This window comes from Vidua chalybeata, chromosome 1 (genome assembly GCF_026979565.1).
Source record: "Vidua chalybeata isolate OUT-0048 chromosome 1, bVidCha1 merged haplotype, whole genome shotgun sequence".
Taxonomy (NCBI): domain Eukaryota; kingdom Metazoa; phylum Chordata; class Aves; order Passeriformes; family Viduidae; genus Vidua; species Vidua chalybeata.
Window position 1 is genome coordinate 130,797,300 of NC_071530.1, and position 60,948 is coordinate 130,858,247.

The window sequence follows — 60,948 nt, forward strand, 5'->3', positions numbered from 1 at the left end:
TAACTACTTCTTAAATAAAAAATCCCAACCTTGAAAGTCAAAAAGTTTGTATTTTCTCTATTTTTGTCCCCCAAATCTCAGTATCCAAATTTAAATATTCCCTGAAAAGAAAGGCCCCATTCTCCTTTAGCAATATCCCACTTATAAGCCAGACTCCCTCAGGTGCCTTTGCCATTTACATTGCAGTTTATTCAAATCTTGATTGCCAAAGCTTGGAGGAAAAATAACCTCTCTACCAAGGAAAACCCATTTCATTCTTATAATTTCTTATGTTCTTTAAAGAACTCCTCCATCTGTCCGGACAGGATGCCTACCTTTGGACTAACCTTTATATTTATATTTATAGGTGATGTATAATCCTGATGTCAATAATTTGATGCCAGGAGAGGATAATCATTGACTGCTTCACTTTCCTGTGCAAGGCTGACTACTTTGGTGGTATTACTACACAGAGTCTCTCCAAAATTCTTTCAGTTTTATGTTTGTATGCTGTTCCTGCATTGAAATATTAAATCTCTGACATCACCAGGGTTCCTATCCAACACAATTGTCTTGCTGAAAACAGGGGTCTGGAACTTACATTTAGATTGTGCATTGCTCACTGGATGACTTCAGTTGTTGCAGAAGTAGTTTATGTACACAACAAGCAAATGTTTTTAATGAGAAACTGGAATAAAATCAATACTGAAGAAGGAATTTGAGAATGTTCATCATGTTGTCTGTCAGCAGTCTCATTTACTTTAATTCTTTTATTAAAACCAGCTCTTAGTAGTTCATTATATGACATAATTTGGGTTAAAACACAACCCGCATTTATCCTGTGGCCAAAGAGTCTCCAAGGGTAACAGAAGTTGTATAACTTCACTTTGGAGAGAGAGAGAGCAGAGCAGAAGAACAGTGAGACAGGGTAGAGAAATCCACAGTTTCCTTCTTAATCCTATAGCCTTGTCACATGGATGCATTTTCTATGTAAGCACATGCTCTGACTGTGCAGTAAATGAATACACAGCTGCCCTTCAAGTAGGAGGGAAAAGGTTTAATCTTAGAAGTTTCCCCCACTGAAGCTCTTCTTAAAATTAGATGGATTTCATCCTTAGGTGATGACTAACACTTTATGAGCTCATTCTCTGCCATCCGGGAATATAAATCCTTTAACACTGGCATTTGAGTAGCTTTACATCTTTTAAGCACTTGAGAGCAAATCCCATCCTCTGCACGCAGTTTTGTGTGCTGGATTTTCTCAGGTGGTGACAGAGGAAGAGTCTTTCTCCTGGCAGGATGGAGCACCCTGTAGGCCAATCTTTACTCCCTGGTAGGAAGGTGAAGCAAAGATTTTTTACAAATTTGGTCTCTAATATTTCTGCCATTCCCATTACCCTGAAGCAATTATGTTCCAAGTTTGAACCAAAAGGAAACTTCCCTTAAGGACACATCCCAAGGCTGACCAGACTGTCAGTCACTGACTGGATTTTTTAATACTGCCATGCCTCCAAATGTGGCTTCAGCTGCTTTCTGCAGGGCAGAATTGGGCTGTTTGTTCTGAGTGCTGACTAGCAAGCATCAAATGCTCAAGCAAACTAGTTCTGAGTTTTAATACAATCATATACTGTCTGAAGTCAACCACTCTAGGAAGCTTTTGGCAGTCAGAGAAATAAAAAGAACATGTGAGATGGGCCTAAAGATATTTTGAGTGTAGTTGGTGACAAATCAGATATTGTTAGACTCACTTTAGACCAAGTATGTCTTTCCTGGCTTCTGGTCTTCTGCTCCAGGACCAGTGGAGATTCTGCCATCATGACACTAACAACTTCCAGGAGCTGAGGACAGCTGGGGTCAAGAGGTGGTGGCAAAAGGGAAAGGGATGCTTTTAAACCAAAGAACTAGGAACAAGAAATATCAGAAGACTAGGAAGTTACCACAGTTGGTCGAATAAAGAGAAGCAAGAGAATGAAAATCTGGCAAACTTCAGGTGAGAAATTAAGAAATTATTCTCTCCTCTTGTAATCATTTGGAGCAGCAGCATATGATTCCCAAAAGCCAAGAAAGAAACTTGGTCGTCTGGGGAAGTGCAAAGCTGATCTAATAGATATTAAGTCTCAACTAATCTGGGGACCATTTTTTTCCCAAGAACAAAAGCAATGCTCCCCCCGCAGTCCCAGCTGGGCTGAGCCCTGCCTTAGTGCAGCTGACAACTGAGCCCTCAACATTTTTCTCTGGGTAAATGGATGACAGCCGTGTATCATCCTTTCCCTTGGTGACTTTTCTGGCACCATTTGTTTCCATTTCATTGTAAGGTCAGTATGAATTGACTCAGGCAAAAATGACTTAATAATGAAATTAATAAAATGAAATTATGTTAAAGTAATACTATAAACTTATCTTTTGGCAATCTGACAAGCAAGGGAGGCTTTAGACCAGATTATCCAACAATTACTTTTTATAAATATACCTAAGCCATTTCTCAGTGAAAACTTGCAAATTGCACAAGCACTCAGCAGTCCCTTGAAGGCTGCAGATTCTATCTTTCAAAAAACTTAGCAAGGTTTGCTGCATGAAACTCTCAGTTTAAAGACTGTGATATAACTGATTGGTTTAATATAATTTTCTACCAGAATGTTCCATGGTACACTGTGCCCTGAGATATCATCTGAAAGTGATTGTATGGGAGAGGTGTAGGAGGATCAGGATTCATGACTCTATGGCAACTGAAAAAACTGGGATCCCAAAGCCATGATAAAAATTATTCCCTCTGATAGGAAGTTCTGTTTGCTCTTTGAAACTGAGAGCAATAGAAAAAAAATATTTGGTATCTACCTATTGGAACAGGGAGGGCATTTCACACTCTGATCAGAGAAAGGAAATAAGGGAAGGGAAGGGAAGGGAAGGGAAGGGAAGGGAAGGGAAGGGAAGGGAAGGGAAGGGAAGGGAAGGGAAGGGAAGGGAAGGGAAGGGAAGGGAAGGGAAGGGAAGGGAAGGGAAGGGAAGGGAAGGGAAGGGAAGGGAAGGGAAGGGAAGGGAAGGGAAGGGAAGGGAAGGGAAGGGAAGGGAAGATCCCTAAACAACTATTCTTTATGAGTACATGGATTTCCTAGCCAAAGACATGACAAATCACATCATAGACCATGAAGTAACTGGCCCACAGCATCATAAGGAGGAAATGAAGGCAGAAGAAGATGGGGAACACATCTCTTGAAATAAAAGAGCATGGCAGCACTTCAGTCAGGACTAAGAACTGGGCCTGGAAGGCATTAACAAATGAACACTATAGGAAATTATTTTCCAGAGTATAGCACATTGAGCAGAATCTTATATCTGTATTAAAATGTGCAAAAAGTGCTCTCATTTTGCACAGATGACTACCTGAGGAGCAAAGGCCAAGACAGTCAGGTCTTTCATCTCAACAGCCACAGGCAGGAATAAAAGAGATCTGGTGATCTACTAATGTTATGATACAAGTTTTTTTCTTCCACAGAAGAGGATTAAGAACATTCTGACAATTAACTTCTATCCTTCCCATAATAAGCAGTGAAAGACTAGTAAATGCCCAGTAAATCAAAGATGTGTGTATACAGAGTAAAATTGCTTCTTTTCTTTTTTACAGTTACAAAAAAAAAACCATCTGATTCCAATGATAATCAGCCACTCCACATGATTCCCATTAGCTCTGTCCATGGAACACCTGAACAAAAGCCAAAGGAACTTGGACATGTTCCTCATTCTGCCTTTTCATTATTTTTTTCATCTAAACATCTGTTTTCCCATGTTGACGTATGAGCTCATAACTTGCAGAACAAAGACAACCCGTGCCTTCATGTAGCAGCATGTTTATGTAGGTAACACGGGGTTTTCTGACAATTTCTCTATATCAATTCCACCCTTTTGTCTGTTGTCCAAATTCATTGCCACATTGCAAGGAATGACTGAGAGTCACTGAATGCTTCTTTAGTGGGGAAAGTTTTTCAAAAAATAGCCAGAAACTAAGGCATAATTTAATGAGGGATATTGGTTAAATATAGCTTTATAAGGAAAACATGATGGCGATTACTTCATGAATAGCAATGCTATGACCACTATCACAGATCATGTCTATTTAGCTGCACAACACCATAGCATTTTCAAAACAAATGTAGTACTTGTGCCCTATTTTGAAGCTTTTACAAGTATTCACTTTTCACCAATCACGGGGATCTCTTGCAATACCCCAGGCTAAGTATGTGTGTGATGTGTGTGTAACAGCTCAAAAGGACCAGGGCCTCTTAAACATACTGTGTTTAAGATCATCAGATCCTGTGGAATGTCTCACATATGGAAAACTATGAAAGTTGAAGTGCTTGCAGATCAACTAAGTGAATTTAGAAAAAAAAAAAAAAAAAAGATGAAAGATAAAAAACCTCAGAGATTACAAAATAGAGTACAAAGTAGAGTTGCTTTGGACTGTAATGCGATTTGTGCTAGACCTGTTGGTGTTGGTTTTTCTTTGCTTACGGTATGAATGCTGTAAGACCCCTACAGCAAACCTACAATCCAAAGTTGAAATACAGTTAGATTCAATGTTAAATATTTAATTATTTAATTTTTTTAATAGTTTATAGTGTTCACATTTTTCTTGCAATAATGCAGTTAATATTATTTTAAGTTTAGAATTTATATAAAAACAAATATCTTAGTTTTTTTCTTCCATCCTTCTCAATTACATAAGCAGATGCAGGATCTTGAGATCAAGAAAGTGGAAGGCAGAGAGGGAGAGGAAGATGATAAACAACACAAGAGTTGTAGCAGAAGGAACTTGGCAACAAATGAGAGAATGAGTATCATTAGGTTAAGGTTAGGACAGTGAGACAGTAACAGTATGGATGTACAGGTTTGTGGCCATTAATACAGAAGTACAGGATACCAAATGTAGCTCTGTGTATTCCTTCAGTAATATAAACAGTGTGTCAAGCACTCTGTTAAATAATGTCAGGAGTGTGGCACCTGGCTCCAAAGAGAGGAGACAGGCTGCTGTGGGCAGGCTGCTGTCAGAGACCATGGGAGGACACCTGCTCCAGCACTGGCTTCAGACAGCTGGGGCTAAACAAAGTTTTTGCAGACCCTGGTGGCACAGAAGTGGATTGAGTAGCAGCAAATGGGGTTTCAGCAGATCTGGGGGGGACTTCTTGTGATTATTCATGCAGAAATTGTTTTCTCGCCTCAGCTCACTTTAGGGAACCTGTATTTTCCATCAGGGATTTTTGGAGATGCCCATTTCCATAAAGTTTACTGTTGGAAGGCTGAAAATTTGACCAAAATTACTAGCATTTCTGCCAAAAAAATAGCCATAATTTCAAGTATTAGCTGCCATCAACCCATCAGCTACAGCTACTCATGTATCTTTCCTGCCCAGGAGGAGAGCTCAAATGCCAGTTTTAGCTGACTCTTGTCCCATGGCAAAGACATTAAGGGCAAGGGATTCTTCTATCATGTTTACATACAGCAGATGCAAAGGAATGCAGTTTGTACCTTTTTTTGCCAAGCTTTGTTTCATCTGAGATGGTATGCACTGAGAGGAAGCATTCATGCTGCGCAGTTTCATGGGAAGACTGCAGAGATGGGATCCCTGTTTGCTGGACAGATGGGCTCACCTGGAGAGCAACTGACCATGCTGTCACTTCTTCACTGGTTCAGCACATGTGGCCAGCTGATGCCAAACTGGGCAGCAAAAGCCTTCTCAAATACCTCACAAATACCTTGAGATGTGTTTTTATGCCTTGTCTTGGCGTGGCACTGCACTGACACACTCTGCAACGCCATAACAAACCAGGTTGGGGAGCTAAAATAACACTTAGATATTTGCATTCTCTTCTGCTGGTTTCTGATAAATTGGCTTCTGGTCCCATTCCCTCTGAAAGGGCAAGAGCACTGCAGTGGTGCTGAGTCTCTGGTGCTCACCAGGCTACACAGAAACCTGCAGCATGACTCACCAGGTGCAAATTTGGTTCTAGACTCTTAAGAAGTCTTGAGTTGTGTATATATAGCCATACAAACTTATGAATCTGATTGTAGCAAGCCCTGCAGAAACACAGTTAAATGCTCCCCCTGCCCTAAGAGATGTTATACACAGTTTGGGAGAAGACCAAATGATAAGTGGGAGAAGAAAAACATTAAATAATAGAAGCAAATATTTATGTAATAATTATAAGCAGCTAAAGTCTAAAAGAGTCAAACAAGATTAAACATTAAGAAGAAACACTTTGTAAAGGTATGGATAATTTGGGAAAGATTGCTTGGAGAAAATTAGTGTTTCATGCAGTTCCATGGTTCCACAGATTTGTATCATTCCCAGATGTTCCACAGGTTTCACATCTGAGATCGTCCTTGAAAAAGAATGTAAAAGAGGAGGATAACTCCTTGTAAATAATTCAGAAAAGCGAAAGGGGCACCTTAAGGGGGCACAGCAAAAAGGCAGCCACAGCAGAGCAGATAGCTGAAGGAAAAGTAGGCTTACAAGAAACTTAGCTATGAAATGCTTTCACAAAAAAATGTACATGCAGTGAAACTCAGCAAGTTTTACAAATCTGTTTTCATGCTCTCCATTTATATTTAGGATTGACTTAAGCTTTTATTTCAATTATAGCAGTTGTAGTACCAATTCATTCTCATAGTTTGGTTCCAACTGCTCAATTTTGATTTATTAAAAAACCCCACCACAGACAATTAAAAATATCCCTCTCTGTTCTTTAAATAGCCTTCTGTTCTGTTCACTCTGAGTGCTGTACAGTTATAGTCACAGCTCTATTAATTAGAACATGCTGTTATCCTCAGCACTGAGAGAAATGAAGTTGCTGATAGATAAAGTTTTGAGGTACCTATCTCCCATGAGAGCTTCCAATGAAAGGAAATGTAAGTGCATTGCAGCATGGCTGAGAAAATTGACCCCATCTCTTTGCACCCTCGGGTATTCTAACAAGAGTGGTGTTCTTTCTGCAAGCACTCGTCTGGTTTCAAACTGGATTGTTCATAATATGTGTTGGGAGAAGTTCCACAGCTATTCTTCTCTTCTCCTTTCTCTATCCTTCCTTGCTTCTTGGACATATTGTACATAAAGTTCCAGCAATGTGGGGACATAAGAGCTTCATGCTTTGGAGATCTCATGCCTAAATAAATGGTCCAGGACATGATTAAGTTCCAACTCATTTTATATATCAGATAATATAAAAAACTTTATGTGAAGTTATGCTGATTATAATCCCACAGTGAAACTGCCAGCAGCACTAAATCACATTTAAACCTCAATAGTTCCTCTTACTGTTATTTTCCTGCAATTTTCCTTCATGGTTTGGTCTGTATAGATGTATAGATGTGAAATGATAAATGTAACAGATATACCAATATTTGTATCACATAAGGTTTTATGTTTTGATTTAAGAAGAAAGAAAAGCTATGCCTCCTAAAGTCACAATTCTCAGGACAGGACTGTTGTTGCACTTGTTGCATAAAAACATTTATGTGTCAACCTCGCAGCACCCACAGCAATGAACAGGGCATGAAGAAAGATAAGCAGGAGTTTCTAGTCAATCAGCCTTATCTTTTTTGTCTTTCTCTCCTTCCACATGTATGAAAGGGAGAGCACACAATGGTTAGTTCTTAACGAACCAAATTAAAACCCAGGCTAATCTCCTGATCCTTATCAGGACAATGACACAACAGCACACTAGGCTTAGAGGAATAAAGGATAATATTTTATAAATATATGTACATGCTCCTGGGACAACTATTTATGCTCAAGAGATACTTGCTTTCTATATGTAATAGAAATTTTATCATGCAAAAAATTATACTATGCAAGACCTGAAGTACATTTACTGATACTTAGGTTCCCTATTGGACTGCACAGATAATTCAGAATTATTACACTCTGAATTCTAAATACTAAATTCTTCTTATTCATGTTAGAAGTCTAACAGTCCAATGTTACATACTGATGTAGGTGCTACTAAACACTTCATGTTGTATTTCACAGTGGCATGAAAGCTTGCCTTTTCAAAAAGTAATATATTTTCTCTTGGACATAGTTATCCCTGTTAATTACAAAGCAGGAGGCTAGACTTGCTAGTGAACACATTCAATATCTGACCTTTGGCATACACTTCTTAGGAAATTCCCTTAATTCACAAACAAATTCTGAAACTCTTACTCATATTAAACAGACTTCAGCATAAGTAAGTGCCATGTCACTCAAGCTTACACTAGATAACCAATGGAAAAATCGTCTAACAATCTCTTTTTGATCCTTCTGATCTATGGAATGTCTTCAAAATTATATGTGGGTAAAATTCATACCAACATATTAATACCATCAGTAGTGATAACATCAACAAAGCATCAGCTGGCATTATCTCTTTTTTGACAAGAGACTTGTTATCATAATAAAGAAATTGAAGGCCTTTTTACTTTGAGGTGTTCATGAAGCATTTAAATTTCTATTCAGAGAACTATATTAAGCATCTAGGTAATATTTCACATTAAGAGTGAAGAGGATCCCTGTCCTGACAGAAGCTGATAATTGTCTAAAGAGTGTTTCACAGAAGAAAAGATAGAAACAGGACAGAGGAAATTTTAAAATAAAATACTGGAAAGAAACAGCTTCCTAAAGTACCATATAAACAAAAAAAAGCCAGCCAGGTAGGGAAAAAGAAGCCCAAATCCCACGAGCCAAAAAAAAAAAAAAAAAAAAAAAAAAAAAAAAAAAAAAAAAAAAAGGGGGTAGAAGACTTACTATTTTCCTTTGCAGAATATTTTTAAGGTACCAAGGAAGAACAGTTTTGATCTTCTCAGCTGAACAGCTACTGAATAAAATCCAAGATGGTACAGCATATCCTGTGTGGGAGTTTGAGAGCTTTGATTCAGAAAGTATCAAAGAAAAATAACAATCAAATGTCATATAATTTAAGTGAAATGGTCTTTCATACCATAGCTCAGATCTGGAAAATAACTCAGGCTGTGACTTTTTGCAATGATCAAGCTATTTCCTACTATTTCCTTTGTCTTGTCTTTTCCCAGTTGGACCATTTTTCTTAAACAGTAGACAAATAATAACAGATTGGAGCACGTTGTAGTGAAATTAGAGCTCTCCATTAGCTAGTCTATTTTATGTTTCTTACACCATGAGGTGAACTTTACTGTAACTTCTCTGACTCTGTGAACTTACATAAAGGATAAAGGGAACTAATGAGTACAGTAGGATGAATGGCAGTAAAAATAGAGCAGATGTCAAGATTCAGTGTAAAGCATACTATGGCTTTAAATCTACTATAAAGTGTCCAGACTTGTATGAGTTTCTCCTGTTAAAATGCCTAAATGACTTCAACACTGAAAGAAGAATTCTGACTGATTAATTCATATTATCAGTGGTTATTCATGTGAGTCAGTAAAAGGAAATATTAGTACTCAAACATCATAACACATGCTCAAATGAGAACAGTTTCTGTTATGGCTGAACAGCTAGATCTCTAATCATTATTTCACTCAAATATTTTTTTCTTTTTTTTTTTTTTCCAAAAAATACTTCATAATGAAAGAGAAGAATACTCTAGGGATTCTGTACTAACTAAATGTGTAAAAAATAAGACAAACTTTAGTAATGCTACCTAAGATTTTTTGAAATGTGTGTGTCTTAAGAATTAGTTATTCAGGTTTTTGTTCCTGCTTTTCTTGATGTTCCCGGTCTCCCTGTTGCAGTACTGATCAGGATGACAGGATTACATTGGATAAGCAATATCTGCCATCTGCTGGAAGGATATTTTCTAGCACTGATGAGGCTGGCATTGTTTGGGTAGGTGGCCAAATACAGAGAAATTGAATTAGCAGCATTCTAGAAGTTGTTGAGAAATTGAAACTCAATCTCCAGTATAATAAAGACCTTCACATGTTGTTTACTGGGGAAGAAATTAGTCACAGCAGAAATTATTTCCAGAGCAACCTAATGGAACAGGACTAGAGACTTCATCAAAGTACTAATCCCCTTTTCAGTATGGTATTGCAGGAAAAAAGGGAAAAAAAAAAAAAAACGGGAAAACGGGGGAAGAGGGAATGTTAGTAAACCCCATTAAACCTTATTTTCTATTCAAAGCATTTCAAAAATGCAATTTTCCTCTATCCACTCTGTAATCATTTGCCAGAAACATAGAATACAGCAGTACTGCATATTTGAACAGAAAAGGGTCTCAGTCTTCTTATTTTACACAAGTAAAGCATTTAAGTTAACCATAATGATAAAACATTTTAGAGAGGGAATCAAACCTAATGTTCCCCTAATGGTATTACAGACATAGATGTCTACTGTCACATACAAATGTATTACATAAACTTCCACAATATATATCTTTGGGATTTTGGCAAAACACTGCTATTTGTCTGTACTTTTTAATGTCCTTGAAAATATTCCATTAGGCTTCAAACTGACATTTCCATGATGTGAATGAATGGGGTGAAATGCTATAATTACCTGAGCTGAGAGAAATTGCACACTGCCTTTGCTACTCTTTAGTAGCAGCAGTAGATTACCTGTTTAATACATTAGTGTGCTGTAGTAGGACTTGTAGTACTATTATGACAATTATCCATCACTTCTGAACCCAATTCCCTCTTATCAGCAGCATGTAATTTTGCTATACATGAAAAGCTTAGTCTGGAATTTTCCATGCTGGATGTTTGCCTCTGGACAATTTTGTAGAAAAATTCAGTCAAAAGATTTTAGCTGTTTCTGAAAACACAATTAAGGGGGGAAAAAAAAAAACAAAAAAAAAACCAACACACTGTTTTGGCCATGTTAAAATACTCTGGCAGCCTTTTCTTTTAATAGCTATAGTACATTCATCCTTTGGTACAGGGACTTCCTGTCTGCAAGGTGGGTGGCCTATTTGTCAAATGTAAACTTCTTGCTATCTTCACAAAATTTTATCAAAGCCTGCCCATGTTATAAACCTTGAAGCCTTTGCATAACATGTTTCCAGTAGAGATGGCAGTACATCCACTCATTTCAGCCTTGGGCTGCACACTAAGCTAGATTGTGGCTGGCTGGTCCAGGCCTGTGATCTGAGACCAAGGATACACTTTGGACAGTCCCAACACTGAGTCCTGGTGGTATGGGACAGAAAAAAAGGGGAGCTGGCCAGAACAGAAATGCTATGGTAATTGTGGGTGGTGTGGTGTGGTGTGGTGTGGTGTGGTGTGGTGTGGTGTGGTGTGGTGTGGTGTGGTGTGGTGTGGTGTGGTGCAGAAGGTGCAGCATGAGAGGAAAGCTGGGATGGGTTGCCAAGGCACTGAGAGCGGTGGAATGGGAACAATCAAGAGAAAAAAAAAGGTTGCCTTAGACCTAGTTCAAGGTGGGGTTGAGATGAAGATCTAGAGGAGTGTGAAAGTGAACAAATAGGTTGGCAAGGAGATATGAAAGAGAGATGGATTCAATTAGTGATCAGATATGTTGGTGGGAAATGTCTAGGAGCAGACTCTAGAACAAGTAGCTAAGAGCACATGACAAATCTAAAGGAGAAGATTGGAAATCATTGTGAATGGGGAAGCTGAAGAAGAAAGACTAGATGAGGAGTTAGGAGAGAAGAAAAAGTATGGGTAAGACAAGCATGAAAACATAAGCTGAGGAATGAAAGGAGGCCAGGCAAGGAGACAGGGTGAGAGTAGAGCTGGGATTTAGTTGAAGCAGAGATTAATACTGGCTTGAGAAGTCTGTCAGACTGAGTATTCTCAGCCATCATTTATTTCAAGACTCCTTGGTCAATATGGGATGTATGTCTCAGTGGACTTTCTAAGGCAGGGGCTGTAGGCTGGGTATACCCAAGTGATGTCATTACACATTATCTTTTGCTCCTGTTTCATTCACTCATCTGCTCTGATGATGCATTTACTACTAGTGTAGTAAAGGAAACTGTTTCTTTGCTGGCCAAAATGTGCTTTTAACACAGGTGAATGAAGAATTTAATTCAGTGAACTTACCACCTATCAAAGACAGTCTTTTTTTACCTTGGCTATATCCAGGTATATCCATAGCCTGAGGAAGGCTGTGCATATGTGTTAATGCATGTATTTCTCCTCATTTACCTCTCCTTCACAGAGTGGGAGAGAGGTATGAAGGAGGAGACAGTGATCTATCATCTCAAACTGTTGTTAGAGGTGCCACCCTCATTCTTGCATGCTGCTTTAAAAATGAACCTCAAGTACGTTCATATTTCTTCTGGTATGAAGAGAGCTGAAAAGTATAAACTCACATTTAAGAGAGCCAGCACATTGAGAACCACAGGCTGGAGAGGACAAGATGCGTGGGCAGAGCTGTGGGCAGCTGGCAGTGAGCACAGGCTGACTGGAAGTTGCTGCATTTCTTGTGCTGGATAATATGAAGAATCCCATTCAGTCCCTGGCCATACACGTACCTTGTTAAGAAAAGAAATCTCAAGAGTTCCCCCCCAGGTTTACTCACAATTTTTGAAGACTGCATTGGTCACAGGGGCAGTCCACTGATAGACCATTAGTAATTATTTTTGGATTTTAATAACCATTATTAGAATATCAGCTATTTTGTGACTTCAGCAATAGACAGATGTCATTTTCTCATGCAGCTGAGGAATGGGGAGAAAGTAACTGTAGACACACTGCATAATGCCCCTATCCATGGAAGACTGTAGTGAAAATGCTCATCTCCATAAGAGTAAGAGGAAAAAATACACATGAAATTAAAGGAAATTTAGTCATATGTATAACATGGATACGTGGATTTAGAATAATTAGGTATCTATCAGATTGCTCCCTGAAAAGCTGCATGTAAAATATCTAATGCCATATAAAATGTATGTTTTGCCAATTTTCCTAAAAAAAAAAAAAAAAGTTCAAATATTTCAAATGCTTAAAATACTTGTATCTAGTTTATAATTTGTATACTTTTAAGAGAGCCTTACTACCACAACTGATCTTTAGTGTCTTTCCACTGGATTCAGTGCAACTATGAAAGGACAACCCAAGTTATTCAGTGACAGACAAGGGAGTCTTTTAAACTATGTGGGTGATGTGTGTACTTAAAGGCTTCCATTGCTCTCTGGTGGCAAAGGTTCCCAGGCATCAAACCTGTCCCAGGTGGTCAAAACCAGAGTTTTTAAAATATCCTCTAAGTTCTAAGCTACTTTCTTTCTTCTTTCTCAGTCCACCCATGCCTGTTCCTGTCTTGGGTTCATGTGAGTGCAGAGTCCTGTGGTATTGCTCCCTAGTACTCAGAAAAAGCTGTGCTGTGCAATAGCAGCTCTGTCTTATGTGCTGCAGCTAATTAGTGTCAAAACAAAAAGAGGAACAAAACCAAAAAGAAAAATAATGACATCTTGAAAATATTCTTACTAATCTTTTTTTTTTTTTTTTTTTTTTTTTTTTTTTTTTTTTTTTGTTAGGATCAAAAAATTAACTCACTGTCCTGGACTGGTGTCAGGAAAACAGAATCCAAATCACACAAATACACTTCAGATGTGGGGTGATGTGTATTTATTCCCCATGCACAAAATTTCTCCCCACCCCACCCCCCACCTCCTAGCTGGCACCATTGAGACTAAGCTAAAAAAAAAACCACCTTTTTAGACTACTTGGAACTTGCCGCTGCCTCTCTGTAGCCCAGTTTCTGGATGTTTGGGCTTAAATTCACAGGCACATGTCAATACAAAAACCCATATTAAGTCCAGTGGGATCATTTGTGACATTTTTCTTCTTGGTATGATTTCATGGTTTTGGCACATGTTTATGCCTCTCTCCCCATTAAGAAGCATTTCAGTTCCTGGGTCTCTGGGTAGTTCATCTTTGTTGTAAACTCCTACCACTTTTTACAATAAGGCCAAATTTTCAAAGCTGCCAAAGTGCTCAAGTTAGGAGAGTAGCACAAAAGGGGCAAGTGCATGGGAAAAATATTTGTGGAAGAGGGCACCGAGTACCCAGGCAGAGAACTAACTGCATATGCACAGGATTCAAGATTCCTGTATGTTGTGCCTGGGACCAAGGATAATATGACCAAGGATTATATGCTCAGTAAATATTTCTGAACCAAGTAGAGGTGATAGGAGATATCCACTAAAATTCCTCTTAAAGGAAGTATTTTCTCATGGACAGAAACTCCTTTTTTTTCTGTTTGAACCTTACACATATTATTGGGTTTCTCAAGGGAACTTAATTAACAATACAAAAAAATAAGCAGTAGAAGGACTTAGATGATCCAAAGTTCATTTAAGTAGTAAAATTGTAGCCCCCTTTTTCTTCCTTTTTAAATTCTGCACTTGCAAGGAATGTTCAGCAACACCTAATATCAAGATATGCAAGTCTAACGTGAATTTTACCTAAAGACAAGCTGAATGGAAAAGACTACATTTTCAACACTGTCAGATTGTTAGTCCTGAGTAAAAATGCAAATGTGATGAACACATTCCTCAGAAAACAAAAAGAAGTGTGAAGTCCTGCTATTCTTTTAGGTGGCTTATGACTGAGGGAATTAACGCAAGAAAGGCATGGTGAACTACACCAGTCAAACATTTGGTCGTTTTTCTCTGGGTGCTGCTCACCTGGTTTTTCTATTTGACTCCACAGTGCAAAGTTTTCTAGGTGACCCATATCATTCTTCAATGCTGGATACAGCTGCTGACAGTCTTACAGCAGACAAAATTAATTGCATGGATGCAAGTTTGGAAATCTTATTTTCTAATGCTTTGCTGCAGCATCTTAACAACCACATCCAATGTTCCTAATCAGTTACTTCTTGTTAAAATATCATTTAATTGATTAGGAATCCTGATAATAAAAAGAAATAAGCCATTTTCTGTGTCATTATTACTCTAAATGCAGGTCTCATTTTTCCCCTCACACCCTAGTATATCGCTACCATGGCTAGTGAAGTGTACTCAAGGGACCAGATCAAAGTTTTCTTTTAAGCTGTCCCAAACAATTTTCCAATACTGGAAGCCTCTGACTACTCTTCATTCTCCTGATTGGTCCTTCTCCAGTACCACAGTATCTTCTCTCTCTCCTGAAGATTAAACTACTTTAGTTCCCTACTTCTTCAGAAGACAGCTCCAAAAGCTGCATTTTGGCTGTAATTTTATTGAGGCTTGGATTATCAGTCTAGACAGACAATTTAATCAGGATGGAAATGTGCCAAGTATTCCCTAGGAGCCAAGACTGATATGAGATCTCTAAAGAGCCAAAAATGGAGTACAAAACTGAGATAATTTTTTTCCTTATTTCAGGATGTTGTTTTTCTCTAAATCATATAACAGATGGAGCCTCTTTCTTCCTTTTCTCAGCCAGCCTGATCCATTCAAGTGGGGTTCTTAGAACTGTAACAAAAAGCAATTTTGCAGTGGTGTCCAAAGGGATGCATAAAGGGAATGCCAGTGTACCTAACCCCACCAAAAAAAAAAAAAAATGGAAATAATTCATCAAAAGAGGTATTGACCTACCCTGAACACTTTGCACTTGTTCCATTAAGAGTACAGAAATTTGACAGAAAATAAACCCTTTGTGTTCCAGCTGGTCCTCAGAGATCAGGGAGGCTGGGTATTGCTGGGTTTAATTTCTGATTATAACCAGTTCAGCTCTCTAAGTTTGGTCATGTTCAGTAAGAACTTTGATGAGCACAGGTTCACAAGTAGTGCAATTTCAACAGTATGAGTTGAGTCTAATCAATAAGAATGTGTGTGAGTAAGCTTCAGGAATAGTGTGATTTACCACTCTGATACTGGAGCTCTGGCCAAGTTCAGTAAGAACTTACATGATCCAGAGTCACAAATAGAATGGCTTATTGAATAAACAGGAAGACAGGTTCTGGATTGACAGTGGTAAATGCACTAACTGCAGAGAGTTAATATCTGTAGCAACTGAAGGTACAGTAACAGAGATCTATTATAAATATGTGTGTGTGTGTGTGTGTGCGTGCATATATATCTATATCTAGATATATCTATATATATCTATATATATCTATCTAGATCTAGATCTAGATCTAGATCTAGATATATATATAGATATATATAGATATATATAGATATATATGTAAATAAATATTCCTGGAACTGCTCCAATACCTAAATGTTTCCCTTTGGGAAGGAGGAGAGACACAGTCCATTGACTGATCCCAAACAAGCAGAGGTGTTTTCCCCTCTCTCTTATATTTTTTTCTTTCTTTTTCTGCCCCAAACCCCTCTTCTTTCATACAATAAGTTTTAGCTCATCCCAAAAGGAGGGAACAACTGCATGTTACAGGTGGGGATTGCTGACTGTAACAACACATGTAAGGCATGTTCTCTTTTCACTTGCATTCTTAGGGCATGAAAGTTAATAAGCAAACCAGGCTCCATGGCAGTCTTGGCTACCTTGGCTCAGAATTCATAGTTGATAGAAAGAGTAAAATAAACACTTTGATCCTCCTCCACCTATGAAAGAGGCAGTAAAGACTGTCTGACATTCACCAGAGAGCTTTTTTATGTATACTCATCTCCTTAAAGGACCAGATTTGTAGCAAGTCTTGTTTGGCACGTGAAAGGGTCTGCAGGCACAGGTGCTCTTCTGTGCTTCACTGGAACAACACTGGGCAGTGAGGCCTCCACTTTGCTCTGAGCATTGTTCAGTTGTTAGGCCTTACTTGAGCCAGGTGCAAGATAAGAAAGAGGCTCAGCTTAAGGCAACTCTTGTAGCAGGTCTGACTATTTCTGATAACACAGATAGGATAAAAACTAGATGTAACATGCACATGGAGTAACTCTAGAAAAGGCTAGCAAACTTTCAAGCTATATTATATTGGGTTTTATTCAGTTTTATTAAATATTATACCATTATATCTTTTATAACAAGAAGCAGCCAGGAATGAATTACAGGAAGTATGGAATTAGAAAAGGGCAAGAGTGCAGGCATAACTCTGGAATGAAAAACACAGTAGGGTCATAGGAGGTCTAGGAGGAAGGTAAGTCAGAGGATAAACACATGAGGTTACAGAAATGGCAGTAAAGGAAACAGGACCAACAAGAAAGGAAAAACTCCTGGCATCCACTCTGAAGCATGCAACCTGTTATTTGTGCCCTGTAGAATAAATGAGCAATCTATTGGCCTTCTCTCTCCAGTATTGTTCAAATGATACTGCAAAAAATGCAGTATTTCAGGATTTATCAGAGAAAACTTTGAGAAAAATGGTCACCATAAATATAACTACTTTAAAAAATTAGGAATTGAATGTAACTGTTGGAGGCATTTTGGCACCTGTATAACTGTATCACCTTAGATTTTAACAGGAGTCCATTTTCTTGCAAAGAAATGTTATTTCTTCCCTAATGCATACAGACTGCCGATGTACTGAGAATATTTTCTAACTGTTTCTGAGTGGAATTCCCCGAAAGGATATCCTACACTTCATGAGAGGATTTGAGAGTATGTTTTTAATACAGGAAACAGAATGACTACTTTAGACACAGTAAAAAAGGAGAAGCAATTGTTGAATAATCTGCATAAATGACACATAATAAACTTAAGTATCATAAAAGTTATTCCTTAGAGGACTACTCTTTATTTTTCTTTACTTCAAAGGGACTTTACAAATAGAATGAAAAGAAAGAAGGAAAGGGGACTGCAGAGTTTACTTAAGGTCAAAGGCCATAGTCCAGTAAGATGTTCTGATGGCACAGAGACAGCACAGCTGCAGGCAGAAAGTTGGGATGCTGCTCAGAAATACAGTGTGCAGTTGTCAGTGATTGCCACTGATCCTACTGGTTCATGATCATGGAAATGCCTTGAAAAATATCTGGAATTCAACACCTGTGACTTTTTAGGTCTTCATTTTTGTTAATGAAACATGCCTGTTCACCTTTTGGAAGCTATAAAATGTTTCTTAAAGCTCAACACGCAGAATAATGAATTAATAGTGAATATGGTAAAATGGAACTAAAGGGAAGTGTTTATGGATTTGGGTAAAAATGATGACTAAAATTTTTTGTTGGAAGGCAGGGTGGAAAATCCATATAGATTGAAACAGTTATGCTTCTTTGCAATAAAATATTTCTCTTCAGACATGCCAAAAGCTTGAAAATAAAAAAAATTGTTTCAAAATAAAATTCTCTCTTTTTAAAAACAACTAAAACAAGAAAAAGACTAAGCAAAAGACATAATTCTAAAAAGACATAAATAAAAAGACATAAATTCTAAAATTTATTTGTAGAAAGGAAGTCTTGCTTTTGTCCAGGTTTATTTTTCAGCCTCAAGTATCTGTTTAGTTCTGAACTTTCTTTTTGCTTGTTTGTTTGTTTGTTTACATACTGATTTCAGGCTCTAAAATCTATTTTCTCAGTGTAATATTTACAGTTTTCTCAATATTTTTCCATACTTACAGGGATGGAGCCTATGCCTTAAAAGAAGATTCAGTATTGGTTAGCCTGGAAAAGAGAAGGCTGAGAGGAAATTAACTACCATCTTCAGCTAACTTAAGAAGAGCTGCAGAGAAAACAGCCACAGACTCTTCTCAGATGGGCACTGCAAAAACATAAGAGGCTTCAAGACACATCACAGAACATTCCAGCTGGAGATAAAGATAATATTTTTTACAAGAGTGTGGCGAAGTACTGGCACATTAAACTAGAGAACGTGAAGAATCTCCATTCTTGGAGACTTTCAAAACCTGATTGGGCAAGCCTGAGCACCCTGGTCAAACTTCAGAATTAGCCCTACTTCTTGCAGGCAATGGGAATACATCAGTCACTCCAATTTAATTTACTCTATATTTCTAAATGTGAATGTTTTGCACAGTAGTGCTCTGGATTAGATCAAAACAATACACAGAATGATTGAGTAACAACTACATGACTACCAAAAAGCACTGGTCTGGCAGCTAGTGCACACATTCCATAGAAATCCAAGTGGTATTTCATGCTCTACTTTAGACTTTCAGGCTGAGCTTGGCCAATTACAAGGAGGAAATTTGCATCATGAGCTTGGTTTGGACCACACCAGCTAACTTTCCAACCAAAGCTCAGGCAGCATTCTCAGGATATTTTACATTAAGCACTGTTGATGTGGTTTGGACCTACACAAGCCTCATGTGTTGAAATATCTTCACAGACCCTTACAGCAGACAGCAAAGCATGCAACCCTCAAGATCATTCTATAAAAACTTCTCTCTGGCAAGCTGCACCACAGCCCTCACATTGTGTCCGACAGCTTGTCCTAAGAAAAAAACCTAAAAAGAAATAGCAGTTATCTCTCAGGGTTATAGGAACATCACATGGTACCCAAATGAAACCCAGAGGCACAACCTATTCAGTATGGACACAGCTCATCAGTTAAAGCAGGGTGGGTGTGAGCCAGAGTGTGCCACCCAGAATCAGGAACTGAAACAACCCCTGGGATTGTGTTATTGAGCACCATAGACACATATACTACAGACACTCCAGTCTTTCAGAGAGTCAGGTTTCAATTAGTTTTAAATGAGGCTGAAGTTTTTACTCTGTATGGGAATAATGTCTCTCTGAAGTAGATTTTAAAACCAGGAAAACTTTTTTTTCTATTCAATTTTCTAAAAAGTCTATTTTGTGTGTAAATTTTTCAATTAAGAATAATTAAGAATGTCAAATCAAGTATCCAGAAGTTAGGAAATATCATCTCTAGGATTGGCGTTTTGGACTGAATTCACATATGTTCTATGTATTATTCATAGTTTCATGATTGGTGGGTTTTTTCCTTCTCCCATTGGACTATACAGCTTTCCATTGATTAAAAAAAATGAATGGAAAACACATTATATTCTACCTCAGGGAAGGGGTTTGTTTTTCTGGGTTTCCAAGATTACAGCTGCCAAGAACAGGTCTTTTCTGTGGTAAGCCTCACAGCCAAGGGTGCCCAAGCTTTGCAGCATGCTGCTACATGAGCCATTGGGGAGAACAGAATGAGATTAGGCTTCCTTGCATGCCTAAAGTGATGCCTCAGGTTTTAGCTTTAATATTTTTTCAGAATCTGTACTGCTTTAGTGTATACTTCTGAGCTTCACATGAGGGGATAGTAAGCTCTTTTCATAGAGTCAGTAGACAATTCCTTCTCTAGCTGGGGACCAAGGACAACCGATCCAAATCTCAGGCCCAAGAGCATAAACAACAGTGGACTGAAGAGAGAAAAACAAGAAGGATGGGACTTCATAACCTAAAGCTATAACTGGACAATTAACTCCAATATGCTAATAAACCAGAACTTATAAAAGTGTGAGATCCCATGATCAGTCGTCCATTTTGTGACTGTTTTGAGTTCATCTTGGGTGTAGCCTTGGCTGGGCTCTTGTGCTGCCCAAGGTGTATCTATTGAAGCCTCCTAATCAATACCTACTTTATTCTTTAACTCTGTCTAGTCTCTGTTCTAGGTCAGCCTACACAAGACATCAAAGGTGTGCTGCACTGAAAGCTCACTGAAAGCGAGACATTTTCCTTTGTAACTGTAATTCCCCTGAGCTGATTTAGTATTTTGGAATATTTCCACCTAGCTCTGGCACAGAATGACAGAAAACAGTCCAAGCTTGTAACAAAATTATTTAGAGTAGGACATACACGAACAACCTAAAGAACTTGAGTATGTCTACATTGACGTCCCAGCAGTTTTCTGACCCTTGCTAGCTCAGGTACTGACAGCACAGGACAGTGAGCAGCACAGACTGCAGTGCTACAGGCTAAATGTGCAAATGAGCCTGCATGCCTGGATTCTGTAATTGTATTGTTAATAAATGACCACATAGTTTAAAGTTAACTTAGTGCCACTTCTAGAACAGCAACACCTCATGATTAAAATGCTGTATTAGGAAAACTGTCTTGCCTATGAAAAAAAAAAAAAAGCTGTGAAAACTCTCCAAACACACATATTACAGGAGACATTTAATGTACACTTAATACAATTTTATACAACCAATTATACGAGCTAATAGGCCTATAGTTTGGTGTTTGCTTTCCATTAATTCAATTAATTCTCAGATGGGTAGCAAGTCTTTGCATATTTATTCTTCTCAGTGTTTAGGGCTGATAGAAATTTGAACGTGAATAGTCTGCCAAAGTGTTCTTCACCTCCCAAGGCAATGAGCTCTATCAGTCATAATGACAACTTAGCTTTGACAACTAAACACTACTTATGGTAAGGTTTAATGAGAACAGACATATCCATTGTACAGGGAATTAAGTTTAGTATTTTTAGCAGAATGTTTCTGTATTTGAATTATACGGTTATGCACAAGAATGTGAACTATAATGAAAAGTAATGTAAAATTGAGAAAGATTTTGAAGAACACATTACTCCTTAACAGTGAATTTTGATTTAGGATTCTGTCTCAGCTCAAAAAGCTGACCATGCCAACAGGAAAAAAAAATAAGGTGAACTTTGAAGGTCAGAGAGAGACATGGGTTACTCATATAACTGAGCTCTTCCTTTTTCCTTAGAAAAGAAATCCTTCCAGAAGCACTGCATCAGAAAAACTGTATCTATTCTAAGTCTTGCTTTGACCATTCTGAGGAGACAATCACTGACCACTCTGAGAAGGCAATTGAGCACTAGCCCAGGTCCACTAGGCATGTGTAGCAAGCACATTTCTCTCTCAAGATTTTTTATTGAGGTGCACAGAGAGAAATAAAAGAGAAAACAATTTCTATTTCTGCTCCTTATTTTTCTCTTGTAAAATGTGTTTAGAGAATTGTTTACCCAGAGTGAGCGCTTAGTTAGATCATGGTGGATCTGATTGGCTCTCAGGCCCAAACAATCCACCATGATCTAACTAAGCACTCACTCTGCTACAGCCATGTCCCAGGTAAACAAGCTCTCAGGGGACAATATTTTTTTGCAACATGCACCTTCCTTCAGCAACCTCCTTCAAGCTTCTCTTCTAACTGAGCTCTGTGCTTTGTCTCCCAACCTCAAATTTATGTGTTTGTGGGGACTTCGCCCCAACTACCCCAGACTCTGTGTTGGATGAGACCATAAATCCTAGCTATGACTCAGACAAATATGTCCTCATGTAAATTTAAGCACTTGAGGTGCTTAAATTTAAGTCTTGGGGTGATTTTATGATGATTAGTCAATTCCCTGATTGCATGCTTCATGCCCAGAAATGGTTGCTGTAGTTTTAAGATGGGTCTGGAGGGAGAAGGGAGCCTTGAAGCTCTTGGTGTCCATTGTGGCCTGTGGTCTGGGTTTTTGCTTGGCTAGCATGGATTTTTGTTTGTTTGTTTGGTTTTTTGTTTGTTTGTTTTTTTTTTTTTTTTTTTTTTTTTTTTTTTTTTTTTTTTTTTTTGTTAGCCCAGGCAGTAGGTTTTCTTTGTCCTTCCTGGACTTGGAGAGGCTGCAGCAGCAATTCTTCAGAGGCACTTCGAAGTGAACTGGATGGTTTGGTTTTGGTCCGAGATCAGAGACTAGTGGGAAAGACAAGGGGCCTCTCCATTTCAACCTCACATCTTGGGAAAAGCTGAGACACTGAGACAGCAAGAGAAAGCTCACCTGCTTCCTCTGCTGTGAAAAGGGGACTGACATCAGACTCACCAGGTTCACATCTGTTTGCCTGAACTACTGCTTGAATCTACTGAGGGCATTTTTTGTTTGTTTGTTTTCCCTGAAAACCCATGCCATTTTGTCCCCACTAAGTGGCACACTGCTGTTGGCGTTTTCTTTCCCTGGCATTTTGGGTTTTTGTTCCCATGTGTGTGTGTGCATGAGGGTGGAGGGGGCTAAGTTCTGACAATTCAATATCTAGCATTTATTTACTTTTTACTGTGCCATGTGAGCACTCTGTCAATAAATGGTTGGGGTTTTTTTTCACTTTCATCCACAGGTATTCATTTCTTACTGACAGAAAGGGATTGTTGGAACCCTTTTTGTTTTAGAGAAAACACACATTCCACAGTGCTTTTCCCCTAAACTTGTGTCTAAATCAAGACAACAGCACAAGACTTCAGGAGAGAATTCTTCTGATACTCTACTGTTCCCTTTGGCAATGTCTTTCCAGGCTTAACTGGACTAAACTGGAGCTTCTACTCTTCATGTCTCTTCCAACTCTTAACCAAACCTAAGTGTCAGGTGAGATCCAGCTTAACATTCTCAAGCCATAGCCCAGGTGAACATGTCCTCAGGGAACAATTATTTTTGCCCCCATCCCTTCCTTTGGCAATCCCTTTTCAATCCCTGAGCAAACGAAGTGCTAGGCTTTCTATCTTTTCCCAAAGCTGAACATAACCAGATCCCTAATCATAGGTTCAGGCTGAGACAGCCCAAAGCCCCTAACCATCAACCAGATGGTTGATTATTCTCTGAGAATAATTCTTTCCTCCCCACTCCAAATGGGTATTCAAACTTGGCCTGTTTTCTTTCTCTAAGCCTAACTGTAGCCACAACTTCAACACCTGGTATCTGCAGAGACCAACCAAAGTCCCCAAGCCATAGCCATGATGAACAAGTTATCCTAAGAGAATTCCTACAGCAAATCTTTTAATCAAAATGGAGCTCTTGGCTCTGCCTGATTAAAAGTCTAACTTAGTCTGAATGCAAAGGATGGGTCAAACCTTTTTTCCCAGATCCTGATCTAGCAACCAGATTAAAAAGATTTCAGGGAAGAGGTATTTTTGCAGCCTTCCCCTTACTCTGGCTGCTCCTTTTCTGCCCCACACCAACTGTAGCCCCAGGTTTTATCTCTCTCCCAACCAGGTATGTAATGTTAACATTAACCCTAATCCCAGACATCAGCTGAGCCTTCTCCAACATGCCCAGCCATGGCCTTGATAAAAAATGTCTCCGGGAAGAATTTCTTTCATGTTCTACCCCTTTTTGGCAGCTCTTGGTAGCTCCACACCAAGTACCTCTCCAGGCATGATGACTCTCATTCTCCTAATCCAACACTTAACTCTAAGCCCATTCCTCAGCCTGGGCTGAGTCTTGGATCAAGGCATCCAGCCATGACCTAGATGAGAAATTTCTCGATGAAAATTCTGTCTGCAGACTACTCATCTCTTTTCCAGCTACTTGTTAACATTACCAAGGATGGTGATTCTTGGATCAGGGATGTTCTTCTTGTTGTTGCTCCCTCCTTCCAGAAAAATAATGGGTCTTTGACTTAGTTTTTTCAGTGAATTATGTACTGAGTTCACCTTAAAGCAACTCAGAGTCGTGATCCATATAAGACAGCAAAATTGCTTATTCAAGATTTTTTCAATTTCCTGTCGCAACAGCCTTGAATGTGTTTTTATTGGGATTCTGCTTATTTACCTGATCAGAGGCTTTATCTGCTTCTGCCATATCCATCTGACTTCTAGCCTAAAGAATGTCTACAGCTGCAAGACACATGCCTTCAATATCGTTCAAGATAATCATTTTAAAGCCTCTTAAGAGGCATTTTGAGACTGCAAAGCAATAGTTGGGTTTCCTTCATGCCATGGCAACCAGCAGGTATGGAGTTTTAAATATGGTGGTAAGGTACTGTGTAAGGTGTGTCTAATTGCTGTTGTGCTAAAACAAGGAATGTTTGCACTGTCAAAAGAGCTGACATTTAAAAAAATAAGTTTAAGCTTTGTCCCTATTCTTTTTTGTTTTGCCATGATTTTCTCTTTTTTAGTGTGTAATGTGTCAATCTTATGCTGTGATCTTTGGGAAAATGGCATGAGAAAGATGATACTTTATATTAGCACTGCTGGAAGAGTCCTTGGGGTATCTTTGATCAGATCTATTAATACTTATTAATACAATATTAATATTAATAAGATTAATACTAGACTAATATGTGTCAAAATTAGTTCCAAATAAAATGTTTGCTTTATTTGATGAGTATAAGCAGAGTAGTATACTTGTTCCCAACTGTTCTATTCAAAATATTTCAATTTGCTACAACTGTATGCTTATTAATGGCTCTAACTCATTGCTTCAGAATAAAAATATATTTATTCCTTTCAGATTAACTTACTTTACCAGCCGAATCAAACCGAAACTGGCTATTTCCAGGCGCGGATCCCTTTGCTGTTCTTTTTATAAGACAGAAATGCTTTTCCGACGAGAGCTCGGCTCTTCACGATGCCGCCACTTGGTGGTGCCCCGGCGCTGCAGTGAAAACCATCGTTTCAATCGCTTGGATTGTGGAATTCATCCCCAGCAGGGTCTTGCGGTGATTCATTTAAAATGAACAATATTTTCTGTTCTACGGCCTCGGTTTAATCTATGTATATGTATATGTATATGTATATGTATATGTATATGTATATGTATATGTATATGTATATGCGTATGTGTGTATGTGTAAGTGTAAGTGTATATGTGTATATGTGTATATGCATATATGCATATATAATATACAAAACACAAAACACAAAGCATTCACTGTAGCTGAATGATGCCTTCAAATTTGTTAGGCATATTTTTTGATCGATGTATTTAAAACTATAACTACATGATCACTGTTCTGTCACCTCTATCTATATAGTGCAACATCTTAAACTTCTTAAAATACTTACAGAATACGTTATTTGGGATGTTAGGATGGCTGAAATGTGCAACCAGTTGCAACAACAGTTAATATTTTCTGAAAAGTGAAAACAGTCCACGCTAAAGCATCCTTGATTAACTGATGTCCTTCTATGACAAGGTGACCCACTTAGTGGATGAGGGAAAGAAAGGCTGTGGATGCTGCCTACCTGGACTCTAGTAAAGCCTTTGACATTGTCTCCCACAGCATTATCCTGGCTGCTGACGATTTGGGGGAGTGCGCTGTTTGGTGGATGAAATACTGGCTCGATGTCAGGCCCAGAGAGTGGTGGTGAATTGAACTAAGGCAGTTGGCAGCTGGTCACTAGTGGCACTACTGAGGGATCAGTACTGGGTCCAGTTCTGTTTAACATCTTTATCAATGACCTCGACAGCGGGATCAAGTTGACCCTCAGCAAGTTTGCAGCTGACACCAGGTTAGGTGGGAGTGTTGATCTGCTGGAGGGTAAGAAGGCTCTGCAGAGGGATCTGGACAGGCCAGATCCATGGGCTGAGGCCAATTTTAAGAGGTTAAACGAGACTGGGTCCTGCACTTGGGTCACAGCAACCCCATGCAGTGCCACAGGTTTAGGGCACAGTGTCTGGAAAGCTGCCCAGTGGGAAAGGAGCTGGAAGTGCTGGCTGACAGCAACTGCACATGAGCTAATTGTGTGCCCAGGTGGCCAAGAAGGCCAATGGCATCGTGGCCTGTATCAGAAATAGCTTGATCAGTAGGACCACAAAAGTGACTGTCACTCTGCACTCAGCACTGGTGAGGCCACGCCTCAAATCCTGTGTTCAGTTCTAGGCACCTCACTACGAGACAGACATTGAGGTGCTGGAGCATGTCCAGAGAAAAGCAATGGAGTTGGTGAAGGGTCTGGAGCACAAGTCCTGTGAGGAGAGGTTGAGGGAACTGGGGGTGTTTAGCTTGGAAAAAAAATGAGGCTCAGGGGTGACTTTATCACTCTCTACAACTACCTGAACGGAGGGTATAGCCAGGTGGGGGGCGGGGGGGCGACCTCTCCTAGTGACAGGACGAGAGGACATCACTTCAAGCTATGCTGGGGGAGCTTCACTTTGGACTTAGGAGGAATTTCTTCACAGAAAAGGGTGGTCAGACATTGGCATGGGCTGGAGGTGTCTAAGAAAAGACTGAACGTGGCACTTAGAGCCAAGGTCTAGTTGACAGGGTGGTGTTCGTTCATAGGTTGGATTTGATGACCTCAAATTCCAATCCCTCGGCTTCGGCCGCTCCCGCTCCGTTCACTGCCTGCCACGTAGAGATCGCTGCCTTCCCCGCCGGCACCGCCCTTGGCTGGGCTGGGCCGGGCCGGGCGCGCCGGGGAGAAGGAGGAGAAGGAGGAGAAGGAGGAGAAGGAGGAGGAGGCGGAGGAGGCGGAGGAGGCGGGAGGCGCGGCCCCCGCCCCGCGCGCGGCGGTGATGGCGCTGGCGGCGCGCTGCGGCGGGCGCGCGGCGGGGCGGTGACGTCGCGCGCGAGGCGGAGGGCGGGGAGGAGGAAGAGGAGGAGACCCGGGCGGCCCCGCGGACTGAGGCAGCCGCGTCCCGGGGAGGCTCCGCTCCCGTCCCGTTCCGTCCTACCCCCGCCTCCGGTTCGAGCGGGCCGGCGCGGCTCTTCCGAGGCCGCGATGCGCTCGGCCTGAGCGCGCCCTCGCCGCCCCGCTCCGTTCGGGCCTCTGCGAGGCTGGGGACCGCGATGGCTGCGGGAAGCTGGCAGGAGGCGGCGGCCCGGTGGGCTGAGGAGGCGGCGGTCCGGGTGCGAGGCGCCTTGTCGGGCGGGCTGGGGCTGCTGCGTGCGGAACTGGGCCTCGAACTGGGCCTCGACCCGCAGGCGCTGCCCACCTGGCTCGCCCTGGCGGTCCCGGCCGCGCTGGGGTTCGTGTTGTTGGGGCTGCTGCTGGCCGCGGCCTGCGGGGGCGGCCTTCGCAAGAAGCCGGCGCGGAGCGCGGCCGTGAGGAAGGGTGACGAGGCGGTCGGCGCGGGCCTGACGGCCGGCGGGGGCCAGGGCAAGTCGGCGGGCCCTGGCCCCGGGCAGCTGAACCTCAAAGGCGATGAGCAGAAGAAGCGAAACAGGAAGAAGCTGCCGGAGAAAGCGGCGCGGGTAAGAGGGGTGTGAGGGCCGGGAGGGCAGCGGGGGTGAAAGGCGTACTGACAGCGGCGGGACAGGGCGGGCTGTGGCGCCCGGCCGGGTCCCAGTGGGGAGGCCAGGGAACCGCGTCTGGCGAGCGGCCCCGAGCCGCCTGCCGCTCCCCAGGCCCTGTCGCCGTGGAAAGGATCTGGGTGCCATAGAGCTCTCCCCGAGCCGCCGTGCGATATTTGCCTGAAAGGAAGGGGTGGGGGAGTCCTGACTGCTCTGGAGCAGTCTCACGTCGTCTGGGTTATTTTGTTGCTTTGAAAACCTGGAGGAGCAGCACTGTAGTGAACTACGCGTTTAAACAAGCCCTGGATGATGAGGAAAAGGCTGGCTCTTTGGAAGCATTTTATTTGAAACAAAAAATCATATGAAAGCTACTATTGCTGTTATTATTCACTGAATAATAGGGTTAGCAACCAGTAGTGGAGACCTTAGCATGGCTTAGAATTTCAAGCCAGGAGTTGTAGTCTAGGCAGGTAAAGAGTACTGGAAGCAGCATTTTCAGCCCTATGAATGCTGTGGTGATTCAAACTTGAGTAAGCTTTTTGCTTTGTATTTTCAATGGAACATGTTAGTGTCAATGTTGCTTTGAGCGTGCCTCCGTAGGAATGTGTCTGATTTGGTTATTACAGTAAGGATCATCTCCTTTAATAAGGAAATCTGTGTCTTAGCAGCCCCTTAAAAAGAGATCATTCCTGTCATTTATATTGTTTTAAATCCTTAATCTGTGGTGTGAGAACCTTCCATCTTTGACAGTATGCGTCCACTTAAGAGAAAATTAGTAGAATGCAAAAATTGTCAACCGTCCTTTTAAAACTTACAGTTGTCACAGTTTTGGGGCTTGAAGGGATTGCTTCTATAGGTTTTATATTGTTAGGATGTTTTTAATCCTATATATGTCCAAATGGATTATAGGAATGAAAGTGTAGCAGATGTCCCCTGCCTATTACAACTGTGTCATATAATTATATCTTGCTCTATAAAATCTGAATTTTTTTCTTAATGATGAAAGGAGAGACAATGGGTTTGTATCTTCATTTGAGTCTGAGGCAGCATTAAGATTTGAGAAGTTTGGGAAATTTTTTAATGAGAGTGTAAGGCTAGAACATCTTAAAAAAAAAAAGTCTGCATGGGCCATCAACCTGTCTTTGAACACTGAACTACTGAAGTTGTTTCTGGAAGTTGCAGGAGACTGAATGCTGAGCACCAAGAAGAGGAAACATGATTCAGAATCTTTCCAGTGTAGCTAGGTTCTCCATTTTCGAGAAGGCACGCTAAAGATGTAATTTTTTTGCCATCTTGAGAAGCAGATACTTCAGTGTCAAATAAATATGTTGTGCTTTCTTGACAACAGAGACTAATCCTAGAAATTAAATTGATTTTGCTTCATTTATTTAGTTGAAACTCCAGTATGAAAACAAATCATAAACTCTTGCAAGTCATTGCCTAAAACATTAAAAAATGCCTCCGTAGAAGATTGAGTGAATAGGTAGATATCACTCTTGACTTGGCAATGCTTTGTAGTATACAGCTTCATGAAAACAAACTTTAGTGATTTTATATAAAAACTGACATTTTTCGTGAATTGGAGTAATTATACTCTGTTGAGCTTGGTTTACATGGGAATAGAATAAAGTTAAGGTAATGTGGGAGCAAATATTTTTGTAATCAAAAGAGCAAAGTAATTTTTAAGCTGTCATTCCGTATAATTAAGATTTTAGAAGTTATTTTTATAGTACTTTGTATTCATCATTTCCATGGTAAGATAGAAAAAATCCTACCTTCTTCCAGAAGGAAATGCACAAACTGAATCATTAAATGTAGTGCAAATAAGTTTATACCAGTGACAAAGTTTAATAGGCCTGCTTTGTGCTCATTTTCCAAGGTAAGTTTAGACAGACTTATTAGCATATGTCCCAGTGTTTTCTGACTTACATGTGAAAAATTCTCAAAATAAATTTGGAAACTTAAAGATGCAACAAAAAATTCTTACAGATTGCTGCCTGGTCATTTTCATAGTGTGGTTTGTATGCTGTGATGCTAATACGGAGGGCTGGGAGGGGAAAAGAGTAAGCTTATTACCAGTAGATTTACTACAGGGCTTGCTATGCCAGGGTCTAGATTTCCATTGTGAGCCTTTCAGAAAGCTTAGAGCAACTGGTCTGTGGCTAAGAGCACACTACAGATGTCTAATTAAAAGCTGTAGGGTTACTTTAATACAGAATTACGGAGCTCACTGTATGGCAGGTGATGTGTAACACTCATCAATCAGGATCAGAACTGTTCTTCACTGTAGCTTTTCTGAGGAAGAGTATTAATTGCTTTTTTCCTTGCATGTGGCTTTATTCAGTACCTGTGTAAGTAGGGTACAACTTATCTCATATTCTTAGTAAAATAGGTTTCTTTGAATAACACTACATTGAATACAGTAGTACCTATGAGATTCTGTTTATTTACTGGCTGTGAACAGACTGAGAAAAAAATGGAGCTGAAATTGTTTAGCATTCATTAACATGAAAGTTTACAGAGCCAGATCTGGCTTTCTCAGGCTGCTAGGAGCAATGTATAATGGTGTCTTTACATCAGATTCTGTGCAGTAAGCCTGAAGCTGCTTTTTTCTTTTTTCATTTTTATTTTAGCTCCTGGAAGAGGCAGAGGTCTTTGGCCTCATTAAGAATTTTTTTTTTTCTGTCTGTAAAACTTGCTATTTAGTTTTGATTTCTTCCTCTTCTGAATAATTACTGTGCCTCTCTCTCCTACTTGAGCAGAAAAAAGTGAAGCTGTTCTTACATGGTTTCTGTGCAATCTGCCAAACATCACAGAAATTTGAGAGTAGCCATCTTCTATGCTCTGCTACCACTTTAGGAAGCCATTCACACCATCTGTTTGTAGATGTGGAAAATACCAAATTGACTTTGTACTTCGTATTGTTTGTTGTGCACCTGGAGAATAAATGCTGCACACTCTAGTAAAAGTATTTGCATTCATTTGAGGAAGTTTCATATTTGGTCTGCTTAAAAGAACTTTCTGGGCTATGGCTGTTCATTGCTTATTTGCACTTAGATTGTGTAAAGACTTTATACTTTCAGCTGATACTCAAGTGTTGGTTTGTGTATATGTTAGTGGTCAGATGGTAAAAGTAGGGCTGTAGGAGTCTTCAGGCCTCTTAGAGAAAATTGCTTAGTTTCTTTCTGAAGAGAAGCTTACAGAAGACATTAGTAAACAGATTATTTCATTGGCCAAAGATATTCGAGGTATCTTTATAATGTGTAACTGAGGACTTCAGTTAATACCGCGTTGTAAGATTGAGGTGATAACAATTTCATTAATACTCTTTGAAGCGTGAAACTGAGTTATCCTTTGCACTACCATGTTTAAAGAGTACTTTTTGTTTTGACAGTCTAAGCAAAACCTTTTCTACATTTGGTATATCTTAACACCCTCATATAAATGTGTGTGGAAAAAGGTTTATTTAAGTATTGGAATTTTAAGGTTCTCAGGCAAGAAAAGCATTCAGTAATCAATACTGTTACTGACAGCATTACTTCTGCCTTGTTGCATCATGCCTGGCAGCTTTAAGATGAGGGTTGAAAAGCTGGCAAATAATGAATTGCACAATTTTGAGTTAATTAATTTTGTCAGTGGATGTTTAATGTATTACCCATAAAGTTTTAAACTTTGGGCTGTGGTTGTCTTTTTAAAATTAAATACTTCTGAATACTGTAGAAAAACTTTCTTCTTTGTTGCTTCTGTTGCTTTCTTTGGTATATACAAAAATGGTCACATGGATTTTGGTTAAAATTCTATGATTCATCTATGGGCAGAAAATAAATGTGGAAAGCTTCCACTGGAAAGGAGGGTATTACAATAAAGGGATGTATTTCTCCCCAAATGTATCAAAGTCCAAGTTTTCTAACATATTTCTAAAGGTTGTTGTTTACATGATCAGATAGCATTTTGAACAGTAATGTCGATGAATTTTTCCAGGGGCTTTTTAATGGATATGAATTAGTTTATGAGTGCAGAGAAAGAGCTGAAGTATTTTTAAATGAAAGATTAAAACTTCTATTTATTGAATAATTGGGAGGGATTAAGAAAGTAGTTTTCAATTTAAGGTATATGTGTAATAGCTAAGAAGCAAGGTACAGAATTTAAAAACTTAGTTGGCTGTAAACTTTTTTTGATACACATCCAATACTAGATGCATCAAATATGTTAACTAACTTTACTGCTAAACAGTCTCTGGAGAAAATAGAGAGGCACAAGAACTGAGTTTTGGCAATGAGTTATTTTCAAGATTAAATATCAGTTCTTTGGTATCCCTGTGGAATATACCAGTAAGGTGGACTATTTTGAGAAGAACTTTTAGAGAGAGTTCCTAGACCAGACTTGTAAATATACTTTGTTTTCAGAATGATGAGGGAAATGTACTGCATATTAGATATTAGAAGTCTAGTTTAAAGCTGGTTGTTGAAGGAGAAGAGGGGTTAGGTGACCTGATCTTTCAATTTCTATTTATAGTTACTTTGAAGAAGTTGGCATGCTTGCTAACTACAGTAAGCAATACTATGTTATCCACTAGTGAAATCATGCCAAGGGTGGTTTGTAAGCATAATACAATGTGGCAAGACTTAAATGCTTGTAACAGTTAAACTGAGAATCAGACCTAATATTTGAAGGAATAGGCCAAACTAAGTTGTGATACGGCTTTTGTTTTACTTGAAAGCAATTTGTTTTGTGTGATGCAGAGTTATAATAACTTTTGGGTTTTTAATAGCAAAAAAAAAAATTATTTTGAAAGAATTTCAGGAATTAAAGCAAGTTCGAAGTAGGTGTTTATGCTTATTTAGTTTTCAGTCATTAATTTATCTGAGTCATTCTGAATGTGAACCAGTGACATTTGTGTGGAGTCTATAATTTACTATTCTTAACAATGGTTTTTCATGCAGTGAAATTAGTGGCTGACTGTAGTATAATATTTTCATCTTTTCTGCAGTTAAGCAGAGTAACTTCAGTCATAGCCTTTTGTTAGAAGTAAATGATTTCTAAATTACTACATTTCTGTATGGGGAATATGTATGCTAAGGTGTATGTCTTTGCTGTCAAAAGTAATGTAAAGACTCGTTTAATGACTGTCCAGTGTTTCAATTTTATATGTTGAATAATACATGCTAATTTTCTTTCCTTAATTGTGTGAGGGGGAAATGGTAGACAAATGTAACACCTGTAACAAAGTCTGTCTGAAAAGAACAATGGGGTACCGTGCTTAGTCATGCTTCAAGTTTGATTTCTAATTTCTCTTCTGCTATGAAGTTTAACTTGTGAAGGAAGTGAGTTTAACTTATGCATGGAGGGAAATTGCAGATGTTTGCTCAATGTAGAAATTACTTTTAAAAATTAGTCCTCTTGCTGAACTGCTACAAAGAGGTGTAATTGTGTTAATTTAATTAGATAATTTACATACAACTGTAGCTGTTCTGAATCAGTTTTCAGAACAGCTACAGGTAATCTTAAAAGCTGCTAAATTTCAGAAATTTACCTTTTGTTATGAAATTCCTGGATTGATTAGTGGTGAGTTGAAATGAGAAGACCTGTTCTCTTTCCTTTTTCATTTCTGTGTTTGGTAAATACAGAATTGCAGTAGATCCTTTGAACAACAATCCACAATTTGGTCTGCTTTATTCAATAATCTTACAAGCATTTTTCTGTCAACAAGTAATTGCATTTGAGTAATAGTGTAGTTTGAGCTTCACTTCATCTGCTTTCTCTAATTTCTTTATTATTTATGCTCATTGTTTACACAGCCTAATGGACGGTCTTTCCTTGATGTATCTGAAGATGAAGTAATACAAACTGTTCGTAAAGACAATATAAAGCAGCCTGTGGTGGACACAGAAAAGAAGAATGAAAAGGTTAGTTATGGATACAAAACAAAAATGTTGAAGTTTGATTTATATTATTTCAATATCTAATAACTCTGGTTTTGGTTTGAAATCCTGTTACTTATATGAATGAAGAGGCAGATTTCTTACTGTGTAGAGTACTAATCTAATTTGGAATTGAAAAGAGCTAAAGTAGTATTTTCTTAACTTCTGAGACATGCCTTATCACAGGATATTTGTCAAGGAAACCCCACTCCCAGCCCCCCACTAAACACTGATATGTCTGTTCATCATGTGACAGTGTTAAGCCTACAGAAATAAAGTTTGTTTCATCTTGATGGTTTCTCTGGGGATGCAGCATAATGATAGTATTGTTAAGTGCCTTGTAAATGGTCTATCAGTTGGGGGACTACTATTCAAAGGATTTAGACCATGTGCCTGCTTATTTCTTTTGCCAGATGTATCCATTAGTAATTAAAGTTCTTGATTTTTGATGATAAATGTGAGCTTTGAAGTCTGGTGTGAGTTTTTTTTGTTATGCAAATTAAACAGCTATATTAAATATATCTTTTTAAACATCAATCTGCAACGTCTAATCTAAAAGGTAACCTTACTACTGGCTGTGTTATTTTTTGAACTGTGAGGACTAATCTTTTTTTATTATATATGCTGTCATTTATGGGCAACATGGATATGCTTGGGCCTTTGATAATTTTTTGCTTGATTCTTTTACTAACGTTGTGCATGAAGTTTTCCCTCTGTCATTGTTTTCTGACTTATTTTCTTCAATAAAATGCTTTTGTTGTAACAATACTGAGGAAAAATAAAAGGTTGTGTATAAACAGTCAGAAACACTTTATTGTGAGGGTGGTGAGACAGTGGAGCGAGTTGCGCAGAGGTTGTGGATGCCCCATCCCTGGAAGTGTTCAAGGTCAGGCTGGATGGGGCTTTGAGCATCCTGGTCTAGTGAAAGGTGTCCCTGCACACGGCTGGGGTTGGAACTAGATAATCTTTAAGGTGCCTTCCAACCCAAGCCATTCCGTGATTGTTGTCATTTCTTTACCTTATTCAAGCTTGAATAAATACACTTGCTTACCCTCCAGTAACTTACTTTGCGGTTTGTATTTTGGCTAAAAGACTGTGTCCTTTTAGTTTGCTGTAGGACTTTAAATGTTTTTGCAATTGGCAAATTGAGTGACTTTTCTGTGAAATAGGTTTGCCTTAAAGTTCCATGCTGTGTGGCTCTTCCCCATGTTTTGCATATCAGATTGACTTTGCTGTTTTTTTTCCCAAGAACATAACACAGATTGAACCTGAATGAATAACTCTATTTGCAAGTTTTCAAGTAGAGTAGGTGTTTAAATCCTAAGCTCAACTTCATGTTAAAATTGCAAACATAGTGACCTGAATTTTAAAATGTGAAGCTGAAGCTGCAGCTCTAGGAAATGAGTACCACTAAATGGATGTGGATGAGTATGCAAATTGTGTTTTCATATCACTTTGGGGGATCCTGGGCAAAAAATTACTGAGTCAGGAGTAAATTGTTACCGTTCAATTAAAAGCATACTTAAGAACTTCCTTTGAACTACAGGTAACTCTAGAGGCTTCTAATTATTTGGGCTTCTCAGGGCATCTGTAACATTTGTAACATTACAAACCTGCTGAGGTTGCAGGGGGTCCTGTATAAGTATCTTTGTGTACCATCTTTGGGATGGATGGTGTAAAACAATGGCTGTGATTGAAGTTGTATGTGCATGTGTGTACATATATGCATATAATCTATGGCCTGAAGGGCATGGTTATTTTTTTGTGCTCCAATATATGTGTTCAGTGAAAATCACACATCCTTTATGTTTCTCTATTTCTTGGCTGCTTCAGAGTTGTGACTTTCATGTATGTTTTTCTGCTTTGTGGGAGGGGAAGCTTTGGGTAATGTCTGGACTCTGGCTGTTCACAGGGTTTATTATTCTGCAATTAATGATTTGGCACAGTACAGGGGTTTTTTTAGTGTTTAGTATAAGGGACTGTTCCCTAAGAAGTGACTCTGGATGAGATCGTGGGAAGTTAAAATGTCATAATTCATTCTGTTTGCAAGCACATAACTGCTTTGTCTTGAATACTAGAAATGATTACTCAGCTAGGGATCAAGAAGAAATGTTTTATTTTTCTATTGTTCTTGCATGGGGCACAATGCATCCTAAAGACTTAAAAAATTTTGGCAGGCTTGCAGTATTCCTCATGTGCTCTTTGGCTGTTGGTAGAGCCAACACTGGCATCTTTGTGTGTTGCAGAAGGTGACACTCTGAATGCATAGAGTTCTGCAGAATGACCGGCTGGCTTGCTCTGGCTTTAGCATCTCTTGCTGTTTCTGTCAGTTTGCTACTGAGATAGCAAGTGGTACAGTAAAGTTTAGCAGGTGGTGGGTTAATTGGATAAAAAAGGATGGTTCTGGTTTTTCAGAACAGGATAACACAGTTTAGGAAAGTAAATACATTTTCAAGATTTCTATTCTTGATCTTTTTAAAAACAATGTTTGTTAATCACAAACTTCTTTTTCAGCTGTTAAGCTTCAATGTTTTCCTGAAAACTATAAAATTTGATGGCAATACTTACATAGGAGCTAGTTATTTAAGGAAACTGAAGTTACAATTTGGAGGAGTACTCATCTTGAATGTTGTCTGGGAGACTTCTGAAGTAATTTCAGGTGTTCTCTTAGTGCCAAAGTTGGGTAGTTAAGACTTTGTGGATGGAAACTTTAGGATCTCAAGTTCCAGTCTCATTGTAGCTGCAAATGGGAGACAAAGGTAGAAACTTAGTAATCTTTCTCTGTTCAAGCTTGAAGAGGCAATTTATAACTAATTTTAATGCTAATTTTCACTTTCCTTTTCAATTCTTTCCTTAGAAGTTGCCCTAGCAAATAATTTGACTTGTTCATATTTTAGAACCAATTCTTCTCAGGTTGCTTTTGAAACCAGCCCTTCTCTTTTGGAGGCTTTTCTGAAGTTAGTTAGCTGGTATGTGGGCAAAGGTAGTCTGCTGAGCAAATGAAAATTCAGTTTGGGTGCATCTGTAGTTTGGGTCCCCACGTACATTAAACCATAAGTCAACTGTTCAAATCCGTTCCCTAAATGTATAGGTGTGGTGATGCAGCATTGCATATAAGCAGTGAATTTTTTATCATCTCTGCTGCTCTGACAAGCTATACTGCTCTCAGTACCTTTATTGAAGCTACAGATTATTCTGGGGACATGATAACTCTTAAAGCATATGAACTGCATGCCGTTGTGGGGGCCCAGGTAATATCTGCAGCAGCAGTAGTAGTAATTTAGGTGTTAACAATTCTGCATTCCAGAGAGTTTGTTAGACACTTTTTGGACATTTAAGACTACAAAACCAAATAGTGGGAACTCGGGTATACAGCTGGCAATTACTAGTCTGACTCTGGCAGATGTCTTCCAGAAAGACGTCCAGCATTCTTAGAGTATTTCAGAGACAGTGAATGAGTGAGTAGTTCCCCGTATAACATTTGAGTGTATAACCGTATTTCTTTTTAAAGTCTTGTTGTTTTTCATTCATGTTTATCTGATAGTTCTTATACCTTTCTTTACTAGGTTGAAAAGCTTTTCATTACTATATTTTCTTTCCAAGAAGGTAGTCAAGTCAACTTGCTCCAAGGCTTTCTGCAATATATTTTCTCCCAATATATTGGGGTTTTTTTCTCAATACTATCTTTTCAACACTCTGTGTTCCTACCTGTTGCACCAAAACTATTTGCAGAAGCAGTCATGTCTGTTCCTGTTTGTTTAACTTAGCTCTAATATCCAAGAAGCCATAACTGATGAAACCTTGGGGAAAAAAATTTGGAATGTAGAGCCTCTAATCACAGCTTGTGTTTTGAAGTAATTTCCAAGCTGGATTTTTGGACCTTTTTTTAAAAGGAGTTACTGGCATTATTTATTTATCCATGTGTAACTTCATACAAAACAAATTTTGACAGAGTGGCATCTGCCTGCTAAACAGCTCATTACTCTTCTGTGACTGTGATGCTGCCAGCATTGCTTCTTCTACCTGGCTTTGTACTCTGTAACATAAGTAATGTTCCCCCCACCTGCCAATTCTGTGCTGTGTAAGTCTTTCACAGAGGGTTGTTCAGGGCAATCTGTTTTAAATTTATTCCTGTATTTTGGGGGAGGGGGGGAGGGAGTTCTGAATCACTATGTCAAGTGATCAATAAGTAATCATTAAGAAAATGTTTTATTTTTATTCTAGTCAAAGAAAAAAAAGAAATCAAAGGGAGATTCCAAAACAGTTCAGGATACATCTCGTCTAGATGGAAAGGAAGTTGATGAAGGTACTGAACACAAACATACACAAAATGCAAACATTATGGCTTAAATGCTGTTTAAGATTTACTTGTGTTTGGTTCATAAAGAAACATGAGAAACTCATAACTTCACAGTCATATATTATATATGGAAGTCTGATCTTTGAAACAACAATATTTAGTAACTTCAACTGATTTCTTTAGAAGTAATCTTACAAAAACTGAGAAATTATGGATAGTAAGGTGCTCATGCTATTCCTGTTTTGCTGTGTGAAGCCAAGTATTATCACAGAAAAACTTACCTTTGGCCATTTATGTTTTCAATTTAAGGTTGAAGCTGACTGGTTAAACTGCCCTCAGACTTCTGTTTGATATGATACAAGCTAAAAATCTTTCCTTCTTCTCTGACTTACTGATGTTTTCATTTGGGTGATGTTTTAGGAGCCTGGGAAACAAAAATCAGTAACAGAGAGAAGCGTCAGCAGCGTAAGCGAGACAAGGTGCTGAACGACGGTGGCTCAGGAGAATCTAATCTCCAGAGCATAGAAAACACGGTTACTGTATCCATTGAACAGCTGATGCCTACACCATCACTTCCAGTTGGTCTCAGAAAAAATAAAGGTATGATGCTTGATAGGTCTGTGAATTTGTCCTAGAAAGAGATCTTTACTTGAATGCTTAAATAGTGACTCTGATTTGGATGTATATTATGTATATTTGGAGATGAAACTCTTGAGGAAATTATTTCAAGCTGTGTAAAAGTACTTTCTCATTGTGCAAAACTCCCCCTTTTCTAGCTGTATTTTTGGGGAAGCTCAAGAGAGTGTTTTAGAGCAATTGGCTGAGGCACTGGCCTCCATCCACACTGGTGTGCTGTTGGTTGCTGCACAGCTGAGTAGGCCTGTCCCTGTTCCTTCCCTTGTGCTCTGTGACTGTGCCCTTTGTTTTCAGAAACTTCAAAGGCATCCTCAGCTCTGCTGCAGGCAGCACCAACTTCTTAACTTTTTGAGTGCTTCCTTGTGGGAAGGTTATGCCTCCAAAGTTCTCTTAAAATATCGTTCACTGCTTAACACGTAGGTATTTTTTTCCAACGTAGATTTAGTAGCATTCTGTACTAAAGCTGTTCATAATGGTAAGGCACATGTGCCTGAGATTTAGTAGTCAATTACTGTAGCTGCGGATTCAATAGGTATGGCTGCTGCTGTTACAGAAAAAAAAGACTGCATGGGCTGGTTTAAAGCATGTGTAGGCACAGGAATTCCTATTTGGGTAAAACAGAAATAGGTGCTTTAATTAAATGAAACTTAATGTTCTAGCGAACAAAGTGACAAAAAGACTGAGTCTAACAGCTGTCTGATACCTTGAAACAATTTATTGAAATTCGTGTGCCTCACCCTTCTGTTTCATTGACACTCATTTGCACCTTGACTGAGTGCATAATTGTTGCCCTGATGACTAGATCAGTTGTTTCTTGTTGCCCTTTTTTTCAGTCCGTTTAACAAAGTTTCAAGAAATGGTAGTTCCAACTGTCTTTATGCACTGTTGCTTACTGTAACTACTGTAACCTCTCCAGTGAGAATCCTTCGTGTATCTACTTTTTTTGTATCTTGTGTATCACCTTGTACAAGACTAATCCAAAAATAATTTTGCTGTATCTAGTGTTTTTATGGTGAGGTAGAAGTTAGAAATAGTTACAGGTCTGAAATACTTAGATCCACTCTTTGCTTGTAAATAACCTGTGGTTTAGATTTATGCTCTTGGTTCATTGGGAAATTAGTTTAAGTTCTTTGAAATCTGCAGTTACTTGGTATATGGGTCCTAAGTCACTTTGAGAGCATTCTGTCTGCAACATAAACACAAATAATAAAAAATAGGCTATTTTAATTTTATCCTTAAGTTTTCTGGAAATGTCTTAATTTACTGTGAGGTACTAATATATCATTTTCTTAAAATATTAATAATGGATTGTTAGAAGATTTTTACAAGTGTTGCTGTTTAAAAAAGCTTCATCTAGCTTTGTTTCCTCTTCTTAATCAGGTGATGCACTTTTGAATGCACAGATTAACAGTTCTAAACCTGCAAAGGGGGAGTCATCAATTCCACAAGGTAAAAAATTTTTATTATTGGGCATCCTAAGTAACTAGAGAAGTATTTTACAGAAGTGAAAACAGCAGCAGTCGGTGGCGGATTTTGAGTTACTGACATGGAACTTTACCGTACCATCTGGCTCTTTTGACTGTACAAATATTATACTTCTAAGTTGCAGTTATTTCTTAAGAAGTTGAAAACAGTCTGTTACATGTAGAAATACAGTCAGTATTTCGAATTTTCAGACAGATTACCTATTATAAAAATATGTACATAACAGTAACATTTATTTTTAAGCTCTGCTGAAAGATTCTTTATGCTAGCTTTTCAGATATGCTCACTTATTTGTGTTAATGAACTATGTTCTCAAAGAAACCCTGGAGAGGTTTCTCTAACTGCAGAGAACTCAAAAGTCCTGATTATTGTTTACACTTATTTCAGATTGAATATACAAGTTACTCAGTTCTTTACATTCTCCTTTGAGGTGCATAAATACATTAGTTTTGAAAGTTCTTACATATAAATACATGTTTATAAAAATATATATACTTGACCTATGTCATACACATAACTTAAAATATTTGACTAGTGAATCTTACCAGTTTTCTAATAACAGATACTGCTATAATAATACTTGCAGTGAATTAGTTTGAGATAATGAAATCAAGATGGTTGTTACTTACATATAGCCAACATTAGCTGTGTGGCTTTAATCAAAAATAGCTAGTAAATAAGCAAGTCAACAAATGAGTTATTAAAAGCACACAGATCCAGAAGGTGAATCCCTTTCTGCTTGTTTTTGAGAGCTTTGCTTCACATACAAACTTCCTGTACCATGGCACAGAAGGAGGGAGCTGTATTCTTCAGAGATGCCTAATGGGAGGACAGGAGATAATAATCAAGTTTCAATAAGGGGAAGTTCTGACAGGTCATGAAGAAAAAAGCTTTTCATGAGATTGTGTCAAGAAATGCTTTGAACTATCAGCATTTATGGTTTCCAGAATGTCAGTAACGTAGTATAATTTTGAAGTTAGCTGTGCATTGAAGAAAAGGTGGGACTAGGTGACTTTGAGAGATCCTTTTCAATATTCAGTTTTCTGTGATTCAGTGAGAACTGGCTGGTCATTTAGAAGTTAAAATTTTTTACAAGAGAACAGTGTAATAAACAGAGAACAATCAAGCTCCTGCTTCAGGACTTTAGCTGCCTTTTTGCAAAGTTGCCTTTTCTAGCAACTGCGGTTTGGTTTCTGTCTCTTCAGTATTCTTTTGCTGCCTTTCCCGAAGACTTCATATTACACTAGGAGGACGTTGACTGACAGGAGCAGTGCTAGTGTTGCAGGGAAAGGGCAGTGGTTTTTGTACAGTGATGGTGACCTTACAGATGTCTGTGTTTGGAATTGATTTGTCTGAGAAAATCTAGGCATATCTCAATTAATTCTACCTCTCACTGTGAGGGACTCTATGGTCAGTATGATATCTGCTCTTCGTAAATCCTGTGTAGTGTTTGGGAAGTATTTTCTAATACTTGGTAACTTCATCTACATCCTGCTTGGAGAACTGCTGCATGCAGTTATGAAACAGAAAATACTCTCCATTTAGTGCATGGGTTTTTCCACAAATCATCCCCATACTCTCCAAGAGAAATCAGCTGACAGTGTTGCAAGTACCCTCCCAACCCTTTTTCTAATCTAGAGGCACTGGTTCACCAATACATCAGCCCTATAGAGAAAGGGATGAGGAAAGAGTGCAGTTGGTGCTGTTTTTTCCTTCCTCTTAAAGTTAGTAGGCAGATGGTGCGTATCATCTGAACTGGAAAATCAGCTGAGACAGAGCAGCAGCCCTGTCTGTATCACACTGGTGTAGCAAAGCTGCTGTTCATTCGGGGTTTTTTTATTAAGTGAATGTGTATATAAGTGATATTTTAATGCTTCATCCAGTTCCTATTTTAAGTAATCCTTTTATTATTGTTGTATATAAGTTTCTCCAGGATTGAGTGAAAGCCATACAGTAAATGGAGGAAGCTGGAATGAGAAGTCTGTAAAAATCTCCTCACAGATTGGTGTAGGGGAGGAGAAATGGACATCTGTTCCTTCAACTGCAGCTGGGAAGAGGAAGACTGAGACATTGGCTTGGGGCCAAGACACTGGAGATGCTAATGGAAATGGAAAGGACTGGGGTGTAAGCCTGGTAGGCAGGCCCTGGAAAGAGCGGTCTTTGTTCACTCCTATTGGTAAGCTATTTCCAAGAACTTGCTTCATGTAAGCAATTTTACCTAAATGTATTTTTTAGTAGTGGATCTCTGAAATATTTTTATGTTTATATATTTAAAAAATCTTGATGTGGTCTAGTGTAATGTTAAGTTAAACAATTTCTGTTTACTGTAAGTTCTGATGGCTTAGCATCTATGTTTCTGTGTACAGTTAAACTGGGCCTTTTGAGTTTATCTGACATAAAATTATATCTGTGAACAAATGAAATGTTGTATATCACTTTCATAAAGTTCTGAAGATGATTACTAAGCCATTTTGAAGCATAATTTCTTTTAAATAATGTCTTAAAACCCAAGTTGTAAGTCTATTCTGTTGATTCAACATGATCAAATCAATTTTGTATGGTTTTGGCAGGTGTTTTTTTGGGCCCCAGGCAAAAACATTGTTTAACTCTTATGACACTTAGTGTAACACTGTTTTTCTCATTAGAAACTTTTTTTTTTAGTGCTCAGTACTATTTTCTGCCTTTTTTACTTTGCTGTCCATAGTAATAATGGAGAAGAGATTTCTTGATTTCTCTCTGGGCAACAATCATCAACTTATTAGTAAATGCTGTAACATGGCCCTTCCCACTGTTCAGTCTAAGTATCCTCATCTCTTCTGGAAAGCAGTGTTCCTTTGTAGTCAGCACTGTTACTTCAGACTTGTCAAGTCTTAACCCCAACCAGCACCAAGCTCCATCCAGCCACATACTCACTGTCCCACCAGCAGGGGAGACAACTGGAAGGAGAAAATATGGAAAACTCAAGGGTTGACATAAGGACAGTTTAATGGGGAAAGCAAAACCAGTTCATGCAAACAAAGCAAGGAAATAATTCTCTATTTCCCATGGGCTGATGGGTGTTCAGCCATCTCCAGGAGAGCAGGGCTTCATCACGTGTAACGGTGACTTTTGAAGACAAACACCATAACTCCAAATGTCCTTCCCTTCCTCCTTCTCGTGACTTTATATACTGATCATGATGCCACATGGTAGGGAATGTTCCTTTGACCAGTTGGGGTCACTTGTCTGGGCTGTGTCTCTTCCAACTACTTGTTGGGAAGACAAGCTCCACCCACCTTGATGCCAGCAATAGAAAAACGGGAAAAGGCCTTGACTCTGTGTGAGCACTGCTCAGCAACATCCCTGTATTACCAACTCTGTTTTCAGCACAAATCCAAAACACAGCCCTACCCCAGCCATATCTGCAGAAGTCTAGACCTTATTTTACTTCTCTGTCATATTTTGAAATGAAGTTCCTGAGGCTAGATCTGATATACCCTTGGAAGCTTTACCATTGCCAAGTAGAAGTGAAGGGCTTTTTTCATGTTTTGGCTTGATGTGTTCTCCTGTGTATTCTAATAAGGCAGTTTGTAGTGACTGACCAGTTTTTTGTTGGTTTTGTTACTGAGAATGCATCATGTCCACCAAGCTGATTTGCTTCTGGTAAAATGAATAATTTTTTTGGATGAAGGAGAACAGTGAAAGTTTTAAATGATGACTTGACTAGTGCTTTCAACACTGTCTCACAGTGTTGTTGTATCCAAACTAGAACAGGTGAAAAACTGGTCAGCAAGGTAATGGTCAGGAAGTCCTACTCTTCCTGGAGGCTGGTGACAAGGGGACTATCACAGGACTGTACTTAAAATTGTCCTGTTTATCATCTTTAAAAGTGACCTGGAGGAGGCAACCATGTCATTCACATCCAGTTTCCAGATTACATCAGACTTAAATGTGGGGGCAGGAATCAGTTGAAACAGTCCAGGTCAGGGATCCCATCCAGAAGGACGTAAACCTGATAGGAGCAATGGGCCAGCAAGAACCCGAGGAAGTTCAGTGAGAACAAATGTCAAGTGCTGAATCTGGGTTGGAAGCAACCCTGGCTGGATATTGACTGCCTGGATTGCAGCTTTGTGGATAAGGGGTCTTGGTGGGGGGCACCAAGTTGGACATGAGCCAACTGTAGATCCTAGTAGCAAAGGACAGCAGCAGTATGCTGGGATGCATTAACACAGGAGTCAATAAATTGGGGGTTAGTGGCTGTCTACTTTTTGGACAACATCTGGAATACCTGTCCAGTTTTTAGCCCCTTCTCCCCCAATTAAGTAAATGTAATTCTAAATAAAAACCACTAGTAGTTTTTACTGGCTCTTTCTGCTTATTTTCTGCCTTACATATAACAGTCTAGTATGTCTTCATTTTTAAGCAGTATCTCCTATTCATCAAAAATTGTTCTGAATTTTATTCCGTTCTTTAACATACATACATATATATATATATATATATAAAATATATACTTCAAGCTGTGTTCCATCTACGTGTACTTTTCAAAACTTAATGATTGCAGTAATGGGAGGAATAATAGTATGAGGCTCAAAAAAAATTGACTTCTCTTTTTTGATAAGTTTATATATAGAAAAGGCTGTAAAGGGAAGATGGTCTTGGAAAACTTGAAAATTGTTTCAAGCTGTGTGTTCATAAAGTCACATCTCTATCAGCATTTATTAATGTCCTCAGTTATGTAAAATGTCATCATGGCTGGACTAGCCAGTGTTTTTCTGATCCAATTCATAATTAAATAGCTAAATTTTCAACATTGCCAGCAGTGTGTGATGCTCTTTTTATTTTTTTTCCTCCCCTTCCCCCACAGCTGCTTGGAATGTGGATGCAAGGATTAATACCTCTGAACAGAATTCTACTTCTTTCTCCTCATTTGGATTAACTCCTGGAGTTTCTGGTATGTGTGCCTTTCCAAAGACTTTTCCACTCTTTTCTACTCCACCAGGTGGAATAGAGTTTGCCAAGTGATACTAATATGCATGTTCTCATTTTTCTTTGAAAATAGTACTGCAAAGAGGCAGAAGACACTTAAAAAGCTATTTTCCTATGCTGAAATTATGTCGTAAAGTAACTGTATTAAGTTGATAATCAAAAGCTAGATCAATCACAGAATATTAGTAAGAAGGTTGGAACTAGAGGGGTTTGAAACGTGGTGATCTTTCTATGTTTTAACCCAAAGCATTCTGTGATTCTGTGATTTCTTATTTTGCCGCCTTGTTTGCATGTTAAGTCTGCATAATGGGCATTAGAGGTTGCTCAGCATTGCAATGTCTCAAGTTAGAGATCTGAAGATTTCTTTCTAGGAAAGCCCATTTACCCCAGTCTTGTGGAGGATTTGTTATTTGATGATTGAGTTTTTCCCCATCAAGGAACTAAATCACTACTTTGAAAATATGTTCCATAGGCAGGATTTCAAGTCTTCAGTCTTTTCTCCGTAGGATAAATGGAAATGCTGAAGCTCTGGGGTTTTCTTTTTTGAAGGGTTGTGTGCTATAGAGTACAAACCTGTCTTCATAATAAATCTTGTGTGTTAAACAACTCACATGAGTCCTACAGTGATTTATTATGCAATAAAGGGATCATATGTCAGGTTTTCTGCTCTTGCTTGCTTACACCATGAGCTTGGCATGGCAGTTTTCTTTTCGGAAGTAGCTGGCCAAGTACTTACGCACTTAGGCTACATTTGCTTGTATTGCAATTTACAGGCTTTTAACTTTTGAACTTAGGCTCAGTGTCCAGCGTATTAATTGTACAGAGAGTTTTAATTTTAAAAAAACTCCTAAACAGCCACCTGAATCCAAGTTCAGTCTCTAAGCTAAAACTTAAGACAGTTTATTAAATAAAGTAGGATGGCACCCTGAGCTAAGATTCTGCTGCAATATCACCATTTCAACTTCGAGAGAAATATGAAAAAGTGAAGTATATTAGTTTTCTTTTATGCACCTTAGCCAACAATGTTGTAATGCAAAGTGGCCACAAAAGAAATGAGAACATGTCCATATTTCTGTCATCTGAGGTATCTTTTGCAGAGGTGTATGTAAAATAGAGACGCACATTCTATTCAAACTGAATTTCAGAAGTTTTATCATACTGTAAAATACTAATTTATTTAATTCTTACAATTAGTTTTTGTTTTACTTTTTTATGAAATTGGTTTTTTTTGTTTATTTTTCTGAAAACAGTTATGTTAGATATGTAGCACCTTCTGTTATCATGACTGGTATTGGCCTTAATGTTGTTCATCCTGCTGCTTTTATGTTCTTGAAACCTTTGCTTTAAATGAGAAGTGGATTCTTAGTAATGTATAATTTGCTTGATCCAAATGTAATTAATGAGGTTTCTTTCTGGTGATGTTTTCTTTTAAGCTTTTCCCTGTAAGATATCTTAGGAAAACAGGGTAACAGTTTTATTAACCATAACATTTCTTCTTGTTTTTCACTTTGAGAAGACTGCTTTTACTCACCCTTCTTATCTCTTTTTGAGTTCTTTTCATGACTTTATTTTCAGCTTCCTTGTTTTCTGAATATACCTTATGCACAAGACCCTACTAGTTCTCCTGTCTTCTGCAGTCCTTGAAATCTGACTTTTTTCTTTGAGCCTTTTGTCTTCCTTTCATACTTTGATTGGACTTCCTTCCCCAAGAAAACTTCAGGAAGCTTGCTAACTTACAAGTACAATTTTATTTATTTCCTTTCAGGTTCCAACAGTGAATCAGTTCCTCAGGCTGGTACTTCTGATTTTCAGTGGGATTTAAGTCATGCTCAACCCCCTGTTGATGACGAATGGTCTGGGTTAAGTATGTTCCTCTAAAATGTTCATTAACAAAATGTTAGTTACTGTTAAAGTGTAGTTATTTATATTAGCTACCCTTGTTAGACAGTGGTGGGTATCTGAGGAGAAACCTGAAATACTTGAATTCTGTAAGCTAATAGACAGTTTGAAGGAATTAGAAGTATTTTAATAAATTCTGATTAAAAAATGGTTAATTTTAGGAAAAATACTTGGATATTCAAACTCAGAAGTGAGAGAGCTCATGCATTTTTTAAGGTAGAAAAATCTTTGTAATGAAACAGTCTTGCTGCTAGTGATGAGAAAAATCTACTGCAAGTCTGCAAAATATGTATTTAGTAGATAGAATTTGAGTCAGTTTGTTTTTACATGTTTGCACCTTACTGAAAAGCCAACATCAGACTCTTGTATTTAATCTTGTATTTAATCTAACTTGGTTTCTCATTTAGCAAACATTAGGAAGTTCTTACATATATAGGAAGTATATACAGGATAGAAATAACTGAAATTACTTGGGAGTTGTAGTAAAGTTAGTGTTTACTCCACACTTTCTCCTCCCTGTTTATGAAAAAACATAGTGCATCTCATTAGGCATTGACCTGAAGAATTGTTCCAAAAGTTGACAGAAGCAGCCTTGCATGTTACCTTCTCTCTAAGAACAACTAGTGCAGTTAAATGACTGGAAAAGTGGAATAGATTGATGAGTCCTTGACTCCACCACTGTTGGCATGATTACTCTGTTGCCACATAATTTTGAAACTTACATTTTGTGTTTTATCTAGTTTAAGGATAAGGAAAGCACATTTCAGTTAATCATTTGAAAGTCATGCGTTTTACATTTATCAAAAGCATAATTGATTCACGTATCTGAGCATAGAATATTTATGGCTGAAACTTCTGTTAATAGAATTTTGTCATAGTTGTCAACTAAGAGTACACTAACAGAAGTGGGCAAATGCAAGTTTAGGCCAAAGTGATACACAGATATGTCCTGCTACTTTATCAGGATAAGAAAACTAACTGTATGTACAAATATTACTAGTTTTTATTATTACTAAGAATGGAATTTTTTTCTTAAGCAACTACTGAGATGGCAGTAGGTAAACTAAAAAGTGTTGATTAATGTTTTTCAAATCAGTAAATTTTAGCATCTGAAGTAGGTGTCATTAAGATAATATTTTTATTAGGAAAGTTTCTAACTATTCTAAATGTTCTAACTAATCTTAAGATCTCAATGTATTTTTGGCTTCATAATGTTTACCAATAAATATAATTGGATTTATTACTGCTCTTTTTTTGACTTTATTTTCAGTTGTTTAAATTGAGTGCCTCCATAGTTGGTAGACCAAATTTGCCTGTTCTTCAATTTGATATAGGCTGGGGGGGGAGAAATATTTGTGATGTTAATATAAATGTGAAATAAAAATGCAGTCCTTTACAATGTGTTCTGTTTTAAAATCGGCTTGCTGCAACTTGCTACTAAATAGACAGTCTAATGCTTCTTCCCTTCTGATATTTTGATGTTATGCAACTGACCCTTTAAACCTATCATTCCATCATAAATTAATAATAGCAAAATAGAGTATGGACTTAATAGTCTTAGGAAAAAAAGATTATTAAAAATGGCAAAATTATAAGATGACTTGAATGAGTAAGGTTTACAGTTTCAGATATCACTTGTAAAGGAATCTTACTAAGGCAAGATTGATCAGTGTTATAGTTCATCCTAATTTTTTCACCAGCTAGAAGGAAAATACAGAGAATAGCTTAAGATAGATAACAACTCTTAAATTTGTTCCTCTTCACATCGTTTAGAAAAATGTCTTGAAGCAGCTGCATCTAGCTAGTTGCTGCTGTGATTAGGCTCTGTAAAATCACTGTCATACTCATTACTTTAAAAAGTCCTCCACTTATCAATAAAGTCTTTACCATTTTTTCAGAAAGACAGGGAATTGCTATTTATATCTTGATATCAAGTGGATATATGTGTAGAGTTTTTCTTCATTTTTAAACTGGAAATGAGCACCTGTAGAGTAAGGCAATATTCCTGAAAAAAACCTTTTAATCTTTGTAGATGGACTTTCTTCAACCGATCCAAGCTCTGATTGGAATGCGCCAGCAGAAGAGTGGGGAAACTGGGTAGATGAAGAAAAAGTTGCTTCTGTTCCTCAGCGTGAAGAGAGATCTGATACTCAGAAGGTAAAAGATGGTATTTTCTCCTTAGCTCCAGGACTTTGGCCTTAGCACTGCCATTTCTTAAAGTAACTTAAAGGGTAATGCTAAAGGTAATCTCTCATCACAGTTACCCTGATAAGAGTAGCACGACTGTGTTTTCTCTGTACACAGAGAAGGAAAACACTGAATGTTACTGAGAAGAGAGAAATCAGTTAGCTCCATCTTAAACCTTTCTGTCTTGCCATAATTATAAGGACTACAATATCAGTATAGACTGGGAGAGTTTAGATCTGTTTTTATAAATACTTCTTGCCAATATTTAATTCACACTATGGAAAACAGCATTTCCATGCTACTAGTGCCTGGTGGTCTGTTGCCTTTTCTATTCCCAAATCCTCTACCTGTATTATCAGATAGCATGTAAAGAATGTGGTCTTTCTAGAATGAACTGAATAGATAAGACTGTGTTCATTTCCACTTGGATATGCAATTCCTTATAGCTATTGATTTATGTTTTGTCTATACAAGGTATGTTTCATTGTAATTTTAAATGCTAAATACCTTCTGTTCCCATCTGAAGATTTCAGATAATGAAAGAGAAAAAGCAGAGCAAATTCTTCAGAGTTCTACAAGTGGCAAATCCAAGAAAAAGAAGAAGAAAAAGAAGAAGCAGGGTGAAGAAGCCAACTCTCCTGCACAGGTAATATCTTAATGGTTTAAAAGGCAATGGCAAGGAATTCACAAAACTGCCTTACCTTTGGCTATCAGCATCTTGAACAAAAATTATTTTTGGGAAATGAATTTCTTTATGGAATTGGATTCTGTACAATTGTTTCTCAAGAGTTAAAGTAATTCTTATTTTACTAGTATTTCCTTAATTTGTTGTAATCATAAGTTGAACGTCAGATAATTTGTAGTTTTGCTGGATTTATGAAAAGCACAAAATAGATGGAAAGTATTTATCCTGAATTACTTATTTTCTGTCAAATCTGTATTCTGTACTGTAGGGATGCTTCCAGGTAGAATTGTCCTCTGCATGGGGGAAGCCTTTCCTCATGTCCTTTGAAAGACAGCTGCTTTGGTGAATACAGCTAGTTAGGAGAATTAAAGAAATTGAAGTTTTCTCTTAAGCTGTCTTCAAGTACAATTGTGTGAGAATATAATGGTTTTCTGAAGTACTGTTTTAATCTGATTTATGTGAAATGGTAAGTGCCAGTGCTTCAAGCTCAGTTGGTGGAGCTATTCCATGAGTCAGATTTCAATGAGGGAAAGAATATTTTCAAACTCTGAGGATGGTTGGAGTTTTTTGTGTTACTTAAATAGCTTTTGAAGAATTGCATTAAAGCAGATATGTAAAAATAGCAAAAGCAGATTGCACTTCACATGGCAATTGAATCATGTTTGAATAGATGAAACAAGTACTTTCCTAAAGGGAGAAAGCTTTTAATAGCTAATGATCAGAATGCATCCTGCTTGTGTTTATTGTGACAGCCATTCATATTTACATTCTTTACAGTTACAGAATGACCAATGTTCAGTGGAATCTGGCTAGATTAGATTGAAATAGAGAGGGAAAGCAAAAACTTCAGTCACACTTGCTTTGGATTTGCTTTTAGGGTTATCATTCAGTTGTTAGGGTTATTATCCAGTTTCTTTAAAGTTGTAAGACATTAAATTGCTGTTACAGGAAATTTTATTTTCAAGTTGTCTATGTGGAGGTGGAGCTTCTGTTGGTTTCCCTTGTTTCTTTTGAGGCAAATTCAGTTTGGGGGCACTAGGGCTGCAGCTTTTTTTTTAAATGAAATCTGTTCTGGTCTCTGCTATGACTCCAAGTCAAGATTAATAAATTATGATTAACAGGTATTTGTGAGTGTCCTACATAGGTATTTGTGAGTGTCCTACATGAATCTTTAGGTCAGTGAGGGCGTTCTGAACTTTTTCACATGGCTTGTGAGCTGTCTTTTAAATTATATATGTCAGGTAGAGTCCTACTTTCTATATTAATGTAATCAGATTTTTTATTCTACTCATTGTTCTCCAACCATTCCAATTTTGTTACTTTTTCTTTCTATGAAGTCATCAGTTTACAGATAAGAACTTACCTGTATTAAATTTTTGTGTAGAATTGGGAGTTTTGCTTGATAGGAGCAGACTGAACTGCTCACAGAAGCTACCCTTGTCATAACAGTTTAGTAATTTAATTTGCCAGTCCTACTTCAAACTCATTTAAAATTTGTATACTTATCCTTTGAAAATGGAAAACGTTCATTGAAACTTCTTCATCTTTCTCATTGATTATACTTAAATGTTCACACTCGTTTCTTGACTTCAGTGTTAGTTAAGGCAGTAGAAGCCAGCTGAAGAGCTTGGAGTAAGCCAATATGTATTCCTTCCTGGCGGGAATCAGACTTAGGCTGTGACTGCATTTTCTAAGGAAATAAGTGAGGGAACAGTGTTTCCAGTTTAAACTCAGAGACTTCTTCACAACCACAGGATTCTTCTAGTGCCACTAACAAGTGTAACTACTCTAATTCCACATTTAAAATGAAAGCTTTCCACTTTAGATTGTCTAAGGAGTAAAGGTTGAGACTCTCAAATACTTTGGATATATTTTCAGTTTCTGTACTGACGGTTACTTTACAAGCATTATGGTAAACTAAACTGGGTTGCAAAAATATTGAAGTGTAATAAGGATAGGAAACTATACAGCTTGCATTTAAAACTTGTAACAAAGCACAGAACCAAGAGCAGTCAAGTGACATGATACTTTTGCAAAGTGTGTAGAGTAAATTCATTTTAATTTCACATTCTTACAATTTAACAGAAGTGTGAAGTGCAGTTCATTCTGAGATTTGGATTTTTGTTAGTATGCATGAAGCATCCTGCTTTCTGGGCTTTATTGGATTCTATGGGTATTTCTTTATTATGTTGTTCTATACATTTTGAGTGTTAGCATAGGCTGGTATCAGCCCACTACTTCAATTATTCTTTTTGATAGATTTTCTGAGTTATAGAAGCTGATTATGGCAACAAAACTCATTCACAGGGGAGAAGAGTCAGAACTTGACTGCAAACACAGGCTCTTCTTTTTTCCCCTCCCACTCCCCTTTTTGTAGGATGCTGAAGAACTGGATAGAGAAGCTGGAGAGCAATTTCAGGCGGATACCTCAAAAGTTCAAGCACAGCAGGAAAGAGCTTTTTCTTTGAAGACCATAAGTACTAGTGAACCAGCTAAGGTAGGGATGCAAAATTTGATTTATGTTACAACTTGATTTGGAAGTGCTCAAGTCATTTGACACATTAATTTGTGTAGATAAGGTTACAGTAGGAATACTGTTTCAGGCTGTATGTTTATGAATATAAAGGAAATTGAACAGTTGAATTTTAGGTAGAGGTCAGTTATGAGTTTTAAAAAGTATGTCTACTCTGTAAAGCAGTATCTTCCAACTCAGTAGTTACTTTCTTTACTGGCAAGTTACTTTGTTGTTTTAATATTCAGGCAATGGTTTAAAACTTGGAAATGTAGAAACCTAAGAACTAATAGGTCTGAGAACAAGACTAGTGGCATATTCTACTGTTTCGTTGCAACAGAATGAAGTGTTACTTACTAATTTAATATCTTCTGACTTAAATGCAGTCTAAAATTGATTTTTGATAGCTGTATTGAGCTTAATGGCTGAATAAGAAAAGATTTTATTTGAACCAATTCACAAACTATTTGCTTCAGCTCACAGTTGAAACATATTCTAGACAATACAAATTCTCTTCTAATTTTTCTCCAAACAGCAGTACTTTCTTAGGTACTGCTATCCTTCGAAACATCACATTCTAGGAAGGTGTAAAATACTTAATATTTCTAGGCTTCGATTTTTGTTTTTTATTTCCATAGAGCATGAACAAACTAGTGACACAGCAATTCGGTACCAGTGAGTATAAGTCAGAATACTGAGATTTAATTTTTAATTGCTAAGCATTAGTTTCATAAAAATAATGAGGTCTTAAGAGTCAAATGAGAACATCAGAGTGAAATCTTTTACAAGGGGCTGCAAGTTACCAAATAAAAGGTGCAGAAGTACTTTTTTGGTTGAAAATGCCTTGAAAAGCACATTCAGACATACTTAAGGCTTAGCAAAGTAGAGCTTTACTACAGTTATTTGCTACAACTGATTAGTTTAGATCAGTTCAACTTTTAATCAACGTTGGCAACAGCTGCCTATTGTATCTGAATAGTGTATTGTTGGGTTTTGTGGTGGGGTTTTTTTTTTGAAGCTGTATTTGAAAAGAAATCTGCCTGTATATGCAAGTGGCTTTATTCCTGGAAGTGTGAATTTTTGTTGTATTTTAGAGGCTTTAGTTGAAAATGTGTAGACAGAAAACTTGGATTGTGACATTAAGGTGGCAGGTTTTTGACTTCTAGAAAAAGGCATAATAGTGCATCCTGGAAGATTACAGATTCTGCTGTTCAGAAATCTGAATTGATTTGAAAAATATCTGCATATTTTTTTCACAAGCTGTCATCACTGCCAAAATACAAGCCCAGTTTCAGGAGATTTTGCTCACTGCTTTACTGTTTATAATCACACCCAACTTCCTAGGTGATTTGATGGCATCAGCATCTCATGTAGACCTACACTGCCCTGTTTTTGAGGGGCTTGAGGGCTTCTGTTACTCTTGAATCTTAAATTCAATCTGTTTCTATATGTGTCTATGTATAATTGTGTAAATGGTAACTGTGAAACAAGACGTGTTCTGTATTAGACTTCGTGTGGGGGCAAAGGACAAATGAAATCATTACTAACATTCTCTGGACTTGATAAAGGACAACTTGTGAATTGTTGTACCTGACTGTCAGTCTTTTATCAAGTCTCCTTGACATCAGGTTTGGCTGCATTGTAATTTCACACACACACAGATGTCTTCCAATGTTGTTTGACTTGGTTGTTGTAAAAAGTTTTAGAAACAGACTGTGACTGATGTGTGAAATGGATGACTTGAGTTTCCAAGGTAGGTAGTTTAGTCTTAAGCAAATGCCCCAAAACATGAGAATGAAATATAGGGAAAAATAAACTGAGTACAAAGAAGTTGTTCTTTAGTATATCCTCATAAACATCAGAAACAGCTGATGTTTCACATCACAGTATCTGGTGATGGTATTTCCCCCATGCTATACATTGGGCTGCATTGAAACCTTCTGCCTTTTATCAACAAGCACAAGTTTTAAATGAAGAGAGATACTTGGAAAAAAGAAGTAACAGTTTGACGAGTCACTCCTTCATTATTGAATCATAGAATTATGCACATAACTATTTATATTATCTAATAGGCTTTATTTGTTGTTTCAGGCCTTCTTTCTGAATTAGCAGAGAATATCCTAGCAAAGAATAGTATCCATTTCTTAATGTCTTCATCACTACCCACTTTCCTCTATCCAAAATTCAGACAGAAGTATATGGAAAAATTTCCAGATAGTGTTGTATGTATTTGTATCATTACATTTGCAGGAATACTGCACGCTGTAACACTCAAGCTGCAACATGTTTCTTAGTCAACCTGAGACAGCTGAGCTATTAAAATCTTAATTGAGTTGCTTTACCTGCTGGTCAAGTGTGACTGTCCTAACAAAACTATGATACCAAACCTGAATTGATTACCTTGCACTAGAAGCTTTATGTCCTCCTTTGTTTTAAAAATCACAGTGTAAGTTCATTTATTTATGTAACTGATGATTGCTAACTATTAGACAACATTAGAATTGGCTAAGCTTGGAATTCCTGTAGCGTGGGAGTTCATTTTATCAGCATGATTGATGTATAAAAAATTTTGAGATTACTAATTTTTCAGTAGATTAAGAGAAATGCTGCAATTATGGATATTAAAAAGCTTGTTTCAGTTGATGTGTAAGAGCACAGCAAACTATTCATGGAAGGTTAGAGAACTGCTATACTTTAAATTAATGTGTTGGGTTTTTCAATTAAAGCAGTTTAACTTCTTGCTTAGATATGATTATATGATTAAAAATAAATTATTTAAAAATAATGATATTATTAAAAAAGAAATTTTTATCTTTTTGCTCTCTTAAATGTTCTGATTGAATTTGTGAGATGCTTACATTATAGTGATGGAAGCAGTAAAAACTGGTGATGTAGGATCTGTACATCTGCATCCAAGGATGTAGACTTCAGTATTTGTTTTTCATAGTTCCAGGTCTTGGCTATTGTGACACAACTACAGCTATGATTTCTTAATAACATCTTAAAGTTTGAGGTTTATTACTTGGTGAGATGCTATGTTCTAATACATTCTTTTTTGAAGCCTTTTGTCATTTGGTGACTTAGTGTGGGATCTTAAGTTTTTTATGTTCTGACTTTCCTATTGGAATGTCAAACTTTTTTCCTGTTTTGCTGTAGTTTAATTACAATAAGTGCTACACACTAGAGTATAGTTATATTTTCTCAGTAGTGGGAACCTTCAAAATCAACTAGATAATTGAAAAATACTACAAGTACCTTTTACTTGGCAGTTATTTCTGCAGTAAGTTCCACTGAAATACTTGCTGGTTGCTTTTGCCAGTATTTGTTATTTTATAAGCATACAGAGTGTTTTGAGTGGTTTATTGGAATGACTGGAGATGCAATTTGTTTTGGGTTTGAGTTACCTATTTGGTCCTATTTAACTTGCCTGCTTACCTTGCAACCAAGTGCATATGTGTCGCTGTTTCACATCTCTGTTGAATATTCTAGAATCCTTTTAGGGTCTTGGTGATTTATAGATTGGTCTCCCTTTCTTTGCATGTGCTGTATTTTAAGAATTAGTGTCGTTTATCTTTGCTTGTATGCAATTAAAAATGTTGGCACTAGATGGCAGTCATAGTATTAACAGCCTCAATTTAAAATTTTTAAGGATTTTAATACTGACTTCATTTTTCAATGCCATCTTCTCAGTAGCTGCTAAGTATACTGCCAAAATAACACCACTTAAGAGTGTTTGCTTTTGTATTACTTAAAAATTTTTGGAAACTCTTATTTTTGTTTCTCAAATAGTCTGAGGAGGCTCCTTCACATGCTGTTTCTACTGAGCCATCTGTAATTGTATCAGAGAGCAATTCTGACAAGATCGCTTCCCAAGTGCCACAGATGCTGCAAGAGACAGATGTTTCTAGTCCCAATATTAAGCAAAACAGTGTGCCTCCTCCACAGAGTAAGTATCTCTCAGTGCAGTTTATTTGTCTGAAGTTAGGATGTACTTTTTCCATGGAGTGTAGTCAGAATGCTTTGCCCTGGGATTTGAGTTTAAAGTGCCATATGAGATCATTGTGACTTATTTATACATCTTGCCATATTTTTTACTTCATTAAAGTTAACACCACCTTGATATTTTTGTTTTCATTGTAATGAAAAACTGGCTTCATATGCTTGGATGACTGAAAATGTCTGTTGGGCTTGTCCAGTCCTTAAGAGACATTTGGATGTACTCATCACCACTGGGACTGGAGCTCGGTGCTGTGACTAAGGAGTTCTGCCAACATTGTTTCAAACGGCTGCTTGCAAGCCTTCAGTGGAGAACAGATGGTTCCTGACAATGCAGTTGACAGAATATTTAGCTACCAGAAATTCGGGAAAAAATACAAATAATTGTCTTTTGATTTCTCAATTTAGCTCATTAGCATATTTTCCCATACGCGTCCATGTAATCATAGAGGGAAACAGTTGCTTATTTGGGAGTAGAAAGGTATTAGGTGGAGTTATTTTTGTAGTCTAACAGCACATAAATCTGGCTAAATTGCTGCAGGTATATTGTTTTTTGAAAATATGCTGTGCTCAGAAACGTCAAATGTACCCTTTGTTGTACTTGACAAAAGTGTTCGTAGTCAAAAGCATTCGCAGTACTCACACAGTAAAACCGGAAATTTAGAAGGGAAGTGAGGATGTGAAAGGTATTGCTTGAAAAAAAAATGCTTTGATTCAGATTCTTAAATAAAATTAATAAATACTGACAATCCATAATAAGTTCCTGGCTAAGTGTTGAAGTACTAAATGAATTTTTAATGACTGCAGAAGAAACATGATGACTTTATAATTACAAAATCTCATTCAGCTGCATTAATTGGTTTCTTGGCTTTGAACACATGAAACAATGGCATATTTCAAGTTGATGCATCAACTTAGAACTTTTTGTCCTGGTTCTAAAATATGAAATCTTTTGTGATTGATTCATGTCTCAGAAATTGAGAGAACATCTCTTAGGTTCAGTATGTACAATACTTAATGTTTTTTACCACTTTTGGCAGCCAGGATGTTTTAAGGCAGTCTGTTTTATTAAGAACGTAGTGCTTCTGTATTGGATTGTGGATTCCATGTGACCACATCTTTACATAGTTCAATACTTTTAAAAACTACTCATATGTAGTGGTTAAGAGCAGTGTAATCTGGTAAAAGTGAGCATTTAATGTCAATTGTGTACATGTACATTATTTCTAGGCTAGAAAATAACAATTATTCTACTGTAAATAATACATTTGCAAAATTAATTACTTTGGACGTTTATCACTCTAAGTATTTGTGGGGTAAAAAAGTAGGATGAAATTGGCAAGCATTGTTTTAGATGCATTTCAAACGAAATTACTTTCATTTGAAGCAGGTGAATAAAACTTCTAGTTGATTGATCTGAATCACTTTGTAATAATTCAGTGTGTGTTATCCAGGATTTTAAAAGCCAATTCTGTGTAAATGTTCTCAGTCCTAACACTATAATAATGTTTTGTTTTCTAGCAAAGTCTGAAGAAAGCTGGGAATCTCCCAAACAAGTTAAAAAGAAGAAAAAAGCAAGAAGGGAAACGTGAACTTCCTAAGATGGACATGTGTTGCTGAATATTGTCATGAAGATTATGCTGTTTATGCAATAATTTGTGAACATGTACAGAATTTTATATAAATTTGAAACAATTTTTAAAAACAGAACTGCTGTGAACACAAACATCTTTAAAAAGGAATCAAATGAAAGTAACTTTATGATATAGCAAACAGAACATGCTACATTTGAAAGACATTCTGAAGAGTCTGTTTTTCCAACTTTTGGAGAGAGATCTTAATTTAAAAAAAAAACTGGTTTTACAACACAGTGCCCTGTTTACAACAGATTATACTCTCATCTACAGCTGCGGATAAAAGATTAATTTTAAGGAAGGGTTTTCTGTAAAAATAATTGTCTGTACAATAATGGGTGTTTCTTGCCTCTCTTATGAGTGACGCATTAGAAACACAGAATGTCAACCATTTGAATTTGTTTCATGCCTAAATCAAAGTGCTTTGATTCAATACATAATCTGCCATATCTTTACAGTAAGTTGGTTAGCAAGTCTGCTAGCTATCGCAGGAATCACAAGTGCAAATCATTAACCATTTGTACAGTCAGACCTTCATGGTTTATTATATGAAGTTAACACAATAAAACTGCTTTGGGTTAAAAGTTTGAGAATGTGATTTGAAACTTGAGTATGGTTCATGAAGTTATTTTTTATAATGTCTATTACCTTACTTGAATTATTGAAGATAACAGTATATTTTTAAGAATGCAGTAATGTGCATAAAATTGGTTATCTTTTTCATTCCCTACAGTTCTTGGTTGATTCAGGATCCCATTTAAAAACTATTCTTTCAACTTCTAATCTCATGAAATGAACTGAAATCAAACTTTCCCTTCTCCTAACACTTGATGACTTACCATACCCAATTCTGTTGTCTATATTATTAAAATGCTGAAGAAATCAAAGTGAATTTTTCACTCACAAATTACCTGGATTTCAGAGATCTGTTGGAGAACTGGAGTAGCTTCAGACAGCTTTAATTGACATTGTCAAAAACAGTTATCAGGAACACATTTTTTTACTGCCTTAACCTGTAGTACGTAGAATGTGTTTAGACTTCTGGACAGGAGTTAGTGTTTTTATATTAAAAAGAAATAAAAAATTAAGTGAAGCAGTTGTAAAATAAAGACCATTTCCCACTTGAAACTGTTAATTAAAATGGCATTGAAGATGTGTTGTCATTTTCAGGCACTGTAATCAGGTGGTATTAAACTGGAGATGTGTTTGTGTGTGTAAGGTACATGCTCAGCCATGTACACTGTAAATAGCCTTTACAAAAATTGGTTTGCTAAGGATGGTATTTTAACATCACCTGGTAAGTTCAGTTAAAGAGTCAGGATCCTTTTCAAATTACTGACTTCTGGTTTAGTGGCACAAACAGAATTGTTAACAGCTGTAACATGTGGTACTGATCAACAATCTTGCACTCTTACTGTACTCAACTGCAGTTTGACAGTATTGCAAGGCAAGAGCAGATAATGCAGCAAGCTGGGTTTAATTGTACTGAAAATGCACCTGCTAATGGAGAGCTTTCTGAATAAATGGATATTAACTTGCACAGGTATTAACTCCTGTATGTCAGGAACATGACACTCTAAATTGATCTCTTAAAATAAATTGAGCATATTGATGGTATTGATTTATTTACTGGGAGGGAGTAATGTTTAAGAGTGATACTTGTCATGATTCATGTGAAATAAATTTAGAACTGAAGTACACCTTTTTAAGGAGTATCTTAAGATAAACATGAAAAATAGGATATTATGAAATCATGCAGAGTCCTTTGCATGTAAATAATATTATAATTTTATTTGACTTCATAGTAAAGGTTAAATAATACCCTTTGAATTCAGGTTTTTAATGTATGTCTGAAATCTGTTTCCAATATGTATGTTATGCTCTTTTATAGAAAATACAAAGATTTCATGTAATGAAAGAGACTGCCCCCAAGGACTTTCACTGCATAAATTCTTTTTTTTTTCCTCTTGAAAATAAAATCAGTGATATTTCTGGGTTAGTCAAATAGCTTGTCATTCTGGAAAAAGAAACAAACTAGCTAAAATATAGGAACCCTGCTAAGTAACTGCTACTGCTAAGCAGGGTCATATAAATACATAGCCTTCCTTTCAAAATGTTGTTACCTATTTAGCAGCACCTCTTACTGTTTTCTTAATATGCAGTTTCAATGTCTTAGAAAACAAAACTTGCTTTATTTGACATTCATTGAAGAGGTAGTAACTCTATATCATATTGTCTATAAATAGAAACTTGGTTATCTATGTATTGTCATGTTTCTATGATTCAAGCAGTGGTTAGTCTTAATGATACACTGAATCCAGACGTTGGTACTTGGATAGAGCAAAAAAACCCACCATTTTAAAGAAACTTAATTTTTTTTTTCCTTTTTTCTTTTTTTTTTCCTGTTGTTGTCGAATGCATGGAATGGTTTCATAAATCCAATATGTTGTTTTTTTCTAAATATTCTGGAATTATTTGTATGTGTAATTTAAACTTGTGATGATGTGTAATTGGATAGCCATGGCATATTTTTATTTCCTTTGTGGGGAGGGGAAGGTGTATAGAATTCGTATGTGCTTGTTACAAAGGTAACTTTGCATTGGTTTGGAGGGGTTGAAAACTGTATTTCTGATGCCTTTCAGAAGTCTAAAGGAAAAAAGTGCAAGTGAAGAGCACTACTTTAATATTTACTAAGAAAGAATGTACATATTAAAAGCATTTCAAAATTTATAGAAATACTGCTAGTACTGTTGTGTTGTAACTGAATTGTATCTCATTTGAAACTGCCCTATTAATAGTTCCTAGCCATGGGATTATCCTGTGAATAAGGCTTTTGGAAAGTGCAGACATCAGAGTACATTGTTTAAGCAAACTTTCATCTATTAGTTGCTGTGCCTTTAACTCAACTAGATTGCTAGTCATGATTTCAGTTGTTTAAAATTGCAGGTCCCTCACGGACACTTGTACCTCTGAGTCTCCTCCTAGTGACCACTGAGTAAAAATCAGCAGTTCGGGTTTTTCAGGCCAATACTAAAAGATTTCTTCATTTTTC

The 60,948-nt window shown here is 37.6% G+C and overlaps 1 protein-coding gene across 2 annotated transcripts; it reads left to right on the forward strand.

Moving 5' to 3' along the window:
* The first annotated feature begins 27,067 nt into the window (after nt 1-27,067).
* On the forward strand, nt 27,068-60,632 carry MTDH (metadherin). Of its 2 annotated transcripts, XM_053949186.1 has the most exons (13): nt 27,070-27,634; nt 33,472-33,579; nt 37,819-37,900; nt 38,315-38,494; nt 39,911-39,979; nt 41,940-42,191; nt 44,862-44,948; nt 46,749-46,847; nt 48,915-49,039; nt 49,596-49,715; nt 52,132-52,251; nt 56,056-56,212; nt 57,784-60,632. In XM_053949186.1, the coding sequence occupies exons 1-13, from the start codon at nt 27,230-27,232 to the stop codon at nt 57,852-57,854; spliced, it is 1,875 nt and encodes a 624-aa protein (XP_053805161.1). In that variant the 5' UTR covers nt 27,070-27,229; the 3' UTR covers nt 57,855-60,632. The 2 variants fall into 2 exon arrangements, with proteins under 2 accessions (XP_053805163.1, XP_053805161.1); XM_053949188.1 differs by lacking the exon at nt 52,132-52,251 and having other exon boundaries at nt 27,068-27,634.
* The last annotated feature ends 316 nt before the right edge of the window (nt 60,633-60,948 follow it).

Bases quoted from the DNA above. Each gene is read 5' to 3' on its own strand.
- MTDH (XM_053949186.1), top strand. From the start codon at position 27,230: ATGGCTGCGGGAAGCTGGCAGGAGGCGGCGGCCCGGTGGGCTGAGGAG. The intron at 33,580-37,818 runs GTTAGTTATGGA...TTTTTATTCTAG, and splicing joins CAGAAAAGAAGAATGAAAAG to TCAAAGAAAAAAAAGAAATC. The intron at 52,252-56,055 runs GTAGGGATGCAA...TTTCTCAAATAG, and splicing joins GTACTAGTGAACCAGCTAAG to TCTGAGGAGGCTCCTTCACA.